At 33.9% G+C, this 71,315-nt stretch overlaps 7 protein-coding genes across 11 annotated transcripts; 5 read left to right on the forward strand and 2 right to left on the reverse strand.

Annotated features, from left to right (window-relative positions):
- The first annotated feature begins 3,715 nt into the window (after positions 1-3,715).
- LOC108331410 (glutamate synthase [NADH], amyloplastic) lies at positions 3,716-15,785 on the forward strand. 4 transcript variants are annotated; one of them, XM_017566070.2, is made up of 22 exons: positions 3,716-4,279; positions 4,354-4,473; positions 5,931-6,035; positions 6,371-6,523; positions 6,676-6,776; positions 6,873-6,969; positions 7,417-7,526; positions 7,825-7,928; positions 7,998-8,177; positions 8,270-8,613; positions 8,697-8,767; positions 8,856-9,325; positions 9,411-10,280; positions 10,489-10,643; positions 10,844-11,005; positions 11,102-12,703; positions 12,966-13,172; positions 13,267-13,535; positions 13,773-14,078; positions 14,210-14,477; positions 14,653-14,910; positions 15,183-15,785. In XM_017566070.2, the coding sequence occupies exons 1-22, from the start codon at positions 3,941-3,943 to the stop codon at positions 15,471-15,473; spliced, it is 6,582 nt and encodes a 2,193-aa protein (XP_017421559.1). In that variant the 5' UTR covers positions 3,716-3,940; the 3' UTR covers positions 15,474-15,785. The 4 variants fall into 4 exon arrangements, with proteins under 4 accessions (XP_017421559.1, XP_017421561.1, XP_017421560.1 ...); XM_017566072.2 differs by lacking the exons at positions 3,716-4,279; positions 4,354-4,473; positions 5,931-6,035; positions 6,371-6,523; positions 6,676-6,776 and adding an exon at positions 7,033-7,094 and having other exon boundaries at positions 6,932-6,947; XM_017566071.2 differs by lacking the exons at positions 3,716-4,279; positions 4,354-4,473; positions 5,931-6,035; ... (1 more) ...; positions 6,676-6,776; positions 6,873-6,969 and adding an exon at positions 6,977-7,164.
- Positions 15,786-16,510: 725 nt separating this feature from the next.
- On the forward strand, positions 16,511-22,890 carry LOC108329895 (putative RING-H2 finger protein ATL21B). Its single transcript, XM_017564269.2, has 2 exons — positions 16,511-17,270; positions 22,239-22,890. Exons 1-2 carry the CDS (start codon positions 16,580-16,582, stop codon positions 22,685-22,687), a joined length of 1,140 nt encoding a protein of 379 aa, XP_017419758.1. The 5' UTR covers positions 16,511-16,579; the 3' UTR covers positions 22,688-22,890.
- Positions 22,891-24,079: 1,189 nt separating this feature from the next.
- Positions 24,080-35,356, forward strand: LOC108331767 (phosphomevalonate kinase, peroxisomal). Its single transcript, XM_017566684.2, has 10 exons — positions 24,080-24,304; positions 24,400-24,553; positions 24,644-24,741; positions 24,879-24,988; positions 25,075-25,127; positions 25,208-25,588; positions 26,285-26,389; positions 27,665-27,892; positions 33,940-34,062; positions 35,081-35,356. Exons 1-10 carry the CDS (start codon positions 24,297-24,299, stop codon positions 35,345-35,347), a joined length of 1,527 nt encoding a protein of 508 aa, XP_017422173.1. The 5' UTR covers positions 24,080-24,296; the 3' UTR covers positions 35,348-35,356.
- A 976-nt stretch (positions 35,357-36,332) lies between these two features.
- Positions 36,333-40,068, reverse strand: LOC108331891 (uncharacterized). The gene is made up of 3 exons (XM_017566892.2): positions 39,911-40,068; positions 38,838-38,949; positions 36,333-38,595 (listed from the first exon to the last, which is right to left on the reverse strand). Exon 3 carries the CDS (start codon positions 38,538-38,540, stop codon positions 36,723-36,725), a length of 1,818 nt encoding a protein of 605 aa, XP_017422381.1. The 5' UTR covers positions 38,541-38,595; positions 38,838-38,949; positions 39,911-40,068; the 3' UTR covers positions 36,333-36,722.
- A 3,472-nt stretch (positions 40,069-43,540) lies between these two features.
- On the reverse strand, positions 43,541-51,460 carry LOC108329938 (mRNA cap guanine-N7 methyltransferase 2). Its single transcript, XM_017564333.2, has 11 exons — positions 51,300-51,460; positions 51,145-51,220; positions 50,965-51,059; positions 48,198-48,269; positions 47,810-47,919; positions 46,910-47,032; positions 46,736-46,828; positions 46,332-46,400; positions 46,119-46,207; positions 45,910-46,007; positions 43,541-43,964 (listed from the first exon to the last, which is right to left on the reverse strand). The coding sequence occupies exons 1-11, from the start codon at positions 51,378-51,380 to the stop codon at positions 43,833-43,835; spliced, it is 1,038 nt and encodes a 345-aa protein (XP_017419822.1). The 5' UTR covers positions 51,381-51,460; the 3' UTR covers positions 43,541-43,832.
- A 548-nt stretch (positions 51,461-52,008) lies between these two features.
- Positions 52,009-56,396, forward strand: LOC108330099 (uncharacterized). Of its 2 annotated transcripts, none has more exons than XM_017564589.2 (4): positions 52,009-52,324; positions 52,418-52,537; positions 53,916-54,146; positions 55,923-56,396. In XM_017564589.2, exons 1-4 carry the CDS (start codon positions 52,136-52,138, stop codon positions 56,283-56,285), a joined length of 903 nt encoding a protein of 300 aa, XP_017420078.1. In that variant the 5' UTR covers positions 52,009-52,135; the 3' UTR covers positions 56,286-56,396. The 2 variants fall into 2 exon arrangements, with proteins under 2 accessions (XP_017420078.1, XP_017420079.1); XM_017564590.2 differs by having other exon boundaries at positions 52,098-52,324; positions 52,402-52,537.
- Positions 56,397-62,105: 5,709 nt separating this feature from the next.
- Positions 62,106-63,667, forward strand: LOC108330847 (F-box/kelch-repeat protein At3g23880). The gene has a single exon (XM_052877042.1). The coding sequence runs from the start codon at positions 62,159-62,161 to the stop codon at positions 63,299-63,301; it is 1,143 nt and encodes a 380-aa protein (XP_052733002.1). The 5' UTR covers positions 62,106-62,158; the 3' UTR covers positions 63,302-63,667.
- The last annotated feature ends 7,648 nt before the right edge of the window (positions 63,668-71,315 follow it).

Genomic DNA, 71,315 nt, shown 5'->3' on the forward strand with positions numbered 1-71,315 from the left:
AATCTTTGTTTAAACTAGCTTACCTTGTTGTGTGTTTGTGTTTTGTATATATTGGTGTTCTTTCTTCTGCAATGATCATCCTTTGGATGTGAGCAGCGAGAGAAGAGGTGTCTCTAGAGTAGGCATTGGATGGAGGTGATGCTGCGAAGTAGTTAGTTTAGTCTAATCCTGTAGATAGTTTTGAGTATCCTATTGTACATGTAAAGTTTTAAATTTATAATTATTTTTAAATGACTGTAAAAGAAATATTTTATATTAGTTGAATAATTGTTTTATTTTATCATGTATGTGATGCCTCTCTTCTATAGTTTAGACTATATTTTGAGATGTTACAAAATACTCTTTCTATATTACTGTGACATGTTTATTATTAAAAAACAAACTATATGATCATAAGATATTCCATGTTTTTATACTACTGGAATACAAAATAAATTATACTTGTTTTTTATTTGAAAAGTTTACTGAAACTATAATTATAATACTACCATGATCAATATTTACACCAATGAATAAATTAAAATAATTGGTGACACTAAGGAAGAGAAAGGTGAAAGAGAACCTTAAACTAACATGAAATGTACCAGGAAGAGTAAATAAAGCATAGCATTGAAAAACAGTAAGTTTAAGTGGAAGTTTTTTTAATAGACGACAATACAGTAGTAGAAATAATCCTATAAAAATGTGAAAGGTACTTGTGTGTTTGAGAAAGTGGGGTTGGGTTTGGGCACGCGACTTTTGGGATGATTGAAAGAGCGCCACCATGTGCGTGTTAAGCAAATGGTTGAAGTTAATCACTTAGCTTCTCAACTTATCAAACGGTCATGCACTATGGATTGAATATATGTGGCTTAAACTTTAAAACAAATTTTCAAAGCCGACAATACCTATAATCGATTCATTTAATTTAACTGTTCCATGTCACATTAATTAAAAATAAGATAAATTTATAATATATAAATACTAATATATTTTATATAAATTCTGTAACCTTTAAAATTCATTTCTACACATAATTTTTCATAAGATACTCAAGATATCTTACATAGTTATATAAATTTATTTTTATCTTTTATTTTCATTGGACGTGAGGCTTTGATCTTATCCTAAGAGATAATTCCTCTTTATATTAAATTTTAACTAAATTTCCTAAAAAAAAAAATGCATGAACCAATAAAAATTACTGGTGATGTGCAGAGGCAGCATTACCCAGATGAATGGGTAACTTTTTGGATAACATGAAATTGATATTGGCCAATAATGAAGGTGTTGACTGTGTGTGGAGTGTGGGCTTGCCACCCTCTTTAGTCAGTATCCTCCTTACAAATATAAAAGTGCAGTTCTGCAACTTGCATAAGCATGGATGACACACACAGTCATCAAAAACAAATTTGATACTCACAATGAAAAGGAACACACGCAACAGCAACCTCGATATGCCGCATTTCTCTCTGTTTTCTGATTTCTGGAAATTAACGAGTGACGTCAACATTTGTTTTAAATTAGGATACTCTTTCATTTTCTTTTCTTTCTTTGCATTGACCACAGCACATGTAAAACCAAACCAGGTGCAGTTCAATGTTTACTCTGTTTGGTGCTGCGTCAGTCACTAAGAAAACAACGGTGGGACCACCCATTATTGAAGAGCCTGTTTTCAACTCTAGGCGGTAAAGGGTAGTGTTCGTCTCTGCTTCAGGATCAACCAGAATAATCATACAACTTGTCATGCTGATGCTAGATTATTACTTATAACTACTACTTCTGTTATAAAATTAATGTAATATTAAGATCCTCAAATCTTCAACTTTCTTTTATATATTAATATTAATCTATCTGCATATGTAACTCTAAATACTATCTATAATAGTTAATGACAGATTCTTTTTTTGCAATTGTTTAGTTTTTCCACTGTTTTTCTTGATGAAAACTAACTTGTTTTCATGAAAAACTACACTGCATTGTAAAAATTAATAAAAAATATTTTGTAGGATTTTTTATGTATATATTTTAATATAAAATTTAGTAATTTTCTTTTACGCACTGTTTTTTAATTATATTTTTATTATAAACAAATTAAACACACATGTTCGTGTCTCCACAAGTTCTGTTAAATATATAAACATATGTATTATTTTTGTTTTAGAAGAGCTGCATAGTAATTATAACTTTTAAATACTTTATATATTACATGTCCTTTTTTATATTTTTTTAAATAATATATATCTATATTAACTTTTTTTTTTTGTAAAATTTGTTTTTTTAATCAATAGTTAATGTTAGTTATGTTATTCCTGTTCATTTTTGTTCAAAGGTATCATTTTACTTCATTTTTTTAAAAAAAGTATGTTAGTAGTTAACGAGAAGGTGGGGCCGATGAAAGCATGCCGCATAATCTCATGGTTTCTTCATAATTTAATTATATTAAAATAATATTTTTTTAAAATTTTTAATTATTTTTTATAGAAATGATCTATTAGAATTATATTATGAAAAATCAGATTTCAAATTGTTAGAGGACACATTTATTTCTGAAATAATTTGTCTTACTTTATGTTGGCATTAATTCAATAATCAATATTTATGTTTATTATTAATGAATATGATTTTAATTATGTTGTTTCTATAAAGTAACTACTGTTTCACTTTTCTCCAATAAATAAAAGGTAAAACAAAATAGAATACAATACAAATACTCTTCAAATTTTAAGGACAGTCATAAAAAATGTTTAGACAAGCAAGATTACAAAATAGATAATCTTTATTATTAATTACTTTATTTGATGGATGATATAGATAACTAGGGTTAGAGTTTCTATCTCTCTTATTTATTTACTTAAATTTTAAAAGGTATTACAGGTATATCTTCGGCAAAATTTTAGATCAATGTAGTTTACTGCACACCTGATTAATACTATTTTTAAATCAAAATTAAATTTTACAGTAATGATGTGTGTAATAAGTTTAACTAATGGAGTGTTTGAATTATTAAAAACCTTTTAAAACGTGTTAATTTTGTAGTGATAAAAGAATGATAGGCATACAAACTAATTTCATTACATAATACTCCGTGTTATTAAAATTAAACTTTAAATATAATTAAAGAGTGTGAAAGTTCACCCTTTTTTATTTCATTAATTTATTTTATCTTTTCTTTTAGGAAAGTATTGACTGTTTCCTTCTAAGGGTGGATTAAGATTAATTTAAATGTATAACAACAATAAATTTATGTATCTCAATAAAATATTAATAAAACTTCCTATATTGTCTTTATTAATTTTTACATCATAATGAATATATATTTATAAGATTTCCTTATGTAATAAATATATACAAACTAATTAATATTAAACTGAGATATAAAATTTAAAAAATAACGAATATTATTATTTTTTGAAATAATGAAATAAATATTTAAAAGTTAACCTTTACAAAAAAACACAAAAGAGGATACATTTTCTTTGCTGATAACTTTATTACACTGCTATATAACTATAGGTTAATTGGAGAATTATGTGATATATTTCCATAAGTTATATATAAATGATGATAAGAAGTATAAATATTTGGCTAGTAGAAGATTATATGAGAAATAAAAATGATTGAAGGGAGAGAGTAATAAATAAATATCTTGTGTTCCCAGAGCTCCTTTTTCCTTTATTTTTTAGATAAATTCTATGGAAAAAAACAAACACCTCACTCCCTCCTTCAAACACGCACTCTCTATAAATTCAACACTTTAGTTCTCTGCCATTCACTGATCTCACACCAACCGTTTCCCTCGCGGCGGCGCACTCCTCTCGCTTCTTTCATTTCCATACCAACGGAACAACGTTCTCTTATGTCAGATCTGTTGCATTTCACCGTAAAAATATAATATAACAATCAAACACCGAAGCCTTTTCAACATTTTTTTTTCACATATTCACAATCTCACCAAGAGATGTCTTCATCTATCTCGTTTACCACGCTTAAGGTTCCTTCCGTAAGAACTATACCCTGCGAAACCGAGAAATCACTCTTTAACTCTCGATGCGCGGTGAGAGTGACGAGGTTTTTGGGAACACGGTTGCGTTCCAGCGGGAAATGGCTGGGTTCCGAGCGCCTTCACGTTTGGAAATCGGAGGGGCCACTTCGTAGGCCGAAGCTCAGGGTCGTGGTTCGGTCGGGGATGTCCACCGTGCCGAAGAAACCGCTCGGACTTTACGATCCGGCCATGGACAAGGACTCCTGTGGTGTGGGATTCGTGGCGGAACTGTCTGGTGAAAGCAACCGGAAAACGGTGAGTGCGACTTTGCCGGTTGCATGTGAGTTTGGATATGCGTTTTTGTTTTGATTCAGGGTGGTTTTGTTTAGGTGGCCGATGCTTTGGAGATGCTAGTTCGCATGACGCACAGAGGTGCTTGCGGTTGCGAACCTAATACTGGTGATGGGGCAGGGATCATGGTTGCTTTACCTCACCAATTTTACAAGGAGGTATTTTATTTCGTTTTAATTTTTATGGAGAACGCGTGATTTTTTCTTCGTTGGATTAAGCATATTCCACTTACTATATACTGTTTGTAAAAGTTTATTATTACGAAAAAAATTGTTGTTTTATTTTCCAATTTTGTTTTATCATATTTTGGCCAGTCTGTAACAATGATTTAAGATACTAATAATTTAAAAGAATTCAGAAGTCTTAGTTTTATAAAATAATAAAGAAATATAAAATATGATTAAATCAAAAGTTAATTTGAATATTTTTCACAAAGTTAGTATTTACAATTAATTTACGTTAGAATTATTATTTTTGGTATGTAACTGTTTTTTGTATTGGAATGTAACCAACTTTTTTTTATTGTTTTTTATTCGGAAAAAGTGTTTTGGTCATGTGTTTCAAAGATTCGGCGCCGGCGCACAGCTATATTCGCTTTTCATCTTTTTTATTTATTTTTGAAACTTTTCTGATATGTTAAAGTATGTTTTTTCTTTCGGGCGGTTGAATTTCTTTATTATTATGCAATTATGTTAATATTTATTCCGTAAATAGGGCTGAATGCACCAAATCTAATAAATATAGTTGGATTCAAAATTATCATGAGATTTAGTAGACTTTTAAAATTTGAAAAATACTAAATTCAACATCACTTTTGGTGGATTATTCAACATATCTTTGCGGTGGTGGATTGGGGTGGAAAGAAGAGAGAAATAAAAGTAGAAAATAAAGTGAAAGTTAAAAATATATATGATCGAAAAGGAATAGATTAAATGGTTGAATTAAGTGGCGTATCTATATGTCAATTACGCCACAGTATATTTTAAGTGCAGATAAAAAATTACCTCTACCAACTACATATATAGAGTCTAATTTCAAAATATAACAATATTGTACTTTTTATTTAACTTCTTTCATAAACAAAACTGCATACAAAGAAGCACCTTCTGTTCCTTTTCTCCTCCTACTTAAAATAACCTTTTAAAATTATTAATATTTGACATAAGATTATTTTTAAAAATATGAGTCAACTTAAATTATTAAATTATATACTAATATACATATGACTCGATTGTTTAAATTCATATTAGTCAAATACCGTCTAGTACATATCTTACACACCAATTAAGCAAATCAAATACTATAAGAATTTTTTTTTGGGTTTAACTTCTGAAATCATGGAAACAAATTTCTTCATCTTCTATGCAGATTTTCATTGTGCTTTTCTAGGACCTTTTTACTTGAGAATCAGATTAATCACTACAAGATGTTCTGGATTAAGGATAACTAAACATGAATTAGTTCTTAAATATATCCATAGATGTGTTGACTGATTCTTCAGTCTCTATCTTCTTCAGGGAACATGATGATGAATGGAAATATGCTTAGTTTTTCATTAGTGTTTTAACTTGTTGTCTCTTTAGGGTGATGATTCTAAGAGGTTTGATGTTTGCAGGTTGTGGATTTTGAGCTTCCACCACCCGGAAAATATGCAATTGGCATGCTTTTCTTGCCTACATCCGACAGTCGCAGAGAAGAGAGCAAAAGTGTATTTCAAAAGGTGGTTTAAATTTGAAATTTCTTCGTTAGTTTAAAACTTAATTTTGTGCATGCTTGCTTGAGAAAAACTGCATTTCAAAATGTAACTTAAATTTGAAATTTCTTTGTTAGTTTAAAGTTTAAGTTCATGCATGCTTGCTTGAGAAAAACTATATTTCAAAAGGTATATTCGTAGCGTTTGGTATGTTATGCTGAAGTTGTAGTTGACATTGACATGGGGTTTGTTTCACTAGTGTTTATTATTTGTGTTCTGCTATTAAAATCATCGTGAAAACTGGTATATTTATTTTATCTTCGTGGCATTTATTTTTATATGTTCTGTTCCTTTGTTGTCAGGTTGCCGAATCTCTGGGTCATTCTGTTCTTGGTTGGCGTTCTGTTCCCACTGATAACTCGGGTTTGGGTAAATCAGCCCTGCTAACTGAGCCTGTCATTGAACAAGTATTTCTTACACCAAGTACTCTGTCAAAACTTGATTTGGAAAGACAGGTACCTCTCGATATGACTTTTACTTTAAAAATTAACATTTAATTTGGCCTTTGTAATAACATGCTAGCAAAATTCTTGGATTAAGAGGGGAAAATGAGGTTCTTAGTTTTTGTTCTGTCATGGTTAATGGATATTTTGTTCCTTCCACGCAGATGTATATATTAAGGAAGCTGTCCATGGTTGCTATAACATCTGCATTAAACCTCGATAATGATGGCATTACAGATTTCTATGTCTGTTCTCTCTCATCAAGGTACTTTGTCAAGAGGGGGCGTTTTTTTTTTTTGAGAACTAAATTATAGTTACTCTTAACGTCTGTACAGTTTAAATCATTATCCAATTTCTACAGGACTGTTGTTTACAAAGGTCAGTTAACACCAGCTCAGTTGAAGGATTACTATTTTGCAGACCTTGGCAATGAAAGGTTTACGAGCTACATGGCCCTGGTAAATCTATTATCCATTAACTTCTCTTCTTTCTCCACTAACTCTATATACTCCAACAAACAGCATGGGGAACAACCAGTAACTGAAGAGATGCAAGGTTGGGGAATGACTTCTGAGGCATTGAGGTTTGAATGATCTCTTAAGTTCTTCCGCTTCCTTGATTAAAGTTTGAATTTGGATGCAATGGGTGAGTTGGTAAGACAGCTCATTATGAGGATAATCCTGTTTACAGAAATTTCTGCTGATGTTCTGTGTTTACTTGGCCTTGAAGACAATTTCATCATATCGGTGGAGGGAAAAAATCATTTTGGTGAAAAATGGAATAGGATTTCTGGAATTTCTACTGGAAATTCAGTATATTCGTTTATGCTGTTGGTTTTCTGCAACAGTTTATATGTAATAAGAAATAGCCATAAATACTAAGAACTTGGCATACATGATGTGCAGGTACATTCACGATTTTCTACGAATACTTTTCCGAGTTGGGATCGTGCTCAACCTATGCGTGTATTGGGGCACAATGGAGAAATCAACACACTTAGAGGGAATGTAAACTGGTATGTCTGGAATAAGTATTGTTATGCCATAGTTTAAGAACTAGAAGGATGAATACTATACTGCACTGCAAATTTAAATTGTTGTATAAGTAATATCCTGGTGCTGTTGACATGGATGAATTGAAGAGTTAATTCATTATTATTTTACTTATTTTTTTATGTAATCGCTACCATGTTCCAGTCAAGTTTTCAAGTTTGATGCTAGTTGATTTTGAAGTAGGAGAACAGCTTTGTGTTGGATACTACTCGTTGCATTTGCAGTGAAGGACTATGTCACCTAATAAATTATTTTTTATAGGATGAAGGCACGTGAAGGCCTACTGAAGTGCAAGGAGCTTGGTCTCTCGGAGAATGAGTTAAAGAAGCTTTTGCCTATTGTGGATGCAAATTCATCTGATTCAGGTTATCTGAATTTATTTTTGTTTGCCACATGTATTATCATAATATACTAATATTGTTTTTCTTCTGCAGGAGCTTTTGATGGCGTCCTTGAGTTTTTGATTCAGTCTGGAAAAAGTCTTCCTGAAGCTGTTATGATGATGATTCCTGAAGCATGGCAAAATGACAAGAACATGGATCCTCAGCGTAAAGCATTTTATGAATACTTCTCGGCTCTAATGGAGCCATGGGATGGGCCAGCTCTTATAGCATGTAAAATTACTGGACTGATTATTACCTGCTTTTCTGTAACACGCCCTTTGTTTATGGATTCTTAATTTGGTATTGACTCAATATTATTGCAGTTACTGATGGCCACTATCTTGGAGCCACCTTGGACAGGAATGGGCTTCGACCAGGCCGCTTTTATGTCACCCACAGCGGACGTGTTGTAATGGCTAGTGAAGTTGGGGTTGTAGACATTCCTCTTGAAGACGTGTGTAGAAAAGGAAGACTAAATCCAGGCATGATGCTTCTGGTGGATTTTGAGAAGCATATTGTTGTAAATGACGATGCCTTAAAAGAACAGTATTCATTAGCAAGGCCATATGGGGAATGGCTCAAAAAGCAGAAGTTAGAACTAAAAGACATAGTTGATTCTGTTCAGCAATCTGAAAGAGAGCCACCGACAATAGCAGGAGTTGTGCCCGTAAGTATAAATAAAAATCCGTGTGAACTTTGCTTGAATTTGTAGTTGCCAATTCTCACTGATACATTTTCCACGAGTTACAGGCATACGGTGATGATGTGGATATGGAAAATATGGGGATTCATGGTTTATTGGCTCCTCTAAAAGCTTTTGGGTACGTAATATCCACCCTGAATATACTCTTCACTTTATCTGTTGCATTTTCAGAGGATATGTTTATATAGTCTGTTTTATTCAAGCAGATATACTGTTGAATCCTTGGAAATGTTATTACTTCCCATGGCAAAAGATGGTACGGAAGCCCTTGGGTCAATGGGAAATGATACTCCTTTAGCAGTAATGTCGAATAGAGAAAAACTCACTTTCGAATATTTCAAGCAAATGTTTGCCCAAGTGACAAACCCACCTATTGATCCTATTCGAGAGAAAATAGTCACTTCAATGGAATGTATGGTTGGTCCAGAAGGTGACTTGACAGAAATCACCGAGGCACAATGCCACCGTCTTTCCCTAAAAGGCCCCCTTTTATCCGTTGAAGAAATGGAAGCCATTAAAAAAATGAATCATAGGGGATGGCGGAGCAAAGTTATAGATATAACATACTCGAAGAGTCGTGGTAAGAAAGGGTTGGAGGAAGCCTTGGACAGGATATGTGCAGAAGCACATGATGCAATTGGTGATGGCTACACTACCCTTGTGCTGTCTGATAGAGGTATTATATTATACTTGAATTGTGTATATACTATATGCTCTGCACTTCCTTCTGATCGATTTGTATCTCATATTGTATCTTGTAGCCTTCTCAAGGGAACGTGTTGCCGTGAGCTCCCTACTGGCTGTTGGTGCTGTTCATCAACATCTAGTGAAAACACTTGAGCGTACTAGAGTTGCATTAATAATAGAATCTGCCGAGCCACGAGAAGTGCACCATTTCTGTACACTTGTTGGCTTCGGTGCTGATGCTGTATGCCCATATTTGGCTGTAGAGGCAATTTGGCGATTACAGGTTGATGGAAAGATCCCACCAAAATCAAGTGGGGAATTCTACTCAAAAGATGAGCTGGTTAAGAAGTACTTCAAAGCAAGCAACTATGGAATGATGAAAGTGCTTGCGAAGATGGGAATATCTACTTTGGCCTCTTACAAAGGTGCTCAGATTTTTGAAGCTCTGGGTCTTTCATCAGAAGTGATTGCCAGGTGCTTTGCTGGAACCCCAAGTCGAGTCGAGGGCGCAACATTTGAGATGCTTGCTCGTGATGCTCTTCAATTGCACGAGTTAGCCTTTCCTTCTCGGGTTTTCTCTCCAGGAAGTGCTGAAGCAACTGCATTGCCAAACCCTGGGGATTATCATTGGAGAAAAGGCGGTGAAATTCACCTGAATGATCCACTTGCCATGTCAAAGCTTCAAGAGGCTGCGAGAACTAACAGCATAGATGCCTATAAACAGTACTCTAAGCTCATTCACGAGTTAAATAAAGCTTGCAATTTGCGGGGACTTCTGAAATTTAAAGAGGCAGCAGTAAAAGTTCCCCTTGACGAAGTAGAACCTGCCAGTGAGATAGTTAAGCGGTTTTGCACTGGGGCTATGAGTTATGGATCAATATCACTGGAGGCACACACAACATTGGCAACTGCTATGAATAAAATGGGAGGAAAATCCAACACAGGTTTGCTTTTAAAGAAAATATGGCTTTATGTTGTTACAGGAAAAAACTGTCAAGTTTCTTTTCGAGGGTGTGTGTGTATATATCCAAATGCTTTTTGGCACAATTTGTACGTGAAAAACATCTGTTTTCTTGTGGTTTATTTTTTCTAGATCAATTTCCTAAATTTTCTTATTCTTATGAAATGATTTTTTGTTGACTTTTTCCAAAGGTGAGGGAGGTGAGCAGCCATCTCGTATGGAGCCTCTTTCTGATGGCTCAATGAACCCTAAAAGGAGTGCTATCAAACAGGTTGCTAGTGGGAGATTTGGAGTTACAAGTTACTATCTTACAAATGCGGATGAATTGCAGATAAAGATGGCCCAGGTAACTGTCAAAAATATCAAATTTGGATTTGATGTTCTTTGTATTTCCTGATACTATAAAGAAAATCATCAGATGGTCTCTAATATCTGAGTGTTGTTCTACGTATATTTGATTACTTCACTTGACCTTCGGGAAAGTTGAATTTTATCATTGAATGTAGAATACTAGAATTGTACTATTTTAACTTATGTTTTCCTCAGGGAGCAAAACCAGGTGAAGGCGGTGAACTTCCTGGCCACAAGGTTATAGGAGACATTGCTGTCACAAGGAATTCAACTCCTGGTGTAGGACTTATCAGCCCACCTCCTCATCATGATATTTACTCCATTGAAGATCTTGCCCAATTAATTCATGATCTAAAGGTTCATATCTGGCTTAAATCCTTTTACATTGGATGCTTTTGGTTGAATTTCGTTGTCTTGGGTGTTCTTCCTCAATCCCTTTTTGTTTATATGTAGAATGCGAACCCTGCTGCTCGAATTAGTGTGAAGTTGGTATCTGAAGCTGGAGTTGGTGTAGTTGCCAGTGGAGTTGTTAAAGGCCATGCTGATCATGTCTTGATCTCTGGCCATGATGGAGGTACAGGAGCATCCAGATGGACTGGCATAAAAAATGCTGGTCTTCCTTGGGAACTTGGCTTGGCTGAGACCCATCAAACTTTGGTGGCTAATGACCTTCGAGGTCGCACCGTTCTCCAAACTGATGGGCAACTTAAAACAGGAAGAGATGTGGCCATAGCCACTCTTCTTGGTGCAGAAGAATTTGGTTTTAGCACAGCTCCACTCATTACTCTTGGCTGCATAATGATGCGCAAGTGTCACAAGAATACCTGCCCTGTTGGCATTGCTACGCAAGATCCAGTACTTAGAGAGAAGTTTGCTGGAGAACCCGAGCACGTCATTAACTTTTTTTTCATGATAGCAGAGGAAATGCGAGAAATTATGTCCCAGCTTGGGTTTCGTACTGTCAACGAGATGGTTGGTCGTTCAGACATGCTCGAAGTTGATAAAGAAGTCATTAAAAGCAATGAGAAACTAGAGAACATTGACCTTTCTTTATTGCTTAGACCTGCAGCTGAACTGCGACCAGAAGCTTCTCAATACTGTGTTCAAAAACAAGATCATGGTTTGGACATGGCGTTGGATAATAAGCTTATAGCCCTGTCCGATGCTGCTTTACAAAAGGGTCTACAAGTATACATTGAAAGTCCAATCCTTAATGTAAACCGTGCGGTGGGAACTATGCTAAGCCATGAGGTTACTAAAAGGTACCACTTAAACGGTCTTCCAACAGACACTATTCACATCAAATTTGAGGGCAGTGCAGGCCAAAGCTTTGGTGCATTCCTCTGTCCTGGCATCACTTTGGAACTTGAAGGTGATGGCAACGACTATGTTGGTAAAGGGTTGTCAGGTGGTAAGGTTGTAGTTTATCCTTCAAAGGTGAGTACCTTTGACCCTAAGCAGAATATTGTAATTGGTAACGTGGCTCTGTATGGGGCCACATCTGGTGAGGCATATTTCAATGGTATGGCAGCTGAAAGATTTTGTGTGCGTAATTCTGGTGCTAAGGCAGTAGTGGAAGGTGTTGGTGATCATGGATGTGAGTACATGACTGGTGGGATAGTTGTTGTGCTTGGAAACACAGGCAGAAATTTTGCTGCAGGTATGAGCGGTGGGATTGCTTATGTTCTTGATATGGATGGAGAGTTTCTATCTCGGTGCAACCATGAGCTTGTAGATCTGGATAAGATTGAGGAGGAAGAGGATATCGCTACTCTAAAAATGTTGATCCAACAACATCAGCGCCACACAAATAGTGTGCTTGCCAAGGAAGTGCTTGCTGACTTTGATAGTCTTCTTCCAAAATTTATCAAGGTTTTCCCCAAGGAGTATAAACGAGTTTTGGCAAGTATGAAATTGAAGGAAGCCTCCAAAGATGCCGCAGAGTCTGCTTCTAAGCATGGAGAGGAGCAAGGTGAAATGGAATTGGCGGAGAAAGATGCTTTTAAAGAGCTCAAGAAACTGGCTACTGCATCATCGAATGGGAAGCCTAGTGAGGTAATATTAACTTCTTTTTTTAAGACGGGATCCATTTACACCAAATGTAGCTCTTGATATACTTACATTTTGAAAAAAGTTAAATCTTTTATAATAACTTTATATGGTTAAATTTTGTTCGTCCACCTCGCCAAGAAAATTTATCGTATGGAATAAATCATTTCTACAAAATTTCATATAATTCAAAACTGTTTGATACTTGAATACTCATTTATATTTTTAGTTGGCTGATGTCTTCTAATATGTCCTAACTATTGAACAGGTTGAATCTTCAAAGAGGCCTAGTCAAATAATTGATCCTGTCAAACATAGGGGTTTTGTTGCTTATGAGAGGGAAGGTGTTCAGTACAGGGATCCCAATGTTCGAATGAATGATTGGAAGGAAGTGATGAAGGAAACACAACCTGGTCCACTTTTGAAAACCCAATCTGCCCGTTGCATGGACTGTGGTACTCCTTTCTGTCATCAGGTGTGCATTGCCACTTCCATGAACTTCTTTCTTTTGTAACTTCAAATTTTCACTTTCATCATTTAAACTAAAGAATACTTAAATCAACTTGCAGGAAAACTCGGGGTGTCCTCTTGGAAATAAAATACCAGAATTTAATGAGTTAGTATACCAAAACAGGTGGCGTGAAGCATTGGAGCGGCTTCTTGAGACAAATAACTTTCCAGAGTTTACTGGTAGGGTATGCCCAGCACCTTGTGAAGGTTCTTGTGTCCTTGGTATTATTGAGAATCCAGTATCCATTAAAAGCATAGAATGTGCCATCATAGACAAAGCTTTCGAGGAGGGTTGGATGGTGCCACGACCTCCAGTGAATAGAACTGGGTATACACTTTTTTCCATCTAATTGACATCTCCTCAGTTTTATTTCCGTTATTTCTGATGTTTCATTTCAATCAGATAGGTCTAAATGTACAATCCACAACATGGTGTCTTGTAACTTTCACTTATTAATATGTATGGCTTGTTGTAGTTATTATAATTAAACCGATCAGTAGTTAAAGTTTATTGTAATTATCCCCAAGGTAATAGTTCCATTAGTAAATATCTGAATTCATACAGGAAAAGAGTGGCCATTGTTGGAAGCGGACCATCTGGCCTGGCAGCTGCTGACCAACTGAATAAAATGGGCCATACAGTAACAGTTTATGAAAGAGCTGATAGGGTTGGAGGGCTTATGATGTACGGGGTTCCCAACATGAAAGCTGACAAAGAGAATATAGTTCAACGGCGTGTTAACCTTATGGCAGAGGAGGGGATTAACTTTGTCATGAATGCTAGTGTCGGGCATGATCCTTTATACTCTCTTGACAGGCTTCGAGAGGAAAATGATGCTATTGTCTTAGCTGTAGGAGCCACAAAACCAAGGTGAGACATAACGCAGGAGTCCATATTATCATTGTTTGTAGTTTCAGTTCAATTTTGCTTGGAATGGATGTATAATAATAAAATAAAACAGTCGTTGTTGTTAAGAGATGGGAGTTTTACGTTCAATGCAGGGATCTCCCAGTACCCGGTCGGGAGCTGTCCGGTATTCATTTTGCTATGGAGTTTCTGCATGCAAACACAAAAAGCTTGCTTGATAGCAATCTTCAGGATGGAAACTTCATTTCTGCCAAGGGAAAGAAAGTTGTGGTCATTGGTGGGGGTGACACGGGCACGGATTGCATAGGGACATCAATTCGGCATGGGTGTAGTAGCATTGTAAATCTGGAACTTCTACCTCAGCCACCACAAACTAGGGCCCCAGGCAACCCTTGGCCACAGGTTAGATCCATGTGAAATTAAAGTTGTGTTTATTCTTGCAGTCCATCTCGTCAATATTTAAATTCGACATATCGCTTGACATTACTCGGACCATTCACTAAAATGAGCCATTTAAATTTAAAGGACCCTTTAAATGTGGTAATGACTTTTTTAACTAAGTATTTCTGGAATACAGTGGCCTCGCATATACAGAGTAGACTATGGGCACCAAGAAGGTGCAGCAAAATTTGGCAAAGATCCAAGATCTTATGAGGTATTGACTAAGCGGTTTGTGGGAGATGAAAATGGAATAGTAAAGGGACTTGAAATAGTACATGTTCGCTGGGAGAAGGATGCTACTGGGAGGTTTCAATTTAAGGAAATTGAGGGCACTGAGGAGATTATTGAGGCTGACCTGGTTTTACTGGCCATGGGATTCCTTGGCCCTGAACCTGTGAGTATCCATAATAGCTTCATCTCGTCATAATACCTCACCCAAAGTTGTCCCATAATCTCGTCATAAGACTTGATATCATAAAAAAACTGAAAAAAAATTGGTTTTAAAAGGCAAATATATCATTAATTTTAATAACTGTTATTTCATCAGTTCATTTCTGAACATATTTCCTATATTGTGATTTTAACCTGGAATGTTACATGCCTTGGTACAAGTTATGTGCATTACAAAGTTGCTAATAACTAATTTTTGTGCTCCGGGTATGGCAGACAATCGCAGAGAAGTTGGATATGGAGCGAGACAACAGGTCAAACTTCAAGGCAGAGTACGGTCGCTTCTCAACTAGTGTTAGAGGGGTGTTTGCAGCTGGAGATTGTCGACGTGGTCAGTCCCTGGTAGTATGGGCAATTTCAGAGGGGCGACAAGCTGCGGCACAAGTTGACAGATACCTAACAAATGAAGATATAGAGCACAATATAGCCCGGAATCCAGATGAACTTATGAAGCACAAGCAGGACCTAACCAAGAAGGGCACCGTTGCTGTGGCAAATAAACAGTGATAACTTAGAAGACTTCTGTCATTTATGGTTTCTCACATTTTTAATTGAATAATAGAAGATGACTCCAAGGTCCAAGGTTCATTTAGCTGCTGTCTCATCTAAATAGAAGAGTGGATATAATAAAGAAGCGATTTAAGTTAGTGCCTAGAAAATTATAATGTCTCTTTTAAGCAGTGCAGAGGCTACCTGCTGGAAAGATTAGTTCTTAGCTAATTGTCGCATCGTGTAGTATGATATGTACAGTTTGGTAATTAGTGATTCCTGTTATTGTTTCCAATTTGAATTGCTTTGAGTGAGTAGAGTTGTTGAATATGCGAGTTGTGCTTTTCATTTTATCTCATCTCATCTCCCTCATTTTTCCACAGCCAAATGCTGATTGCAATGTTATTCGCGGATAAAAATTCTCAAACTAATAACAAGAGACAAAAGGATTCTTTAAAGATTTCAAAATGATAAAGAATCAAAACTAATTAATTTGAACCAATTCGTTTTGAAATTGTCACTGCTAAAACCCTGAAAGTGGAATAAACTAAAATTAAAAATTGAAAAAATGAGTTGTTAAAATTATGAAAGATGAACATTAATAAAACTGAAGCCTTCTAAAAAGATTTATAAAACTGAAGCCTATCCAGAAATCCCAAAAGATTTATAAAATGGAGACAACCTGAGACCACAACAAGAATGTAGCCTAAGTCCCATGTGGTGCATTCAATTGCTTCTCTTCTATGTTTATGCTTCTTCAAGCAAGCAATAATTCAAATTGCCAGCGTGATGACGCACAGTAAAACCCATCCCCAGTACGTTATCTACACTAATTGTTTGGGTACCAATGGAATTTTATTGATATGTAATATATAATGATAAAATAATAATTATTTGATACTATTATTCATTATTTTTTTTCTCATGTTTTTTCTTTTACAGATATAAATTTTTATAACTATTTTTTTCTCACATATGTCAAAATCAACAAAAATCCCCTTACCATCATTACTCCTGATAATATCTATAAAAATCTGAATATAGTTATCTGAATATTGAACAGTCTAGCACCACTCTGAACATTTCATCGAAAGCTGAAGTCAACACTCAGCACTTTCCCAAACATGAAAATCCCGAATCCCATACTCTCGCTCTTCATCCTCTTGAACCCTTCCCTAGTACTGGCAAACATAGAGACATGTTCAGACAGCGTTTGCCAGGGTGGTGAGCCAGTAATCCGATTTCCCTTCCGCATAGAAGGAAATCTCGCAGAACCATGCGGATACCCAGGCTTCATAGTCTCCTGCAACCAGAACGCCCAAACACTCCTCAACCTACCAAATTGGGGCCCACTCAAAATCCAAACTATAAACTACGCCGCACAGCAACTGTGGGTCAACGATCCCGACAACTGCCTCCCCAAACGTCTTCTCTCTCTCAATCTCTCCACCTCTCCCTTCCGTGCCGTTTACCACCAGCAGTTTACCTTCTTCAACTGCTCCGTCAATTTGGCGAACCTCGTTCGTCGATACCGTCCTATAGGTTGTCTGAGCGATTCTCCCAAGTACGCCGTTTTCGCCACGCCTTCTACGACTGTGGTTGGCCACTTGTCTTCCGTGTGTGATTTCGTGGCCACGGTGAAGGTGCCTGTGCAGTCACCGTTTTACGATCAAGTCACATCGTCGGAACTCGGCGAGGATCTGCGTCTCTCGTGGGATTCGCCGGCGTGCGGTAGGTGTGAGTCCCACGGTGGCCGGTGCGGCTTTAAGAGTGACGAGACTTTTGAGCTTGACTGTTATGGTTTCCCTTCGAAAGGTAGGTCCCCGTCCCACTGTCTATCTGAAAACTTTTAGCAAATTTATTTCTCTAATTTAGTAAAATCAAAAATTAAATTGGGGTAAAATGTGATTTATGCAAGTGAAACAATTTAAATATGTTAAATACTTTTTTATAATTATTTTATATTATTTAGTTTTTATTGATAATGAGACATTAAAAACTTGTTAAAAGACAGCAATTTTAATACCGATTTTTGTAATTAAAAGAATTTTAACTAATGTTATAATTAATATGGTTTTAAAAAAGTTTTTTGTGTAATTTTTTTATCTAGTATTAATACTAATAAATGTCTAAAAAATATATTTAAATTTTAGGAGAGTCTAAAAAAGATATATTTACATTTTAGAAAATTCTAAAGCATATACTTAAATGTTCAAATACTGAAATTGATATGAACATTTCTGGTAAATATATTCAATATTTTAGAAATTTCGTAGGAAGCAAACGAATATTGTAGCAATTTATGTTTATATTCATTTTAATATAAGTTATTAAAATGAATTTTACATTAATAATGATATAACAGAATTATAAATCTTTTGAAGAATAAAATTCGTCACCTGAAAAATAAGAGTAGAACCTATTCTGCAAGCTTTAGTCCCAACCTCTCGTTGAGTCAACTGAAAGATTGTATCCCTAAGCTCACACCATTAAGGTGATCATCACAATAGAAAAATCATAAATAAAGACAGACCACAGAAAATGCAAGAGTAAACTAGTTTACAATTGAGAAACAATATATATATATATATATATATATATATATATATATATATATATATATATATATATATATATATATATATATATATATATATATATTATAAACTCATTTAAAACATGTTATATACAACCAACATATCACTACACAATCATCAAACCCTTTATGCAAAACACTTATTATGAATGGATTGTCCGGACTTAGAATGATTGTCAAGCTATGGCGGGTCGTGCACTCGTGGTGGCTTCTACTGTTTTGCAAAACCATTGTCAATGGGTTTCACCCTACCACACTCACGAGGTTAGTCCGATATCACTCACCTTGGATCATACTAGAAGCACCCAAGACTAAGACTTCCTGCTACTCCTCACGACATGGATCAATCCTCTCTACTTGAGAATGAAAGACCATTGGAGTTTCAGGATAATCCCCAAGACTGAGCTCTTGCATTCATTTTAAACATAGTTGAATCTCAAAAAGAAAATTCACTTTGGATCACAACATAGGACACCACCATATAACCTCTCGGTGAGGATCATGGAATTACGTCCATCAACCATACTTTGAAATCACATACTTTTACTTTATAACATAACTCGTGACAATAACCAATTATGTAATGTAAGACAAACTTAAACATACTTCATATTACACTCAACAATTCATTTAAAACAACTTAAGACTAAAAGAAAAGAGTGAACTAAACCTGGATCATTCGCACAACGCACACATTTACAGAGCGAATCTAGAAGTTTCTTGCACATCGACCCAACTCACTGTGCGAATCCTTAAACAAACTCACTCCTCATAACCATTCGCACAACGATTAAACTCGCTATGCGAATAAACTCCTAATTGAATCAGACCCTAAACCCCTCGCATAACGTCCCAAATCGCCATGCGGATAATCAAATAGAGAAACTCTCTCAAACCATTCGCACAACGCGTCTATTCGTTGTGCGAATGCCCTGGCAGAGAGCATCTCGCCATTCGCACAGCGAGTTTGCATAATCTGCAGAATGAAATTTTATAGAAATATGCAACTCAACCACCAAATACCAATTCTATCTATTTTTTCCAACTTCTAACACCTCTAGATTGTTTTATATACCTAATTAGACTTAACTAAGTGATTCTAAACCTTCATAACATCAATCTAAAGTGTTTATGAACCAATTTCTACCCCAAAACTTACAATTCAACAATCTAAGGACTCAATTCATGATTTATCACTTTTGACACATTTTTCAGCAACGTAAGACTTCAAACAAGTCACAATTGACTTAACTAAACTATTACAACTGACCATTTGAACCTTTGTTCCCTAATTCTCATTTTCAGTACTTCACTTTCTCAAAATGAACTCTAAACCAAGTATAACTCTACCTTATCTATCATTACACCTTTTCCCCACAAATTCATCCATTTTAAACATCTTAACCACTCACCACACACTCAAAACAAACTTCACATACTACAAACCAGTTCACAAGACTTCTCTCAAAGTTTTCACTTCTAAACCTTATTTTAAACCAAAAACCTATAACCAAGATTAACACTTGCTTCCAAATAATTCCATCAATAAACTTCACTTTATCAATACCCAATCCAACATCAAAACACATATAACAAATTCCACATAGCATACATCAATCATCATCACACAAAACATCCACCACATAATTGATTTCTATACTTCCAAATCATATAACATAATTTTACTCAAATATTTCAATATTCATACCTTCTCTAACATGCACAATTAACATAAATTAAAGAAACTCTAGCTTCCCTTACCTCTAGTCAACAACACAGATCAACGCAACCTCGACATATGCTTGCACCGCAAGACAACTCTAGAAAACCTTACAAATCACCAATTGGTGATAGGAAATCAACCTTAGAACCTAATTTGAGCTAAGAATTGAAGAGAAAAGCTACTAGATACATGCAAACAGAATTTGTCGCATGATCATAGTTCAAGACGTACGGAGGAAAAAGAGGAAACGACTTACCGGCTCAAAACAAGAAATTGATTGGTAGAGATTGTTGCCCTTGACCCAAGGATTGTCTAAGCACTTTTTCCCCATAAATTTTAAGTTTCGTTGCAATCTCGTGCACTTGCTCTCTATTTGGATTTTGTATCCCAAATGCAAAAAGGGCCTCTATTAGAGCAACTTGTTCTTTAGTAGGACTCCATCGTTTATATCCCAGCTTGTCTTGAACTTCCAAATTTTTTAAATTTTTGTTCATTTTTCTAAGGGACAAAAGTGAAGGAATATTATGTTTGTGTCAAAGAGGGTTGATACAATTAGTTTTCTTTTAACTTAATTTTGTCCATAGTCTAGTTTGAAGTCCAGTTTAGATGTATCATCCGGTCCTCGCAAAGGATCTTACTAGATCTAAGTCCAACAAGATTATCTCCATGATTTGTTTAAGTTAAAATAATTTTTAGGGTACGTAGCATTGTTCTATCCGAATTTCTCTATCATACCTTCAAACGAAGGGAGGTTAACAACGGTTTTCCAGCTTATATACCCCATTATTAGTTTATTAGTATAAAAAAAAGTGAACAGTGGTGAAATAACAAAACAAATAAACAAGTATAACAAGAACAAGGAACGAACGTAAATGCAAAAGAACATGGATTAAAAGAAAGCTTAAAGGAAAGAAGGAACAAAACGAAAGATTGAGAGGATGAAACACTTACAAGAATACGAAAACAAAAGGCACACTTAGAGAGAGAGGCTCCTCACAAAATTAGGACACTCTCGAAGGACACTCAAGGAGAGCAAACTCACGCTCCACTATGAGACTCAAGTGTCGCTAAACGCGGAGGAATACTCTAGTTATAGCCAAACATTTTCACTGTAGCAACAATTTTGGTTGTTGCTACCGGTTGTGGCACAATGTCGGTTATTTAAAAATAATAATAATAATAATATTGGTATACGTGAGAAGTATGGGAAATTATTGGATAAATTTCTTGTGTATGGTATTTTGATTTGTGAAAGGGCTAGATGTTTGTTATATATATATTTTTTTAAAAATGCTCTGGTAGATCTAAACTGGACTTCAAACTAGACTATGGAAAAAATTGAGTTAAAAGAAAACTAATTGTATCAACCCTCTTTGACACAAACATTATATTCCTTCACTTTTGTCTCTTAGAAAAATAAACAAAAATTTGGAAGTTCAAGACAAGCTGGGATATAAACGATGGAGTCCTACTAAAGAACAAGTTGCTCTACTAGAGGCCCTTTTTGCATTTGGGATACGAAATCCAAATAGAGAGCAAGTGCATGAGATTGCAACGAAACTTAAAATTTATGGGGAAATTGGAGAGTATAGCGTTTATTGTTGGTTTCAAAATTATGGGTATCGTTAAAAGCAACGATGCTTGAAGCAAAGCACCACCACCACATCTTACTCTCCACTACCCCTCTTGCCGCCTTTTATGAATGGTAATATATGTTGTATATATATTTTTTATTATTATTACTTTAACATTTCTAATTTTATTTATTTGGAGATCTTTCATGCATAGCGTTGTCGGTTCCAGATCGGGTGACGTTGGATCTTTTTCCAATCCCTCCCGTTCCTGATAAAAGAGATATTTCTCCTCTTCTACTGTTCTAGGTGAAAGCTCCTTCCGTTGAGCTTTCCTTACGATTGTCTTCCTGATCTCGTTTATAACAAAATTATTTATAATAAAACCGTTTAATATTAAAATAACTGAGTCTCACTATTTTTAGACTACCACCACTTCTAAAATATAATTTTTTGGTGTTTCACATATATGACGCACTAAAAATAAACTTATAAATACATGAGAAATAATTAAAAGCTTCTGGCAAAACAAAAATAAGTTAAATAAAATGAAAAAATATTATATATAGTGTGAGAAGTAACAGGGTTTTGTTAAAGAAAAAAAAAATTGTAAAAACAAGAGAAATAATATGGTGAATTATATATTTTTTAAATTATTATTTTCCTTCTATTTAACCATAATCATAGCTTAGTTTCATCTTTTTCCTGGATTCTTTGATTTTCCCGAGCAGAAAGTGGAATTGAGTGAGAAAATTTGAGACAAAAACAATCTAATAAAAAGGAAAGTCTTGTAGTCATAGACAGGTGTTTTAAAATAATTTTTATTAAATTTACACTGAGAATACATTAGACTTATGTTGTGGAAGAATTAAGCATTAATTTAAAGAGTGCAGGAATTTCCCGTGGTGCCCGTTACGCCATAGCCATATGCATAGGGGTACCAGCTATGTTATGTTCCTTTGGAGTATTGAGTTGCATCTGCAGCTGGCTCAAAATGAGGAACCATGATGGACCTTGGACTCACGAAACTGTGGCAGATTTTGAGGCTCTAGTAGGCTCAAGGCCCACATCATCAGTATCGGGCCTGGACAGACCCACAATCGAATCGTACCCAAAAATAGTTATTGGTGAGAACAGACTGTTACCGAAGAAGGGGGAAAAAATGTGCTCAATATGTTTGTCAGAGTACATGCCAAAAGAGACAGTGAAAAGCATACCTGAATGTGGACACTGCTTTCATGCACAATGCATCGATGAATGGCTTCCACTGAACGCCTCCTGCCCAATCTGCCGAACTTCTCCCCGAAAGTTTCCACAACCTCGTGCTCGATCATCAACATAATATACAGTAATGTTTCCACTTTTTACATTTCTTCTATATATCTCTATCAATCATGAAGTTGTCATCAAATGTGATTAATCTTTCTTTTATGCCTCCAACCATAGTTGGAAAATACACCACAACTTATTTGAGAGTATAATTGTTTTATTGTTTCGTGTATATGTAATCAAGTGTTTATTTAAAGTAGTTTTTTTCATTTTTCAGCTTCTTTCTTTTAATGGATGCGAATTTAACTCTTCTCATGTCTCTTGAAACAAGTAACTTTTAAAATATCTTTTAATTCAATTTCTCATTTATTTCTTCATTTTTTTTTCTTTTTCAACCTTTCTTTGTTTGTTTCTTCCTACCTTATGGAACTCGAAAATCTACCATTATTATCTGTATTTTGAAGATATAGATGCATTAAAATTTAGAAATTTTTTATTATTATCTTTATTCATCTTACCTACTTTTAATATTAAAACAAGGGTTAAAAGAAATACCCACAACTACAATTAATTGTAAATTGTAATGGACTAAACATTGGCATAAATTTTAAATTAGTACTCAACCTTATTACAATTAATCTTCACCTAAATTTTAAATTAGTACTCACAAGGTCTAACTCTTTTGGAAGCTTAGTATTTTCATCTTCTAAATTTGCATCTATATATCATTTGAGTGGGGAGGTCGTAAAACAAAATCAAAATGGAACCGTCGTCTTGAAATTTGTATATAGGTGATTACAGGTAATATTTAAATAACCTGCTATAATGTTTGTCCTCTTTCTTAATTATAAAATGTTGTGAAAAAATTTATAACTTAATTAAAAATATTTTATAAAATATAAATTTTACTGATAAAAACAAATGACAAATAAATATAATGAACTATATATAGCCTTACCCATATTTATGTTTTTTCTTCTTCTTCTTCTTGCACTCCTATTATCACTAACTGCACCCCCATAATATATATCCTTCTCTGCATAACATCACCACTGCCACACCATTGCCGCTGCAAAAAAATTGAACGAGAGAACGAATTGCAAAAAGGAATTCATCTCATGTGTTCCAAAAACCTTGTATTTGGAAAGATTGTTTTAAAAATCTTATTTTGAAATGATTCAGATGTATTACAGAATGTTTGATATGGAAATTCCATTTTAGAAAGCTCATTCCGAAATGAATTTTATATATTCTAAAAATTTTGTTCTAAAAATCATATTTCAAAAAATTTTGTTCTGAAAATTAAAAAAAAATAGTTCTTAAATATTTTAGATATACATAATTCAGAAGTTACTTTTATAAAGGGTAAAGTAGTCATTTAAAAATTATGGAAGTGCGGCTAAAAATGATGGGGTGCAAGACGATAAAGCCTAGAAATTTATGTAAGAAAAGTACGGCCCAGAAACACATCCCAGTTAATTTGAAGACGTAGTATTGGAATGTGGAACAGTAGAATGAATTTACTACTACTGTGACAACTGCACCTACACCCGCCACGTGCAACGCGAGGCCATTGATTATTTGTTCTGGTTCTTCTTCACTGTCTGAAACAGAAACAAGGTGGTGGTGATCACATCGCGTCTACAGCAACAGTTTAAGCCATTTCGAGTTGAATAGCAACGATGGCCGAGTAAGTCAACAACTAATCACATTGTTTTGCACTTTTGATCATTGTTCAATTGAATTGAATTTGTGGTAGTTGCGAACTAAAATTGAGATTGACAGGATTGTTACTTCAGCTCCTGGAAAAGTGTTAATGACCGGCGGTTACCTCATTTTGGAGCGACCCAACTCAGGACTTGTCCTCAGTACAAACGCTCGCTTTTACGCCATCATCAAACCCCTTCACCACGAAATCAAATCCGATTCCTGGGCATGGGTCTGTCTATACCTCTTTTTCTTCTTCTTCTTCTCTCTTCGCATTATTGTTTTTATCTTTTACTCACTTCTCTTATTGATTTTCATTCAGGCATGGACGGATGTCAGGTTAACCTCTCCTCAGCTTTCCAGAGAAGCTCTTTACAAACTTGGGCTTAAAAATCTTGACATCCAAACCGTTTCCTCAAGGCATATTTTCCGTTTCAGATTAATTGTTTCACAGTTAGCAAGCAATGTAGAAATTGTATGTTTGGTCGCTTTATTACTGTGCTCTTTCTGGTTTCTCAATGTTTGATGTAATTTCTTTGATTGGTTCATCATTTCAGTGATACGAGAAATCCTTTTGTGGAATACGCGGTGCAGTATTCGGTGGCTGCTGCTTATGCTACTTTTGACCAGAGTAAAAAGGATGTGTTGCACAAACTGCTTTTACAAGGTGATATCACGCTTCTTCGCCTTTTTGAAAAATTAAAAAAAAAGCAGGTTTGAACGTTCGATTTTGTAACTGGATTGATCTTGTAGGTCTTGACATAACAATTTTGGGTTCCAATGATTTTTATTCGTACAGGAATGAGGTAATTTGCCCTTTGTTTTCATGATTTGAGCATTTAAAAGTTTTGACCAACTAATTATTTGTTAATAAACGCTTCTGCAGATTGAGAGACGTGGACTCCCTTTGACGCCAGAATCGTTGGCCTCACTTCCACCTTTTTCCTCCATTACTTTCAATGCTGATAGTGCTGATGGGGGAAATTGTAAGCCTGAAGTGGCTAAAACTGGTTTGGGCTCATCTGCAGCGATGACTACGGCTGTAGTTGCTGCCTTACTTCATTATCTGGATGTTGTGAAGATTTCCTCTTCGAAGGATCACCGGGAAAGGAAAGATGTCACAGATCTTGATATGGTGCATAAAATTGCTCAAACTGCACATTGTATTGCACAGGGGAAAGTAGGCAGTGGGTTTGATGTCAGTTCAGCTGTGTATGGCAGTCAGCGGTATGTGCGGTTTTCACCAGAAGTGATTTCTTCCACCCAGGTCTTCCTCTCACATCCTGTTTAATTTTTTTTTTCATAGACATTAAATTTCACCCATCAAACCCTTTAATCTTGTAATTTTTAAGATAGAATCTTGTCATATTATTACAATGCTCATTAACATTAAGTTTTAGATACATTAGACATTTGTTGGTTTGTAATCTTATGGATGACATTGACTTGTATTTTAGAAAAAGAGGTTGTGTTAAGTTGAAAATATTTGATGAATTATCAATTAATTTTAAAATTTTATAATTTTTTGTTGATTGGACTATTGTAATGAGTGCTTTCAATTTGGCAATTGGATTGGTAAAATTTAATGTCTTTGAACAGACATAGTGTGGAGTAAGTAGATCTCACTCTGCATATAAAGACGTGCATTCAGCTAAGAATGCAAATGTTATGGAACTGGCATAATGCACCCTCCCTGGTTTGTTTGACCCATGGTTGGGTTCCATCTAGAGATCATTGACAACTATTATCTTTGAGTTTTTAAATTTTCGTGAAAAATATTTTCATATAATAAGTAGCCACTACCATGCATTGCAATCTGTGTTTTTTCCCAATTGTTAATACAAACATGCTAGGATTCTTCTGTTGGTTTTGTCTTGCACTAAGCAAATTTTCTGTTGGAATTTGTAGCACTGTTCCACAAACATCAATAACTTCATTGTCTTTTGTTTTATTGACATCGTAGATTGCAGATAAAGCTCTGCCTTTACCAGATGTTCTCAATGAAATTATTAGAGGAAAATGGGATCATGACACGATTGAGTTCTCTTTACCACCTTTGATGACTCTTGTAAGCTACTTAATCTTGCTTATTTTACTACATTTATGTCCTAAAAATGGCTATGGGCACTTACTCCTTGCCCCACCTCCCTCATCCCCTACTGTCTCTCTTCTGGTTGAAAGGGTGGTTATGGTGGGATGCACCCAAGTCCTGACGCTGTTTATACATTTCGTTTCTATACACAACCTTCTTTTAATAGAAAAACAAGAAAAGTTGAATATTGTAAAACTAAGTATAGGATTAATCTCCCTTCTCTCTAAAACACACATAAGGTAATATATTTGTAATGACAATGATACACGTATATATGGCAACAAAACGTAATATCAACAATATCAAACAATAGCAAAGGTTTATGTTTCTCTAATTAACATAAAACACAATATATCTAACATAAATAATGGTGTGTTGCTTGCTAGATAGAGTCTTCTCCTTTTAGGATTCCTCTAGGCTTTTCAGAATTCCATGAATTGCTTATCATTTTCTGCAATCCACATTTTAGACTCATGATTACCAAATGCATTTTACAATGACTAAAGTTCTGAGCTTTCATTTGATTAGATGTTGTCTTTTAACGTGAGTACTTGGGTTCTTCCTATATGTGGAAATTCGGTGCTGTCATTTTCTTAAGCTTCTAGAGTACAGTTTCTTATGACAATCATGTGGAGGAAATCTAATTTTTGGTTAACAAGAATCTGATATTTGGGAGCTAAAATCCATTAACAGTGTTCATTTTTAATATCTTTTTATGTTGTTTTATCTCGTTGAACTTTTCTATGTGCATCCTATGTAAACCTTGAAATGCATTTGCATATGATGACCGAAGTGACAGAATTTTAATTCTTTTTTGCAATAATACAATTAAATTCAAGTTCACTAGCCTAGTTTTGAATAGCGTCATATGACATTTTTGAAAACAGAGAGCCTCGATTATTTTGAATATTTTCTGAATGTATATTACTTAAAAATCAGTTAGGTGGTTTCAAACTTTATACGTAACGAACCTGAAAGATACATAAGACAATTTGATTGTTTTCTGTCCTCATCTGCATATTGAGACCAGTTATGAAGATTATAGCGTCTCTTGCGAACCCTGTTATATTTGTTTCTGTTTCAGTATTTACCTTATTACCTTTCATTGCAAATCCAGCCATGGTAGTGGCAACACAGTGATATCAGTATCTGCAAATGAATAATATTGAGGGTTTCCAAATGTGTTTCGGCCATATTATATGACATGAATTCTCTTGTCTCTAAGGCTGATTGATATCTTGTCTTTTCTAGTTACTAGGAGAACCTGGAACTGGTGGATCATCTACGCCATCGATGGTTGGGGCTGTCAAAAAATGGCAAAAGTCTGACCCTCATAAATCCCTGGACACATGGAGAAAATTGTCAGAGGCAAATTCAGCATTGGAAATACAATTAAACCTTTTAAGCAAATTAGCGAAGGAGCAATGGAATGCATATAAGTCTGTGATTGAAAACTGCAGCATCCTCAGATCAGACAAGGTATTTCTTGGTAATCAGTTGTGACATCAATTTAATGGAGTGATTCTGATTCAGAATTTGTATACTTATGCAACTAGAGTAAATTGCTTGAGAATTCTTCCTGTCAGAATCAGATAACATAAACGTTGTTTCCCTATGATATTCTTTGTACTGGATTAGCCTTTTACCGTTCTTTTTGACAGTTTTTGATTAAGTGGTACATCTTTGCTGATACAGTTCTCTTATCCTGACATCCTTCATACTTGATATGGCCTTGTTGCCTGAGAATTATGAACTTTGTTGAATATAGAGAAAAACTAATTATAGGGTTAATTTCCCTTGTGTCTAAAATACACATAGGATAATTATATTTATAATGAAGAATGATATAAGTATATATGGCAACCAAACATAAATATGGTAAATAGAAAATATTGTTACAAACAATATGAAATGTCTATGTTTCCTTAATTAACATAAAACACAGTATATCTAACACCCCTCTCAAGTTGATGCATATAAATCGTATGTACTAAGCTTGTTATAAATATAATCGATTTTCAGTCTTCTTAAAGGCTTAGTGAAAATACTTGCTAACTGATCCTTTCAGTTAATGAACTAAGTCTTGATGTGTTACGGTATAAGGTAAAGGGTAATAATAAGGTTTGGGAAGTATATGAGAAGGAGAAGGAAGGTAGGAGGGAAGTGAGGCTGAACGGTATTGACGGTAAAGGCCGAACGGTAGCCAAACGGTGGAAGGCGTGGAGAGGTCTAGCCGAACTGTGGAAGGTGGTGAAGAGCGGGAGCCGAACGGTAGGAGGCAGGGGAAGCAAAGCCGATCGGGAGTTGGACCCGATCGGTTGAAGAGTGACTATCCTAACTGGGACAACAGTTAGGATAGGCGGGAAATATTTAGAAATAATTATAGTAAATAAGAATATATCTTAGGGAAATATTTTATTTAGAACAATATTCGTATTTTATTCTAGGGAAAGATTTTATTTTAGGGAAATATTTTATTCTAGGGAAATATTTTATTCTAGGGAAATAATTTATTCTAGGGAAATATTTTATTTAGGAAATAATTAGTATAAATAAATGGAGAGTCTAGGGTTAAAGCGATCGAAGGAAGACTTGATGGCATGGGGCTGAAACTGGAAAACATGGAGATGTCCAGGGCGGCGGAATCAGCAGCACTCTGCAAGGATTTGCAAGAACTGCTGAGGATGATGGGAGGGCGAGCCCGACATCTAGATGGAAATTCGGATGGAAGCCAGGGGTCTGTCAACGGGAGAAGGGAGGACCGGCGAGAGGAAGGGGGAGGCGAGAGAGATGGTGGATGCCACGAGGAGCAACCAAATTGGAGGAAAATGGTAGAGCTACCCATTTTTGACGGTGTTTGATCCGTTGAATTGGATCAATAGAGCTGAAAATTTTTTTGAACTACAAGGGGTGTTGGAGGAAGAGAAGGTGCGCCTAGCCTACATTAGTATGGAGGAAAAGGCCGGATACTAGTTCAGATTTTGGAAGGGGAAAGCCAAGAATTATTCTTGGGAAGGTTTAAAGGAGGCGATGGTGATCCGATTCGTAGAAAGAAACACGGGGTCAATCTTCGAAAGAATCGCGGCCAGTAAGCAGTCGGGGATCGTGGAAGAATACGTCCAAACTCCGAACGGGAAAGGACTTTCGGAATCGAACGCGAAAGGACTACCAGAACCGAGCGGTAGCAGACTGCTGGATCCGAATGTGAGAGAACGGGCGGAACCTAAAGAGAGAGGACTTACCGAGCCGAATGGGAAGGGACTGCTGGAACCGAACGGTAGCGGACTGACGGATTTGAATGCGAAAGGACTGCCAGAACCGAACGGTAGCAGTCTGCTGGATGCGAACGTGAGAGAACGGGTGGAACCTAAAGACAGAGGACTTACCGAGCTGAATGGGAAGGGACTACTGGAACTGAACGGTAGCGGACTGACGGATTCGAACGTTAGAGGACGAGCAGAACCGAACGTGAGAAAATTGCCGGAACCGATCGGGCTAGTATAGGAAGGAAGAATGAAGGCTTTGGAAGGAAGGGCAGATGAAAGAATCAATACCCTGGAGAGAACAATGGATTATGTAAGAAGGTGGGCCAGTGAAAAGAATAGGGAGTTTGCAGTTTTTGATACACTAGCCGAAGGGAGAGAGCGACGTAAAGTACTAAAAGACATCAAAGACCAATTCCTCAGGGCTTATGATTCTGGAAAAGTGGTGACCAGAATGTTGGACAAAGAGTGGAAGACATTAGAGGAGGTTTTACCACCACCTAAACCTCTAGACCTCAATTAGAGGGCAACAGCCAGTGAGTACCCTTCATATGGTAACACGATGATGAAGAGAAGCCAAGAGATCAAGTTTCACAGTTCCAACCTTGAGGACAAGGTTGTTTTGCAGCAGGGTGTAATGTTACGGTATAAGGTAGCGGGTAATAATAAGGTTTGGAAAGTATACGAGAAGGAGAAGGAAGGTAGAAGGGAAGTGAGACCGAACGGTATTGACGGTAAAGGCCGAACGGTAGCCGAACAGTGGAAGGCGTGGAGAGGTCTAGCTGAACGGTGCTGAAGAGCGGGAGCCGAACGGTAGGAGGTAGGGGAAGCAAAGCCGAACGGGAGTTGGACCCGATCGGTTGAAGAGTGACTATCCTAACTGGGACAATAGTTAGGATAGGCGGGAAATATTTAGAAATAATTATAGTAAATAAGAATATATCTTAGGGAAATATTTTATTTAGAACAATATTCATATTTTATTTTAGGGAAAGATTTTATTCTAGGAAAATATTTTATTCTAGGGAAATATTCTATTCTAGGGAAACATTTTATTTAGAAAATAATTAGTATAAATAAAGGGAGAGTCTAGGGTTAAATGTATGCTTTTGATTATTGAGTTTTGTGACAGACATTATTGTCTTGTGAGGGAGGTTATCCTCCCAAATAATTGATGGAGGTTATGCTTCCAATTATTGTTTACTTTTGTTTATTCAGATATTACCATCAATAAAAGATATTCATTCGTTCAAGTCCATTCTTTCATTATTATTTTGCTTACTTTGAGTGTGTGAGAGGTTGTTCTGATTACGTTTCCTACTCGGATACGTAACATAGGGTAACTATATTTATAATGAAGAATGATATAGGTATATATGGTAACTGTTAGATGTTAAGATGTGAGTTTCTGTTATTTGGGTTCAGCCTATTCTGTATTAAGGGCATTGGCCCATATCCTACAATATAAATAAACTACCCTATGTGTATGCAAAACACAGAAGGGATATTTTCTCCCAATCTTCTTTTTACTTTTCACATCTATCTTCTAGTTCTGTACCTCTACCTGCTACTGTTGATATTCCTATTATCTGTGATCCTCTTGGTGATGCTCCACCCATTTTGTCTCCTCCTTCTTTAGACTCTCATTCACCACAGGATCGTCCTTCACCACAACCCCTTCAGGTTTATAGTCGCCGCAATTGTCTAACTCATGACTCACTTCCAGTGCCGCCTCCTGTGTCTCCTCCGGCTCCAGCAAATGAGTCTGACCTGCCTATTGTCCTCCGTAAAGGTATACGCTCTACCCGTAACCCTTCCCCCCATTATACTGTTCTTAGTTACCACAAATTATCTCCATCTTTTTACACTTGTCTCTCATCCATTTCTTCTGTGTCAATTCCCAAGTATGTGGGTGATGCCTTAACTCATCCAGGCTGGCGTCAAGCTATGCTGGATGAATTAAGGGCTTTACAGAAAAGTGGAACTTGGGAGCTTGTCCAATTACCATCTGAAAAGTCTGTTGTTGGTTGCAGGTGGGTGTATGCTATCAAGGTTGGCCCTGATGGCACAATTGATCGTTTGAAAGCTCGACTGGTTGCCACACACAGATTTTTGGTTTGGATTATGGTGATACTTTTTCTCCAGTGGCAAAAATGACCTCTGTTTGCCTATTCATTGCCATGGCCGCTCTTCAACAATGGTCTCTTTACCAACTTGATGTCAAAAATGCTTTCCTTAATGGTGATTTGCATGAAGAAATTTATATGGAGCAACCGCCTGGCTTTGTTGCTCAGGGGGAGTCATCTGGATTGGTATGTCGTCTTCGCAAATCCTTATATGGCCTAAAACAGCCTCCTCGGGCCTGGTTTGGTAAATTCAGCTGTGTTGTTCAACAATTTGGTATGTCTCGCAGTGAAGCGGATCATTCAGTGTTCTATCGCCACTCAAGTGCTGGATGTATCTACTTAATAGTGTATGTCGATGACATTGTTCTCACTGGAAGCAACTATCTTGGCATCTCTCAGATGAAACAGCACCTTTGTCACCATTTTCAAACCAAAGATCTTGGCAAACTCCGGTACTTTTTGGGTATTGAAGTAGCACAATCCAATGCTGGTATTGTCATATCTCAGAGGAAGTATGCATTAGACATCTTGGAGGAAACATGGTGAATGAAGTGTAAATCTGTTGAGACACCTATGGACCCTAACATCAAACTCCTACCAAATCAGGGGGAGCCTTTCTCAGATCCTGAACGGTACAGAAGATTAGTTGGTAAATTAAACTATCTTACTGTTACGCGTCCTGACATTTCCTTCGCAGTTAGTGTGGTGAGTCAATTTCTAAACTCTCCATATGAAGACCATTGGGATCCAGTTGTTTGCATATTGAAGTATATTAAAGGATCACCTGGAAAAGGTTTGCTATATGGTCCTAACAACGATACAAAAATCGTTTGCTATTCAGATGCTGATTGGGCTGGTTCCCCTTCTGATAGGAGGTCTACTTCTGGATATTGTGTCTCTATTGGTGGCAACCTGATATCTTGGAAAAGTAAGAAGCAAAGTGTTGTGGCAAGGTCCAGTGCAGAAGCAGAATATAGAGCTATGGCATCAGCTACTTGTGAGCTTGTGTGGCTTAAACAATTGCTTAGTGAATTGAAATTTGGAGATGTCACTCACATGACACTTATATGTGATAATCAAGATGCTCTCCATATTAGCTCTAACCCTGTCTTCCATGAGAGAACCAAGTACATTGAAGTTGATTGTCATTTCATTCGAGAAAAAATCATATCCGGAGATATCAAGACTGAGTTCGTTAACTCAAGCAACCAGTTGGCAGACATATTCACTAAGTCCTTACAAGGACCTAGAATTGATTATCTTTGTAACAAGCTTGGAACATATGATTTATATGCTCCAGCTTGAGGAGGAGTGTTAGATGTTAAGATGTGAGTTTCTGTTATTTGGGCTCAGCCTATTCTGTATTAAGGGCATTGGCCCATACCCTACAATATAAATAAACTACCCTATGTGTATGCAAAACACAGAAGGGATATTTTCTCCCAATCTTCTCTATTTCTCACAGTAACGAAACATAAATATGGTAAATGGAAGATAGTTACAAACAATATCTACCTACCAATATCAAATAATATCAAATGTCTATATTTTCCTAATTAACATAAAACACAATATATCTTACAAACTTCATAGTTCACAATAAACTCAAGTCTTATAATTATGGAACGATGTAAAAAATTGTGGCCCAACCTTAATGTCAGTTTTGTAACACTTAGAAATGAGCAATGGAGTGTTCATGTAAATGAGATCGATTTAAACATTATATTGGAAATACATCTACTAGTTTTTCACCCCAGTTTGAAGGGGAGCTGACTCTTTGTGAGGGAGGAAGGCAGAGGGTGAAATTGAAAAGTTTCTTTTGCGTTAAGAGACGGAGGAGCAATCAACATAGGTTATTCCTACATTGCTTCTCATTGCTAGAAATTAAATTTGATATTGTGACTATCAAGAAGCACCCATGTGGGATAATTCTATGATTCTTGTCGACTTAATTTCAAGTTCTGTAGTCATTGTAGTCGGGATTTCTGTTTCAGGTTGTAAATCACAAGTTCAGTTGTTATATGATTTCTTATTTGAGACGTCTATTTTATTTTGTCAAGTTCTATGATTTTTTTTCACATAACTTCTCTCTTTTTATTTGGGTTTTTTAACTTTGAAATTCAAATTGCTTTATCAGTGGATAGAACTATCTTCTGAACCTAACAAAGAAGCAGTAATTAAAGCGCTGCTTAGTGCAAAAGATGCCATGCTGATGATTAGATATCATATGCGCCTGATGGGTGAGTCTGCAGGCGTTCCGGTAAGTTCATTTAACCATAGCACTTATTTTTATTGTTCTCTGTTCGTATGATGCTGATCTATATCATACATATACGTTTCTCGATTGAAAATTAATGATTTTGATTTATCCATACCTCTTTAGATCCAGATCTCTTATCTTCCTATCAGTAAGAATGATCATACATCTAATTTTCACAATTTACTTGCAAATAATATAGGCCATCCCAATGATTCACACGGAAGTATGACAGTTGGATTTAATTCCACTGTGGTCAGTCTACTTGCTATCTGTGCATTCCATAGCATGCATGGCTATGATACACATACACTGTCAATCAAGAACTGAAAAAAGTCCCATATCAAGATTTCTTTCACTCCCAAATGATTACTTTATTCGTGTTGGGTTAGAAAGTACAATTTACTACCTATATCATAAATGATTACTTTTGAGATCGTTCATAGCATGTTTCTAGAGCCTATATGACCAAGTGGTCTAGAGTTAAATCCTCAGCACCTTCATCCGTTTAAAAATTTGAATTGCAACACAAGGTTGGTGGGTTGTGCACTGTCCACAGTTCAAACCTAAAGAGCTCTTCGTTGAAGGGGCACGTTAGACATGTTAAAAGAAGATCATTTCTGTAACATAAAACAAAAAATAAGATAACTTTTATTAGGCTTTTCTTGTTACAGTAGCCTTCAAACCACTGCCCACCCCATTGCAAATCAACAAAAAGTCATGGATCATTTAACATCTTTCAGATTGGGGTTATATCTTTTAGTATTCAGGAGTGTCACAACTCTGGTTGAGGTAAACTTAAAAGAGTTGTTTTGTTTCAACTTGTCAATTATGAACCCCTTGAATCGATCAGGAAATTGATGTTTAATGGATTATATTAGATTTAGACTGTGTTTATTGAGCATAATTACTATATTTCCTTGAACTATTCAATTATTGTCTGAGGTTTGGTGTTAGAAACTCATTCTTCTAAGGGATTCGTTATTTTAAAAACTTACAAGTTTCGTTCCAACGTGTACAGATTGAACCAGAATCACAAACGCAACTTCTAGATGGTACATTGAACTTGGAAGGAGTACTGTTGGCTGGAGTGCCAGGGGCAGGAGGATTTGATGCAGTCTTTGCTGTTTGTTTGGGCAATTCTAGCAGCAATGTGACAAAAATATGGAGTTCACATAATGTTCTTGCCTTGTTGGTTAAAGAAGATCCTTGTGGCGTTTGTTTAGAAAATGCGGACCCCCGAACATATGAAATCACATCAGCTGTGTCTTCAATTAATATCGAATAAGTTCATTTCCATCAATTAAAGTTTGCTAATCACCACAAAATAGTTCCGTGGAGTGTGGCTTCACTAGGTATTAGTTTGCTTATTTTAAATTTCGGGGGGAAATGAGTGGACTTAAATAAGCTTGTGATGTGTTATAGTTATTTTTTAAAGTGAAACCCCCCTCCAAATTATTCTTGGTTTTATAAACGAGCTGAAGATTCGTTGAACCTAGTTTTCTTACTACAAGAACAGAAGAAAACAAAGTGTATCATCCAAATTTCCGATATATTGCATAACATATAACGTGTTTAAAACAAAGTGTACCTACTTTTCTACAACTGGTCGAGGGAATGTTATCTAAAACTCTCCTGGCAACTTTATTTTCTTTTGATCATGTCTTGTACTGCGTGTGATGTAATAGCAATATCACTGGCCAGACACGAATTAGAGCCTGAAGACCTGATGCAGCCACCTACTAATTACAACAGGTATTATTTGCAGATGAAATCAAAAACAGTAAATTACAACTCATCGAGGTTGATATATGAGATAAGCGAGAGAGATGGGAGAGTGACAAGAAAGAACAGAGAGCATAATAGAACGAGTAATGGGAGAGAAAATAAGACTACACAAAGAGGAGAATGTAAAAAAAAATCATTTTTTATTTTTTATTTGAAATTTGACAATTTATAATAAAATATTCTTATAAATTCTTAGAATCTCAGTTTTTTTATAAAAAAAAATTGTATCCAATCATATCATATTTCATCAAAAGTATAAATTCTCTTAAACAATAATTTTTCTCTTAGAAATTTTCATTCAAACGCTGATTAGTAAATCTACCGGAAACAGGTGGATAGTATGGATTTGAGATATACAAATTACTCCACGGACGGGTTTGTAATTTGAGCTAGATATATATAGACACAATGACATTTTAGCAATTTTAGCATACAAGAAAAATAGATTATGGTACTTGCTATCAGTAGTATAAATTCAGAAGATATTGCAGAATAACCATTCACTATACAATTTAATATGAAATAATGTTCATAAATATATGCACACCCTAACCATCACGTAAGAAGTAGGAACTCATCAAGGAATAAAGAAGGCCAACATTGCAAAGATGAGGCAAGCCAACCAAGTTCTAGCAGCTAGTAACTCATCCAAGAAAATTAACGATGAATGATTGAAAAAATTCCTCACCAGGTACGCATTTTGATACTAAATTTTCACAATAATGAATACATAGGTACTTCTCTCATACTTCATCTAGCATTAGATTCACATTTGTTGATTTAACAAGAGTGATGGTTGCTGTTTCTGCTAGTCCTCATCCCTGGCATGGAGCTGGACTCCTGTAGGAAATGGCCACAACCTTGATACATATTATTCATCCATTGAGATTAGGATATTCACTGTCTACCCTAAAACTGCCACACTCTGCCAGAGCTTTTGCATTAAGCTCTCTACCGTATTTCCAGACATAATTGAGACCAACAAGAAGCTCGGTGATTACTTCTTCCGTCTTATCTTGATTTGCAAAGTAAAGGGTCTGTACCAGCAGCACATTTGTCCGGGAAACAAAGCTCTGCTGCTCATAACTTCTCTCAGACTGCCATCTTATCATGTTATGAGCAAGTGGTGCCAACCATTCCAGTATGCTTGACATTGCATCATTCCATTCTTCTGCTAGACTTGGGTCATAGATGGATGATGATGAAGCCATGGTCTTCGTAAATGGCTTTAACTTGGTCTTAAGGGAAGCTCTGACACGTCCCGGTAACATATTGTACAGGTCATCTCTTGCATCGAGACCAATCAAGTGTGAAGAAGCTGCTAGCTTCTCAATCACAATGATAACATTTGCATAGTGCAGTGCCAGAGCAGCAGCACCCAGTGTTTCAGGTGGAGGATTCAATAGCTTGCGGAGAGGTTTGAAGACCGATTGAGTATGATGAACTATTTTTCCAGGACAAAGAGGATTTGAATTAACATCTTTGGGATTCTGAATTCCATGATGAACACCATTTGTACTTGACTGGCAGTCAGTGAATAAGGCATTGTCCCAAGCCATACATCCTTTGAAAGGTCCTACTTGAGTCAGTCTACTGGGTCTTGTGGGAGCTTCCTTCCCACTTCCGGCAGTAGAGTGCCCATAAAACCTCCAAATCTTGTTCTTTTTATTTCTTCCAGTAACAGGTATTGATTGATTCGATTTCCTTCCAAGAGGACCTGAGTAAAAATTGACACTTGTATACTTTCCTAAAATCTGGCCTGACTTAGTGGATGAGTCACCAAGAGGACCAGAATTAGAAATATTTGCTTTATTTGTTGTTCTACCAATTGGGCCTGATCTGGCGGTAATAGCATTAAGGGGTCCTGAAGAAAATCTGGCAACACTATTCTGTGATGGGTTGAAAGAAGATTGCAATAATGTGGAAACCGATTGACTTCTATAAATGAAATCTGTGTTCAGGACACTTGAATTATTGGTTCCACCAACACCCACCATCTCTTGAATTCCAAATACACGGTTGATCTTACAGAATATTGTGAATAAGGACCTTGCAAAAAGAAGTATTGTGTAATCATATGTCCTGTTCCACAAAGAAATATCCTGCAAGTGCTTTACCTCCTGCCTCTTCAAAGCAACCTTCTTCTGGTACTCCATTAAAGTTACACCATCTGATTCACCATGAGCCTTCACCCTAGTAAAAGTTTGCTCAAGATCAGCAAGCACTTCCATCTCTTGATACAAACTTGCATTAGTTGATATAAACTTTTCCATCCTTTTAATCTTTTTTTCCATCTTCTTGCCAGTGAATTCCCACCCATATGGATCAATACCTGTATTGATAAATTCGTAAAAGGCATTTCCAAAACCTTTTAAAATTGGTTCGCTGCATTTCTTAGCAAGCCTGGCCACAAACTCCGCAACGTGTGCCAAATTCTCAAGTGTCTCCAAACAGATTAAACGTTCAATGAAATGATCATCATCTGAGACAAGCTTTCTTATGCCCACCGAATTTGTGATTTCCTCCCTTAGTTTAACAATCTGTTTATCACTCAGAGACTGCCATAAATTAACTACCTTTGACATCAAACTTGCTATTTCAAATGCTAATACTTCAATGACCACCTTCTCAGAATTAGCATCATGCTTCCGAGGAGCTTTCCACAAACTACGAAACCATGATTCTGAAACCATTGCTTTTATTGGAAGATAAAACTGCGCTCTTTAAGATAAATCCACCTCCATAACTCTGCAATGCTCAGCAAATAAAATATAAAATGAGATAGTTAAAACAGACATTAATAATCTTTTACTCATTTCAGAGAAATTTCGGCCAGTATAAAAAAAATTTCAGATACTATCTCTAAATAATACCAAAGAAGCTATTAACACCACATGTATGAAAGAAAACAAAAGAATGTGTATTGCGTTGCTACTTGACAATAATAATAAAAGAAAAAACTACACAAAATATGCATATCTTTTTCTTACCTCCTTTGTTTTATTATTCTGTCCTCACACCAGAAGAAGGAGAATAATGGGATTGAACTCAAAGTAATTCACTATGGTCTCGAGCAAACTTATTTGGTACTCTTATTTCTCCCTGCCATCAAACACTTACAGTCATGCCAAGCTATTCAAAGTGATTTAACATTAAAACCACACCACATTATCTATCTTCTTTTTATTCAGATGATTCAGGCACAAAAATATATCAGTTAGAAATTAAAAGCATTTGTTTCCTTTTTTTCTTCCCACTCTATCTTTGTCCCCCTTCAAAACATATGGTTCATATTTATTCCACATAAGTATTTTAAAAGAATGGATAGATAGGGCTCAAGTAAATATTCTTCATGTTTTACATGTTTTGTCAAGGTATACAATTCTAACAGATGTACTAATTCCTTGCATCAAATCATCAAAAGTAGACCGGTATGAAGTGGCTCTCCCATACAAAATAATTAACATATATTCCAGTAAAAGCAAAAATAATGTTATATTCTGTTTTGTTGCCCTCGTTGGTGTTTGCCCTTGCCCTTGTAATTTCTGATGGGTAGAAATGCTTCACTGAGAAGCAAGTATGGAATATAACTTCTCAATTATTTCAAGTAAATACAGCTGAAGAATATATACTGAAAAAAATACAAGACATAAACCAAAATATGGATCTTATTCCCTGTCTACTCATTCATTATATCAAGAATTAACTGACATTCAAAGCTGAAAGGGACTACATTTTTTCTGCGCGGTTTCTTATCAATTTACACTGAAATTATAATAACACAAATCCAAAATCTCATAATTAAACCCAAATCCTAGCAGCAAACCCAGATTCCAAAACTTTATTTTTTGTTCTCCTTGATAAAAAAAATATATTTTTTGTCAACTTTTCATCACTTCACCATCTTGTATGCTTATATGGATAATAACTATAGCAGCCAGAACTCAAATCTTAACAGCATCAAGTGATAGCAGCAAAAGTGAAGAGAAATGGTGTAGAATAAGTTGGAGAAATGAGCCGGATGAAGTACAGTGGACGAATAGAGAGAGAACCAGAAACTCACCGATCACGAAAATAGAGGAACCCGTGAATCTTTGAGGAAGAGAGAGAGAGAAAGAAGATGCAGTGTTAGAAAAAAAGGTGCACATGGAATGGAAACAAAGCAGAAACTCAGATACAGAGAGAAAGCGAGTGAAACTAATGACCCCCCAAAATAAATATTTCTTTTTTCGAATTTAAATATTCAATGAAATCAACATTTCACAACTCATTCAAAATCCACCATCACATTTCTTATATAAAAAAATTAACATCTCCTTTTATTATAGAAAAAATAGTAAGTATTTCTGATGAAAGTTTCTAACTTTTTATGTTTAGAATTAGTTCTAAATAATAAATTAACAAAATCATGTTTATTCAATTGATATTATTTTTTACAAGATTAAATATTTCCTTTTAATTTTTAAATTTTGATATAAAATTGAAACTAGTAGATGTTTAAAATTGTTATATTTTAACATTGAAACAAAACTATATCAATTGTATAAATAAGTTAAATATTAATATTAAATATATTTGACACGTTAAATAATGTAATTAGATTAAAAAAATTATATAATTTTTTTCAAAAATTTAAAACTAAAATGTATCTAAATTTTAAATAGAAACAAACCTTATTTTACGATAAAATTCAGAATTAAAAATATATTTAAATATTTTTTATATGTTGAAAACTTAAAGTGCTTTTATGCTTATATCATTAAAAGTTTATTTCGTTTAATTAAGTTCTTTCCTTTTTCTTGAAGTTCAACTTTATGCATTTTTAGGTTGTTCTTATGTACATGTAGAAAAAGGAGTAGTAATATGTTTGAATAAAATTTATATGTATGATTGAAAACTTGTGTTCAGTATAAACAATGAAATTATGCAAGTAATTAATAGTTTGTAATTTTCTATTGAAATAATCCATGCAAAAGTATTACAATGTATTTTGTGATGTGCTAATTTCAAATACCATTGCATTTTATTAAAATGAAATTCAAAATTCAGGTTTTTCTTTTTTTGAAAAATGGATTAACACGCACAATTGAAAAAAGCATAATTTATTATTATTCACGTAAATTTGGTGAAAAAAAAGTGCATTCTATAGTGTTGGAAATCTTATTTTTAAATTTTAAAGAGTTGAAAATATAAAAATGAGTTTAAATTTTTCATTGATTAAAAATAAGAAATTAATAAAAAAAATCATAAATCAAATGTTTTAAGATTTCGAATTAGGATGGGTGTTAATTTAAATTAGAAAATATGCTAATTTTTTACGTATGAATTATGCTCATATAGCTTATTTATATTATATTTTTTCAATGATTTTTTAAAAAAATAAATCTATCAAAAGATAATTTTTATTCAGTTCCGACATCAATTTAATAATCCATATATAAATTTTAGCAGTAGAAAGTGTAGCTTTGAAAAAAAAAATGTATATTGAGATTATGAAAATGCCATTTGTTTGAAAAAACAAACAGAATAATAATTAATCCCTTAAAAATGAAATAGATGTTTGAACTATTCTGAAAGACAAATCCAAGAGTTCACCCAGAAAATTTTGTTTGCTACAGCAACAAACAAATCATTGATGAGTCAATTTGCATTTCTTGCTTTGGACACACTTTTCAAAGAATTAGAACAAATAATTCATCATTATATATATAAAATAATGCTACTTTCTTTTCAATTTTTAATATAACTAATAAACTATTTAGATGATTTTTTATTTTTCAATTTAATGAGACATTAAAGAGAGTGTAACAATGCATATGACAGAAAAAATTGAAAAAAAATTGAATTGGGCTCCGCAACTACGAGGAGAGAGTCCCGTCATAATCATTAATGGAAGCTACGCGGGATTCTGTGCTTTTACCAAAATACCCCATCTTTTATAAACCCGGATCCGATGTTGTAAAGCAGAGTAAACGACTGCGTTTTCCGGAATCTTTTTCTCGACCCGAATTGCTACGACCCGCGTTTAGTTTGGTGAGAATGAAAAGAATGTTTGGTACGTAGTAGTGATCATCTTTTGCATCTTTTTCTTTTGGTGAACTCTTTTCGAGCCTTTGACTAATCAACTCGGATAACTTTTTTTTCTCAAAAAGTTTTTTCAAGTTTTTAAAGAAATGAAAAACACGAACAAAAATAAAATAATAAAAAAAAATCAGAACGCATAGTTGAAAATAATTTGCATTTTTGTAACTCATTTATCATACTTTAATTAATTGGGTTGATTTAAATGTAAACTTGATAAGTAATGGTAAAGAGATAATTAATTTGTATAAGTTTAGTGCATGTAGAAAGACTAAGTAATTTTTTCACGTAGTCAAAATTATATATGCAACGAAGTTGAAGTTGTTTCACTCATTAATTGCTTATGGAATAAGACAATAAGACAATATTATACATTTTCAGCTTTAATTTTAATGACTGTTTGTAATGATTATCCTACAGCTGTATGATGACAATGTTTGATTAGGTTTGACTAAATTGCTGACTATTTAACACACTTTCTCTTCCAATTTCCCTTTGTTTTAATATCAGATTAATAACCATTTAATTTACTAAGTTATACAAAAATAATAAAGTAAAACTTTGCATAATTTAATTGTGGAATTTTAAGACGTTTTTTAATATCCTCAAGAAAAGTTGATAAAGGTTAATACTAAAATTCAGAAATATGCAATAATATGTTAGAGAGTTTTTCTCACAGATAAGACATTAATGACATTGGACATTTTACATTTATAAAAAAAGTAAATTCTCAATATTTTGTTATGCAAGTACAAGGCAAATAAATTTGTCGAAACTTATTATCTCCGGAGTAGTCACTTGATAAGAATTTGAACAGAAATTACCAATCAAATAATTTAGTTTAATTTGTTAAACAGTGAATTATTTTAAATGTTAATAAACAAAACACGCACAACGACGGCATGGAAATTATATTAAGTGTAATATATAAAAGATATAATATTTATACTAAAATTGAAATAATAATGAAAGTTATGCATGTGGGGATGAAAAGACTTGTGTTTTTTACGTGAAATTAATGTAAATATGACAATAACAAAAAAATTGTATCTCATCTTTAAAAAGTCCATAACTACGTACTATTACAAAAAAGTATAAGATAATCTCTAGAGAAATCACTTTAGTCTCCTTTGACTATAAAAATTGAAATAAAAATAAAATTATAAAAATCCAATAATAGTTTTATTGTTGATAAATTAACGGCATCGCTTTACATCTTTATCAAGCACGTGTACTTGAAGCATTTGAGAAAACAAGGTGAGTGGATTCAAATGCAATAAGATTTCAATTTTCTTTTCTTCATCATTGCGTACCGAACTAATTTAAATCTGTAAGGATCTATGAATGCATGTTTGTATTAGTTGATTTAGCACTCTTAATTTAGACGATTTTAGAACTATTAAGAATAATTATTTTCATTATTTGAGCAGAACAACACTTATGCATTACTCCTAACACAATCTTAAGTTATAAGTAGAATAGAAATGTACCTAAACTATCATTTCACACCGTTGGAGACAACGAACAAGAAAAGCATAAAGTGTGCATTTCTTATTGGGGACAGGGGAAATAAGACAGGACCAGTAACATTGACTTCATGTTATCCCAATTTCGAAGAAAGTGCAATTGATTAAAACTTGTTCATCATTACATTTTTTAATTCTACTGTTTTGGAGACATATTTGGGAAGAAAGACTAAGTGGAGAGTGAAAATACATGGCAAAGTGAACTAATCCTTTCACACTGACTACAAAAGAAGTTAAAAAAACACCTACCCTAACAACCTTTACCATTTTAAAAAGGAAGAGAACACCTAACTTCCTTCTTCTTTTTGCTAATAAAATAAAATATTGGTTGCATCAGAAAAAGCAAAATTACCTAAAACTTTAGCTTCCGGAGAACATTCAAAGTGCTTCTGGAAAACGTAAATCTGCTGGACCTGGGCCCAATATTCCTTTCTGTTCGCTTATCTTGCCCAGCCCAATAGCGGGTTCTACATGACCATTTATTATTTCATCATCTCGACTACTGGTTCCCTGCTTGAAGAATAATAGCATGAAACGTGAATACATACATGATTAAGGAATGTAAATGCATCTCACAAGAAAACAAAAGTAACAATAATATGGATGCAAAATAATGTTGTACATTTTGGTAAAGCAAAACGTTTGAATATAATATTTTGTAAAAGCAAAATCCAAGAGTAAGAAGTTTTTGCACGTAATTAGTGCTATATAATATACAATGCTGGACCATGGAAATGAGAAGCAATTTAGGATTTGAATGCTTGGAAAGTACAAACCCGTTCGCTTGAAGAAAGTCATTTCTGACTGTACATGAGAAAGTTAGGTAGCATAAGATCACCTCTTTGATCATACCAACAATGACCTTTTTGTCTAGAAGTTCCAAATGCACCACTTTCAAGAGAACTTTCCTAACATGATAAAATTTTGATTTTGTTTTAAAAAAACTAGCAGTTTTGGTTGCTCCTTTTACATCCTCTATCGATTAATCCTTCACAAATTATACAAAAGTGCATCATCCACCACTATAATGACTGAAATTAATATTATTGGTGGAGATCCCATCTAAACAAAAAGTATTCACTTTATAATATATATATATATATATATATATATATATATATATATATATATATATATATATATATATATACACACGAGAAATCTCATCTTACAAATGATTCAATTTATAATTAATTTTAAAATTTACTAATATAGTATCAAAGTCATTCTCGTTTAGAATCTATCCTAACAAAATTTATAGAATTGATCTATTATGTCTCTTGCTATCAAATCACACATAGAAATGTTGAGGTGTATTAGATATATATTAAAACTAATTTACAGTACATGTGCAAACCGATTTTTCAGGATTTCATTAGACTTAAATAAACTTCTTAACTATTATTACTATAGATAATTTTTATTATAACTTTTATGATTGACTTGTAAACCTTTAGTCTCTCAATAGTTTATTCTCATATTTAGTTTCCTAATTTTTTGATTGCTATGATAATTTTTTTTTACTTTTCTTTTTCTTAAAATTCTCAAATTTTAAATCTCCATAAATTGAATACACCATTTTAATGAAAACACCATCTTTCATTCAAATTCAGAAAATCTCAGAAAATGTATACATTTCACATTCAACAAAATTATATGTATTTCATAAAATTTTGAACAACCTTCCAAAGCATCATTTATGGCCAATCTGTTATAAATCCTAAGATGTTTTAATAGAAAAAATAGAGGTTTGAGGGGTTTAAGAACAGAGAAACTAACAGAAACCTTCAATTATACCAATCGAAAAAATTGAGAGATCAAATTCAAACAAAAGTTATAAAAAATGTAAATTCACACAATGATCACAACAGAGAAGACCAAATATGTAACTAAAATTTTTAATTCATATTAAAATTGAAAACTAAATATGGATTCCGGGTGTAGAAAAAATTATACTATCACTGATAAGTAGAATGAGTTTATTGACCTTTATAATAGCAGCTATTTTAAAAAATGAGTGGTGATTTTAAATTAGTTGGCAATATAGACAGACATTAATAGTGCATGTCAATTAAACTCATTAAAATCTTATTATTTTTCATTTATTTTAAATTGATGTTTCCTACAAGTATAGTAAAAAGTAAGCATGGCTTAATTTATGAAAATTATATTTGCAGAGCATGTTGGCTTTCACAATGCCAGTAATGAGCAATGCTTAATTTGCAGTGGCCATCTTCCTAAAAAAAATTATAAATAAAACCTGTCTGCTGTCTGCATGGTGAACAACACCATCTTTTAAGAGATTGTTAAAAGGGAAAATTATATGGTACTTGCGTGATAGAATAAAGAGAAGAAGAAAAAAGGGCACCCGGCACATTCTTGGGAATAAAATAAATATTGATCAAAGTAAAAGTGGTAAATCAAGGTAAAATAGTCTACAATATCTATCAGTTACCTCATCGTGATTATAACTTGCATCTTGCAATAATGGAGTCGCAACTGGGGGTGCAATTTCTGGGTCAGGCTTTAGAAATATAAAAGTGGTATAGAGACCTGCATTGGAATGAAAATTACACTATCTGAGAATCTGCATAAATAAGAGGTGAAAGTGACACCAAGCAAGTTATAAGCAATACAAATAACTAAAACATATTAATGCATCACCTAGCGCATCGTATGACCGTGGAAGAAGTCTTCCCCTCGGATCCAAGAGGTTTGGAACATAGTGTGTTAACAAGCCAGCTAATTGTGCTCTTAAGCAACAATCACAGAACAGTATTCAATAAATATTCTTGAAAAATCCAAAAATACTAATAACATATTTGAAGGATTTGGGAGGATTTTTCATCAGTCCCCACCAGAGAATATGAAACTAACCTGTTGTCGTCATAAAATTCGGTTAGATTTTGAATCTCCACATACTCAAGGCCAGCTTCCCTGGCCAACCTAAGGTTTTATGAAGCAAAACATCAGATTTATTCAAAAAAAATAATTGTAGATATGAGGTATGAACCAAACAAGCACAAGTTACAGATATTTTCATCCTTTCATGGATTTAGTTTTACATTCCACGTGGAATAGAGTCAATTTTGGTGCGTTTGGAATTTCTTTATGACTGAAAGTTAAAGTTTAAACAGAAATCTATTTAAAAATTGGCAACCCAACTTTTACTTTTAAAATCAATTTTGCTAGGTAATATCATATAAGATCATTGGCACCAAACAACACAACAATTCACAGTAATGAGTCATCCATCTTGATTTGAGATACTAGAGGATAACCTGATGAAACTTGGAAAATGAACCAAGCAATTAGTTTCAGCAGAGATATCATTAGCAAATTTTAGCTGGTACTTCTTTCCAAATAACGGAAACCTGAAAATGTTAAATAGATTTTAACTAAAATAACCTAAGAAAAGAATAAACAATATGCAGTTGATTGATTGAAATATGTACTTTTCTTCTTCAACTTCAAAAGTAATCATGTAATTCTCGGTCCGGATGCAGTTGGGAACAATGTTTGGCTTCATGCTGCTGCTTTTGTTGTGATAGGCTTCAACATTCCTCTGGTATTTAGCCCTACACTACTACAATGTTATTTTATCTATTCTATTAGTGCATAAAGATCTCATGCGGACAATATGAATTACCAGAAAAACAATGAAGACAAACACCAATAGAATCCAAGTTCAAAAGTATAAAATGGAGGAAAAAACGCAATTCATACATAGAAAATAGATAAAACGCATGTAGGAGAATGAACAAAATTGTCTAACCAAAATAAGACCATTTGTGATTATAGACTATTTTAAACTTCATCTGAAAGCACTAGACCATTCTTCTACCTTTTTCTCCCTCTGCCGGACAGAAAGGGATCCCATTATAAATATAAATGCATTTGGCTTGAAATTACACCTAAACGTTAATAAATAAATGAGTGAAAGAAGATTGAGAACTAAAGACTTGGCTGTAAGAAATAAAAAGCATAGCTAAAAGACATATTTCAGAAATCTCACACATAGGAAAGAATCACAATGTCAAGACGTATTATCCAGTTTAGAGGAACAGTTTAAGAGATGAAACTGAAAAAGGGGCAATGTTCATGTACACCTTTGAGCATCCCATAGCACTGTTTCCAGAATAACAGTTATATTTTTGCTTGCAGTAACATCTAGGTGCGCACAGATTAGGGGAAACTCTTAACCAAATCAACAAAAAGTAATTTGGACACTATAAATCAAATGAAGTTCCATCACCAATAAACCAAATAAAAATAATAGTCAAGAAAAGGAAAAAGGAAAAATAAGCGACAATGCAACTAAACCCAAGAATAATAGGCTCCGACAACTCCCATACCATATGGTAGATGAGTCAGGAGTAATACCAAGAAAATAACCCCCGGGTTTCAGCAGAGATGACACATTATGCAGTAGTTTCCGTGCTTTCTCTTCAGTCTCAAAACACAACTGCATTAGAGATGTTTATCAGAAGAGGACTAACAGGAAAATCTAAAAGGATTAACTAAAACCAAAATTTAAAGTGATAGATAATCACTACAGTGTTATATTTCAAAAGGACTCGGACTCTAACTGGGCTTGCTTATCATATTCTTGAATAGGATTTTATCATACAAAAACAAAGCAACGTTAGATAATAAGACACCCTGCAAACAAGCTGAATAGCAACCTTACTCAGACCTGCACATACAATGATTCAAAACACCTTCACAAAATTAAGGTCAGACCTGCAAATGCTGCAAACAGCAGACAACATCAGCCACATTGATTTTCTCCTCCAAATGTGTTTCTATATTCTCCTGTCAAAAACAAGAAAACATATAATTAATACTAATAATATATAATACGATTCCTTTTACTTCAATTCAAGGTAATCTGAGGCACTAGGAGTTTCAAATTTGAACAACTTACCACACAGTGTGAGCTTCACTGGCCAAAAGTGACAAAAAAGGAATTAAAATATATGAATCATACACCTTAAACTCATCATATATACTCACCACGAAAGCACAACATTCACAGTAAAAATTGGAAAAATCAAGTGCAGTTCAAAAAACCTACGAGCCAAGAGTCTCAAACTATTCTTATAATCACATTCTGACTATCGTATTGTATGCCCTTTTAGACTTTATATCAGAGTGTCAATAACAAGTTAAGTGGCTTGATTTATTTTAAAGCGCTGTGAATAAGGAATTAAAGGCAGCAGCAGACTCCTCCCAAACAAACCCTATGAAAATTTGCTCTCACACTGTGATAAGATGTTATGAGAAAACATATTCTAGGGCAATAGAGAGAAAGCCAAAGAACAAGAATACAGGAAACCACAAAATGAATGGATTCCGAAACTGAGATAGAGAATACAGGTATGTTTGTCTGTATACAGTATGAATCATTTTACAATAGCTAACTAAGGTTTATAGCTAGTGTACTGTCTGCTTAACAGTCAGTCATGACCCCTATACAACCTTATTTTATAACAAAAATACCCTTCATTCCATCCTTGAGGTCAACATTGTTTTCAAGGGAGTGATATTGTCATAACTGTTGTTTCTCAACACTTTTCTTAACATCATCTGCCAAAGCCTTGTATAACTTCTGTTACTTAACAGTTTTCAAATTAGGCAATGTTGCTACTCTCAACACATGTCTCCGCCCCTAACCTTTGAACTCCATAGTTAGTTTATCAAAGTTCCAAGTAATGTTGCCTGACATTATCAACCATCCAAATCACAACAACCTAAAGGAAGTAGCAGATATGTGAAGGTTGTCTGTAGAACAATCCAACTAGCAGATATCTTGACTAGTGAAGAAATCTTGAGTTTAAACCATCTGGCATTATCAAATTCAAAGGTTCCATTGACATAAAACAAGAATAGAGATTTGAAGTGCATCTAAGAGAGTATGTAAAGTCCTATCAAGAGTTTCATACTTATAATATCTTCAGTTACAATAAACATAAGAGAATTCTAGAAGACATTTCTAGGAACTAGGATCAGCACAAAGTACGTAGCACCTAATAATAAACCCTATTAAAGATCATTTATTCTAAAACTCTCCTTCAAACTGGAGCATACAAATCGTATGTACCAAGCTTGGAGTAAGTAAATTTAATTCGAGGACCTCTTAATGATTTTGTTAATACATCAGCAAGTTGATCATTTGATCCAACAAACTTTGTACAGATTTCTTTGGACAACAATTTTCTTTTTGATAAAATGACAATCTATTTTAATGTGTTTAGTTCTCTCATGAAATACTGGATTAGAAGCAATGTGGAGAGCAGATTGATTATCACAATACATCTTTATTGACTAAATGTTACAAGTCTAATTCTTGTAGAATTGTTTTACCTATATAAGTTCATAGGCTAGTGAAGTCATTGCTCTATACTCAACTTCATCAGATAATCGAACAAAAACATTTTGCTTCTTACTTTTCCAAGAAACAATATTTCCTCCAAGCAAAACACAATATCCTATAGTAGAGCGTCTATTCACAGAAGAATCAGTCCAATCAACGTCACAATATCCAATAATTTGAGTATTCCCTTTATCTTCATAAAGTAACCCTTGTCCTGGAGCCATTTTGAGATATCTTAGAATACAAATGACAGCATTCTAGTGATCAATACATGGTTTTTGCATAAATTGACTCAACACCAACTAAATAAGACAAGTCTAGTCTAGTAATAGTGAGATAAATAAGTTTTCCAACTAGTCTTCTATATCTTTTTGAATTAGAGAAAGTGTTACATATATTATCTTAAGTTTCTCCTTGTTCTGGCCATTAATTGTAGATTTGGATCCATGAAACAATCTACTAGTTTATAATCAATCATACTCGTTTTTTTAGGATGTCAAGAGCATATTTCCTTCGTGAAATTACCACTCTTTTCTTTGATTGAGCTCCTTCTATGCCCAAAAAGTATTTGAGATTTCCAAGATCCTTGGTCTGAAAATGATTGCATAGATGCTCCTTTAACTAAGATTTTGGCATCATATGTGATAACTATATCGTCAACATACACTAATAAGAACACACATTTTCCAAGAGAGGTATGGCAGTAGAAAATAGAGTGGTATGCTTCGTTTCAGCCCAAAGGATTGAACAATGTTGTTGAACTTTCCGAACCAAGCACATGGAGATTGGTTGAGACCATAGAGAGAGCAGCGCAACCAAGTATACTGGATACACCAGGTTGATACCAAGTGTTACCAGAAAACCTACTCTAGGGCGATGGAGAGATAGAAAGAAAGTCGAAGAGCAAGGACATGGGAAACCCCAGAATGAAAGGATTCCGAAACTGAGATAGAAGTGGTAGAGATTACAGGTATGTTTGTGTGTTTACAGTATGAATGATTTTACAACAGCTAAATAATATTTATATAGCTACTGTACTGACTACTTCACAGTGAGTCCTGACCCCTATACAAGCTTATTTCAAAACATAGTTAAAGGCAGAAGAAAGAATTGAACGTAGAGAAGAAAGGTTACCACGGAAGGGTCGACCTGGAAGAACTGGGCAGTGTAAGATTTCCTGTGACTCTCCCAAGCTTCTCGCATTTGCTCTATCCCAGACGAAGACGCGTCTGCAGCAACAACAAGAACAAAAAGAAGAATGAATTCGAATTCAAATTCGAAGGAGACATGGAGAGGAAGAAAGGGAAGGGTTACCAATTCCAATGTAGTGGCCAATTTGCGCGTCGACCCATTTATCAGAACCGGAATCAGCACAATACAAATCGCACACCTTGAATGAATGAGAGTGAGAATAAGAATGGAGAAGGAAGAGAAGAATCAATTGGATGGGATGAAAGAGCTTGACAAACCGTGGCGTAAGGGTGAGCGAATATGTTTATGAGAGCCGTTTTTGCAAAATCATACAACCGCTGGTGTGTTGACTGACTCATTCCTCAAAAAACCCTCTTCCTCTTCCTCTTCCTCTTCCTCTGCGTGATGTTTCAGAAGTTCATCAACCCTCAATTTTATTCACTGTAAGTGTAGCCTATAAATTTAAAACTCCCATTAACAGCTTCTTACACAGTTAATTTTTGAAACTATTCATGCCTATAAAATTATCATTTAACCAGTAAAATGTTGAGGAAATGAATAGTAAGTGATTAAACTTATTACAATTTAATAATTAAGTTTTTTATAACTTGATAAATTCATAATATTGTTGAAGTTTACCTTAGAAATAATTTTGTATAACATAACTCCAACATTTTCCTATCACATTATATTTTTTACAACTCTTTTCTTTATTGCTTATACATTATTTCATCCAAAAGCTTAATTTCTTTGTTTATATATCTCTTTATATGTGTTCTTATTTTTATTTTTATCTTTAACTTTATTATAACTATTTTATTTTATTTTTATTATTTTTGTCTTCTGCTATTTGTTTTTTATTTAAAAAATAGTTTTACGAAAGTTATTTTTGACAAACCAAGGATGTTTTAACTTAAATACCGTGTTTGTCTTCCATACTTAAAAAATTTTGTTGTCATTTACACGAACAAGAACCATAAAACAATAAATGCAAACAATCACAGACACCCATTATTTTACTCTTCCTATTTTTTTGTTCTTTACAATAACAGAGATTTATTAAAGAAGTAAATGCTTAGAATTTGACCAAAGTAAACAAATCGAGGGGGAAGATATGGTCCCTAACCAAGAAACCTTAGTGGAAGCGGCGCTCCGAGTTCTCAACACCGCCGACCCCTTCGAGAAGGCCCGACTCGGCGACTCGGTGGCTACGCGGTGGCTCAATGGAGCCATGGCGGAACCCTACGACCCTTCTGCCGGCGACAACCTTACGCTCCCTGATCGCCCCGCAAGGCTATCTTCGGTCTGCACCATTCTACTCTCACCTTCTTCCATTCTTTGGTGTTCGACGAAATGCCTCACTTTCACTTACGTGCATAGAATATTGTGTTGGCAGGTGAAGTTGGTGGCGCCGAGTCTGATGCCGAAGCTGGGCAAAGCGGGAAGCTTGCAGAGCAGAATAGCCATCGTTCATAGCCTCACTCACATTGAAAGCTGGGCCATTGACTTGTCTTGGGTATTTGTGGATTGTTAATTCTATTCTTTAACTTCACTTGCGCTAAAATGGTTTGCTTGCATGGAATACTTTATTTTTGGGTATATTTGAATTGGTTGCTGATAGTGGAGGCCAATGGATAAGAATGTAATGAGGCGGGATAAATTGGAATAGAATGTTTGTATGTTCTAAAATGGAATCAAGCAAAGATTCCATTCCATGTTTTTGAAAAATGATTGAACAGAATGATTATAACTTTTTAATTCTAATGTTCGATATATTTGGCTATTTTAAAGCAAAGGAGGGTAAAATAATTATTTTATCATTGGTAAGAAAATCAGTATTTTAACAGACATATATTTTCCCATTAACTATTGAGATTACTTGTTTAGTCATCTAAAAGAAGTTGTTCACTTTAGAGGAGGTGAGATCCATTGATTTCAACCCCTCAAAATCAGTTTGCAGAGAGAAAAAAAAGTTATAAAGAAGATAATAGTAATGAAAAAAAGATCCACAGAAATATTAGATTACTTGTTTGTGAAGAGAAGACGAAGAAATGTTTTACTTGGATGGAGTTTTTCTCTGAAGAATTACACTTAGCTCTTCTAAAGTCTTCTCGAATGATGCTTATACTCCCTTTAGTTTTAAACAAACATTTACCTCTTCGATTTGTTTAATCAAGTGATACACACACCATGTAAAATAAAATAACAGACTTTACCTTGCTAATGATAGACACCACAAGACTTATTATGCAACTGTGCATTTTTTGACTCAAAGTTCTATGTACTTTTAGTAAAGTGATCGTTCTTTCTTTATGTTTCTCCGTAGTTTTCTTTTCATTGCATATTTTTTGTTATTTTTTGGAGAAGAGATTGGTATTTGAGCTATATACACGAAGAATACACGAATTTTAGAGGGATCTTCTTTGATTCTATGTTTGGGGAGGTGAGTGTTGTTTTACAAAGTAATATGTGAATGTCATTTAATGAGACCTCAAGTTAGGTTAGTTCAATTTGCTCTTGTTTAAACTTGCCTTACAGTGACACAGATTGATAAGGTAAATGTGGAAATTTTCTGATTAAAGTGTTGGGTTTTGTGAAAATAGTTTGTGATTTTAATGGTGGCTGGAAATGGAATGATGATAGTGTTGGCGGATAAGAGAATTGGAGAAGAGATTTATCTATATATTTAAGGAAAAGTTAATAAAGATAAAATAGTCATTCACTGATTTCAGTTTTAGGATCACACTCATCACTCTTAGGGTTTGAACTAAACTTTAATTGGCCCTCCTTGTTTGTGGTGTGTTTTATTGTTTGTTTGGAAGAAGTTTAGTTTTTTCATATGCCACCGCCAACATTAATTGGAAAATATTTTTATGCATAATACATTCATGCAGGATATAATAGCACGTTTTGGCAAGCAAGAATCGATGCCTAGAGAGTTTTTTACAGATTTTGTGAAGGTAGCACAGGATGAAGGGCGGCACTTCAGTCTTCTTGCTGCACGACTTGAAGAGCTTGGTTCTTATTATGGAGCATTACCAGCTCATGATGGTCTTTGGGATTCTGCCACTGCTACTTCCAAGGATTTGTTAGCACGACTAGCCATTGAACATTGTGTCCATGAGGTGTGTCTTTGAGTTTTTTGCCATTGTAATTTATGGTTTTGCTTTATGTTCATGATGAATTGAGGTTAAATCAAGAGGGTTGCTTACTAATGCTGGACTCATGGATTGTGGTTTTTTTTTTGGGGTGGGGTTGCGAAGTGCTTTAGCAATCCTTGCAATTTTTATGCCCGTCACGATCTTCGTTTTTTTTACAAAAGAAAAACTGAACATGTGGAGTGTTTTTTTAATGATCATTTTCTGTTTTGGAAAACAAAAACACATGTTTGATAAGAGTAGTTTTTAAAATATGTTTCAAAAAATAATACTTCTTTTTTCTATTTTTAAAATAAAAACCAAATATTTCAAAGTCCTTTTGACTTTTTCAATTTCAGTTTTCTGCTACTAATTTTTCACTGTCCTGTCTCATCCTTTTCTTCACTTTCTATCATTCATCCCCTCTCAAAAAATAAGTTCTTGAAAATTGCTCTACAAAATAGTTCTTGAAAAACAGAACTGCAATTGAACACGTAATTTTGCTAATAATTTTCCAAATACTTGAAGCGAGAGGTGAGTTTCTCCCATCCTGCGGGCTGTAGTTACTACTAACTACTATTTGTGAAATGCTTCCCTTGTAGAGAACTGAAGAGCAAAGTTTTCTGATCGAAGTGGCAGTTATATTTTTATAGGAAAAGTGCAAAAGCAATTTTTAGGAAGCTTTTTATCTCTTTTGTTTAAGCTTGAAAAGTTGAAGCTACAAACATTTTTTTATTTAAGTCATTTTGTCAACTGTATGGTAGGTTAGACTGTCCACAATTATTTTAGTACTATTTTGTGGTGGGATGTCACTTGTCTCCGGGGACCTGGAGCAATTTTTTAATTACATAAGCTGTAACTACACGCACGTGTGTTTTCTTATTTTGATGTGTCCATGTAGCATGTGCAAACACAGGAAATTTTTAACAATTTTTTGTTTCGTTTATGGCTTTCTTATTTTAACTGGGCCGTTCAAGTTTTCTTCATTCTTCTCCTCCTTCAAGACAAAGAGTTATTGTTTCTTTATGAAATTGACTTTATATGTTAACTTTGTGAAAACCAACGCTAACCAGTTTTCTTACATGGTTTTGGTGCTAACTCAGAAAGACTAAGTTGAATGTAAATTATTGTATTGTTTCTTTAAAAAGTTGTTTACAGTTATTATAGTTGGGAAAATCTTGCAATTATTCAATATGATAATCAACTTGATTAGCATCGGAAAACTCTAATCTTCTGTGCCAGAGTTTAGTTTTTACAGTTTTGATGGCCTGAATGGAATCACTTGTTTACATTCAAATTAGTGCATTATACTAAGTACTGCTGCATATAAAAATTTCCATCTGTTCTCATTTCTGAAGCAACTTATTCCTTGGAGGTTTTCCAGCCTTATAATTCGATGAGGGAAAAATACTGCAATTTCATAATAAAACTGTAAGAAGTTAAATTGCTACTGTAGTAAAACTCTTGCAATGAACTCTGCTCATCCCAAGTTATTGTTTGTGGGTTCAATGGGGATCCAACAATTCTGACAAAAAAGGTCTTAAATGTGAACTTCTAATAGTAGATCACGTATTAGTGCCACTATTATGGCTTGGGGCATATCTTGACCTCAGAGTGAGGCAACCTCCCTCAACTTTTATAATCCCAAAACATGACAAAATGTTTGTATTATTTTGATGCATTGTTACTCATGATTATTCTTCATTAGATAAAAATTGTGCTATTGCTTGTATCTAAAGATACCTCTTATGGAGAATGAAACAGGCCAGAGGACTTGATGTGCTGCCTACAACAATCTCACGTTTTCGCAACAGCGGTGATAACACTACAGCAGATTTACTAGAAAGTGTAGTTTATCCGGAAGAGATTACACATTGTGCTGCTGGAGTGAAGTGGTTCAAGTATCTATGCCGGAGGTCTATGAATCCAGCCTCAGAGCAAGAAGAGGAAAGTGAAAGTAAAGATAAAGATGAAGAACATGAAGTGATAGCAAAGTTTCATGCAACAGTGAGAGCATATTTTAGAGGACCCTTAAAACCACCATTTAATGAGGCTGCGAGAAAAGCAGCTGGATTTGGTCCCCAGTGGTATGAACCGCTTGCTGTTAAAGAGGTTGATACTATTTAATATCTTTTATTTAACTAACAGTATCCTAGCTTCATACATGGCAAATGTAACACATACAACAGCAGTTTTCGGTCTTTTTTGTTTCATATTTTAAATATTTTTCATTTTTTTTCCAACTCTTTAATCTTTTTGGTTTTGTTCACTTGAATGGATTAGGAGGGATCTTTTTGGTTTTGTTCACTTGAATGGATTAAGGGAGAATGATTGAATGAATTTGAGAGGATTTAAAGGTACATTTTTTATTGTTTATTTGAGTGGATTTTGGAGGTAAGTGAGAGTGGTGGATTTGGAAGTAAAGTTTGTGAGAATTAGTATAGAATTTGATTGATGTGACAGATTAAAAAAATTAATTTCCAAATTCATTCTCAATTACCTCCAAAATCGACTCAAATAAACAACAAAAAGTTTACTTTCAAATCCTCTCAAATTCATTCAATCACTCTCTTTCAAATCCATTTAAGTGAATACGGGCTTTATGTTATAACGAGTATGTTAACTTTTAAAAGTTTTAATATAGTATATTGTATATTTTTTAAAAGCTTGTTTTAGTTAATTTTAACAAAAATGTAAAAATGATTAGCAAAATTCACTAATATTTATGTTTTTCTCAAAATGTTTATTTTGATGATTTTTAACCAAAAACGTAACCTGAATTTAATAATATATGTTTTTAAAAAGAATCATACTAAAAAAGTATAAAATTAGTCATTCATCAATTCTATTAATTTATTTAGCGTTTTTTTTTTAAATATCAAAATATTATTTTCAGAAAAAAAAAAGCAGTAAATTGAACAAGTTTAAACTAAACATACTAAAACATAAAATTATACAGGACTAAAAGAACAAGTTAGATTTAGACTATATTTATATATAATCTATAAATAATACAAATTAAGAGAACACAAAGAGCAACATGCCAAGAGGTCTGAGGCTTCTGGATTTTTCTATATTAATGATCCTTGCAATCTTAGAACTTCTTAAACAACATGAGGTTTGCGTAACAGTGTATTTCCTTTTGGTTTCCTTTTATTGTCATGCTTTAGATGTACACAGAAATTCGTGGAGCTCAAAAGTTGTTAGAATGCGCATATAAATGTGATTTATATATTGTAATTGTTTTGGTGTATTTAATTCGGATCCAAACTCAATATATTATAATACATTTAAAAAAATTAAATGGTAAATTGATTTAATATTTAATATACATGTAGTATGTAATAGTTACTGAAATATTAATGCCAAATATTTTTCTTATTACAGTACAATTTGAGTTTTCACGATTATAGTGTATTATGAATCTGTGTACATGTACAAATATAGCATAAGGAAAGTGCTAATTTATTTAATTTTCCTTATAATAAGAAAACTAATCACATTCAACAAGTGATATTTTGAGCCCATGATGTATAATCAAAGCAATAGTAGATTTTAAATAAGATCGTTAAAAATTAATTTTTTTTCCTGAATATTTTACAACATAACAATTTTGTAAAAAAATTGTTTTTCTGCAATTAATATATTTTAATATATTGTGATTATTTATTAAATTTTTTAAATCAATTTTAATTTTTTTAAGTTGGTGTCTAAAAATAAGTTTAAACAGGTAATTATATACGTTTTTTACTGTTTATTAATAACTATTTACAATTTTATTTTACAAAAGATAAGTTTGGCTATACATTACATTATATTGTAATAAAATTGATAATAAATAATAACAATAAATATAAATAAAAGAATTAATTCATAACAAATATATAAATAGGATGATTTATTTTATAAGTTTATCCAATTAACCCAAATTATCTCGACAAGTTTGTCCATCTCAATCATCATATCAGCATGTTTACCTTGTTCAATTTGACCATCTTGTCATATAGGTCAGTTTGGTCATCTCGTCAGCTTATCCATTCTGACTATTACATTCATCTGTCATTTCGTACAACCTGTCTATCCCATCCAATTAAGTCATCTCATTAGCTTGACTATCTCATCAACTTGTTTATCTTGATCATCATGTGAGTTTGTCCATCCGGTCCAATTTAGTCATCTCGTCATCCTAGCAAGCTTGACCATTCCATAAGCATGTCCATCTCGCTCGTCATGTCAGTTTGATCCATCCTGGTCATCCCGTTAGGTTGTCCATCTCGTCAGCATGTCCATCAGAACACGTCGCACTTGCCTGACCATATTTTCACTTTGGTCCATTCTGACCATATTATCAGCTTGGTTCATCCTGGTCAAACTATTAGTCTGGTTCATCTTGACCATCATGTTAGTTTCTCCATCCCGGCCAGTTTAGTTCATCTCGACCATCTTGTCAAGTCGTCCATTCTAGTTATCATGTCCTTCTGGCCAACCAGGTCCATCTTGCTATTGTTCATAGTGTCAAGGCCATGGTTATAGATTTTTTAATCTACCATATCCAACCGACCATACCAGCCTTCCAATCCAACCCGTTTTTATTTTTTTCCTGTCATCCAAAATGTAATATTTTTATTTTTTATTTTTTATGGTTGGGTTGTCATGTGATGTTTGACTTATGCATTCAGTTTAATGATTAAGAATAACATAGTTGGAGACATAGTCGAGGAGAATACTCACTTTAAACGAAGTGAAGTGTGGTATTACATACACGTTCTAATTTTTTAATTATGCCGAGCTCTACAATGAAAGAGGATCAATGTTGAGTTTTTAGTTGTAGTGGTGTTGTCGGGCTAACGGATACGAGATGAGAAAAGAATAAAATAATAAAAAATAGAAGTGAATAAATGCATTCTAATATTTTTATAAAATGAAAGTGTTGTTGTATTAAATCGCGAGAAAAAAATAATCATTATTTGAAACATGTGTTAATAAAGTATAATGGATATTTTGTTATAGTTTCCTAGGATATTGTTTTTCTATGTAGAAATTGTAACATCCCAAATTCTCAGACTTGAAAATTTGTAAATTATGCATTGAAGCATTACATTTTTTTTAGGCTCGGATTTCAATTATAAAACTATAACTTGAGTTCTTCTATTCCTCCCTTCCTTGACATTGAATGAGACGACATTCCTTTATCTGCTCCCATATAACGAATTATACGATCATCGCACATACCCAAACACAAAAACACAAACAAGTAGGGTGAGCTAACATGCAACCAATCAGTTATAAAACATGCATGCAAACCTCATATAATAATTATGTCAAACATACTCATACCATCATACATACTCATCCATTACTTTGATACACATGGTAAAATGACATCACAAGACTTGTTACTTTATACCTCGACTCGTTGCTTTATAGACCGACTCGTCCGGACCAGAATGATTACCGAGCTATGGCGGGTTATGCACTCATGGTGGCCTCTACTGCTTTGCAAAGCCATTGCCAATGGGTTCCACCCTACCGCGCCCTGGAGCATACTGGAAGCCTCCAAGACTAGGACCTCCTGCTACTCCTCACCACATGGATCAATCCTCTCTACTTGAGAATGAAAGACCATTGGAGCGTCAGGAAAACCCCCAAGACTGAGCTACCATGCAATCATTCTATACACCCCCAAATCACCACCATGTATCCTCTCCTTGAAGATCATGGAATTATGTCCATGAATCATATTGTCACTTTGAAACTTAACCCAAGACATGAATAACCAGATACCATCATATTATCACAGTGAATCCAACATATCTCATACATTCACATACTTCACACATAAATCACATCATACTATGCATTTCAAACATTCCACTCTTCAAAAATACAACTACACATACAATTTAAGAATATAATTATTCAAGATTTTTACTCAATTCAAATAAATTTACTATTTCGTAAAAACATTACTCTTCACTCATATCATTAATTAAATATCTAAACCCATCAAACTAATTAAAAACATGTTTAGATCATGTGGTAAAAGTTTTAGTCCAATCCAACGGTTAATAAGTTAGAACTCATAATTTTTGTATAAATGGTTCAAAAACGGAAATTAGCAATATTTACAACACTGAGAATATGCGAAATTAATATCTCTAAATCTATAACTCCGATTTTAAATCTGAACGGTCCAAGTAATTATCTATGTGTTAGGAACTACATATTAAAATTTCAGGTTGATCCAACGGTTAACTCGATAGATATTAAGGTTTTACCGAGGTAACTCAGGTGCAGAATTTTAAGTGGTTTTCGGTTATACTCAAAATGCGGAAATAATTTCTCTAAGCATAGATATCTAATTACAAATCTGAACGGTCAAGATGACTTAATATGTCTTATGAACTACATACTAAAGTTTGGGCGCAATCTAACGGTTAAAGTAGTCATAATCTACATTTTACCGAGAGGACTCAGTAACAGAACTACAGGGGTAATTAATTTACTCAAACATGCATGATTTATTTCTCTAAGTACAGACTTCTAATTATAAATCCGAATGGTCAAAGTGAAGAAATATGTCTTAGGATTTATATATTAAAATTTTAGCTAAATCCAACAGTCCAATAATTATAAGAAAAGTTTTACCACAGTAACTCGAAAATAAGAAAATTATAATCATGAAACTAAATTTATACAAGTGAATAGATAACTACCATTACCAAAATTTTAACATGCTCATAACTCATATTCATTATCATAACATGGATAAAAATCACATATATAAAAAAGATTAGCTCCCCTACCTCAATTCCAGACTTAATACCGTGAGAAGAAATCGTTCCCCGAAAACTTCCATAATTTCCCCTTTGCAATTAGAATTTCTTCCAACTCTCTTCTCTCAATTTTTTTTTCTAAATTTTTGGTGCAAGTTTTAGCCTTCTCCATCCTTGCTATTTATAGTCCAAAATTATACTATTCATCATTTTTTTAATATTATTTATTATTTTAATTTCACCACTTACTGATTCACCACTTACATAATGGATTCACCACTTACATAATGGATTTATAATGGAGTCATAATGGATTCCTTAATTATGACTTCAATTATGAATGTTTTCTCCATTATCAATATTTTAAATTTTATTTTACATTATTTATTTATTTTATTTTTATTAATTATTACTACTAATAAAATTGTTATTATTAAGGTAAATATTTTTTTTATGGATCTTACAGAAATTGGTTTATATATTTTTTATATATTTTATTTTAAAAAGAATTCCCATGTTACATGTGTAGATATATTTAAAAAAATTTTAAAAACAAGAATATGTAATATATGATAACACAATTATTTATAATATATTTATTTATTTATAATATATTTATTTATTTATAATATATTTATTTGAAATCTAAATCCACAATTATTTGTTGAATAAAATACATGTTTCATCAACTTTATAAATATTTACAAATTATTCTTGATTTAAGTTTTAATTATACAATTCAAATAAAAGTTTTAAATTATCAATTATTACACTAATTTTTTTACGTTATTTTTTATTTTATTTTTTACTATTAAATTGATTTGAAAAATTAAACCATTTATTAGAAAGAAAAGTTTAATTATTTATTATAGATAATATATGATGACTCCTTTTACACAAAATTTATTTATTATTTAATCTATTATAAACTTAACATATTATATTAATCTAATCATTCTAAACAAAATTAACAATAATTTAAATTAATATATACACAATATTTTGCGATTATTATTTATTGCTTTAATTATTATTATTCTAATCGAAAACATAACATATAAAATTAATCAATTCTATAAAATTTACTTTTATTATTAAACATTAAATATAAATAAAAAAATTACCCTTAAGGTTGCAAATACTAGTTTTATATATTTTTCTTTTTATGAAAGAGCCATTGGGTTTCTAAATTTGTTTGGATTACGAAGTTAACTACTGAAAAAAATGAAGGGAGGGAGTAGCAGTAGCAGAGGAACGAAGATGACGGCGATTCTGCCGTGGGAGCTCATAATCGAAATTTTGTTGATGTTGCCTGTCAAATCCCTTGTCCGTTTCAAATGTGTCTGTAAGTCATGGCTTTCTCTTCTCTCTGATCCACACTTTGCAATATCACATTTTCAACGACTCTCATCAAGCTCTACCAGACTTTTGTTCATAGGGCTTCCTTCTCCTGAAATCCGATCCATAGATTTCAACGCATCCCTTCACGATGATTCTGCATCTTCTACTTTAAACCTCAACTTTCTACCTCCCAGTACTCATCATAATGTTCAGATAATAGGTTCCTGTAGAGGGCTTTTACTTCTGAACTCTTGTCAAAGTCTCTGGGTGTGGAATCCATCAACTGGTGTTCACAGAAAATTATCTTCCACCCCTATTGAATCCAATTTGATGCAAGCCATGTTTTTTACATTTCTTTATGGTTTCGGGTATGACCCATTAACCGATGACTACTTGGTGGTTAAAGCGTCATACAATCCAATGCCATACAATCCGCTCGGTAGTGCAACCACCCGTGTGGAGTTTTTCTCGCTCAGAACTAATGTGTGGAGAGATTATGAGGCCACCCATTTGTCTTATATGAACTCCTTTAGTGGTATCAAGGGCATCACAGAAGGGTCGCTTTTGAATGGTGCTATTCATTGGTTGGCTTTTTGCCGTAATGGATCAATGGATGTCATTGTTGTCTTTGATTTAACTGAAAGGAGTTTCTCAGAGATACTTTTGCCGGTTGAATTTTTAGATTATGACTCTGATTTTTTTGATCTGGGGGTGCTTGGGGATTTGCTTAGTATATGTTTTGCGGAGTGGGACCAGTCAGTGGAAATATGGGTGATGGAAGAGTACAGAGTGCAGTCATCCTGGACTAAGACTATTGTTGTGTCTGCTGAAAACATTCCTGCTGCTATGTACTTCTTCCCAATATGCTATACAAAAGATGGTGATATTTTTGGGACAGATGGTTGGACTGGATTGGCAAAATATAATGGCAAGGGACAGCTGCAAGAGCATCGATCCTATAGTAAAGGTTGTTACCGATCCCAGGTGGCTGTGTATACAGAGTCACTGCTTTCATTCCCCATGTAACAGCAAGCAAGCAAACTGAAGAACATGACTAACTATAAACAAGAAGTACTAGGTTATGAAACATTTTCTGGTACCTTTTCTGTTTTCTTAATACTTACCTTGTATTATGATTTATGAATTCCCCCTGAATACTACAGTAATACATGGAACGATGGAACTACCACTTCATTATTATGTTTTTGTTACCGTGTCAATTAGTGCAATTTGTATCCTTCCACACTCTCACTGGAATTTTAACTTAACCTTAATGGGGAATTTATTGTATGCTAGCGTGATATGTAGCCTGGTTGTGGGGCGATGGGTTGATTCCTTGTTGATGTAATCTGGATGGAATGTTACTATTAATTGTGATGTCCAATTTTGTCTTAGCTACATGTCAAGATGTTGTGAAATCAGTACTGTCTATATTGGCTTCCATTCCTATTTTAAAGGTGTTTATATTTATATTTGTGTATTGATTAATGCATAAATTATCACTAATTTGTTGAAGAGTGTTAGGAACAAAGAACAAAGAAAGGACACAGTCTGGTGTCTTATTGAATTTAGAATAGAAAAGTCCCCATAGAACTAGATCAACACAAGGACTTTGTAATGGAATAGAAAAGAAACGAATGTACTAGATGAGCAGCAGTTGATGAAACTGCAATCCCCTTTCCAAATCTGGTCTGTCTTAAGGATTAGTGAAAGCATATTATGTGAATTCTAATCTCACATCAAATGGCACCAACAGAGATTATGTCTCAGTTGGTTCATCACTATCCATTTCTTTTTATTTAAACTTGCTAATTTATCAGCTTTTACTATTTCTTGCATAAATAATGCTGTGGGATTATCAAAATGATCCTTTGGTATAGAAGTTGGTCATAATATATGAAACTTATAATATATCTTCTAGATATTTATTTCCCTGGGTATAGTTTTGAACCATTGATACAACTTGAGCTCTAAAACGGAAAATATCTAATGATTGATTTTGACGATGTGATGATGAACTTGAGATAGGAATAGATAGGAACAGGTCCTCTCATGTGGCACGTGGGAGACATGTGAGCCTTCATATTTACACTTGGTTTCACTTGATACATGTTATGCAGAACTTGAGCAACGAAGATTAAAGATTCCATCTATAATTGTAGTATCAACTGTCACGTTCTTAAGGTATTTTTTTTTCCACAGCATGCCATTGGACAGACCAAAGTCCTACAATTGCTAGTTTCATTGCAATATTTGCATCCCTTCATCAATTTGAAAAACTCATTTCCTCATGTTCTTCGTAAAGATTATAAATGCATTCTGGACAGTAAACAAGGCTAGTGTTTTGAAGTAGCATCATGCCATTACTGTATCTTCCAAAGTCTCCTGAGCAATGTAGCCTAAAGTTGCTCTGACTGTGGCCATTGACAGTGTGCTCTAATCTCTCCAGGTCCAAACTAGAGAGTCATCACAATTCCGTTCAAATTGTTATTATATATATATATATATATATATATATATATATATATATATATATTACAAAATTACGCATTAATATTGAATTTCTTTTGTCTTAATAGATGATTTTGTATTAAAATATACTATAAAACATATTTTTAGTTTTATATTTACTTAATTTTAGGATTTAATAGTATATAATATAAAAAATGATATATCATCGTAACAAATTGAAAATAATTTATCCGTGTCTCATTCTTCAAATATTAATGAAGTTTCATGTCAGATTAAAGTAGAATTAAACTCGTTCCAACTAAGCATTCATATTTCATAATACATTTTAATTTATGGGTTAAATATGTTTTTAGTCCCTTAACTGTCAAGCGATTTTATTTTTCGTCCCTATTTCAAACTTTGTATTGATTCCTCTCCTTAAAAAAATCATAATTTTTGGTCCTCCAAAAGAAACGACGTTAAAAATCAAGTAAGGTAGCTAACGGTGGTGTGGCACGTAATATTTTCATGTTTACGCAGCCCGCTCAACATCCAGAATGATTAAACACTCATCCAGAGCGTCCCTCTCAACCTCTGCTTCTCTCCCTCCCTCCGTCTCTTTCCTTGCATCTTCGTCTCCGTCCACCGCCACAACCTCTGTCCCCATTCCCGACCACTGTCTTCCACGTCGAAGATCGCTCTCCATGGTTCTTCCGCTGGAATTTCATAAGTATATTTTTTTTCGATTCTCATCTCGTAGATCTCGTAAATCTCGCAAACCTCACTAACGTCTGAAAACAAAAGCTTCATTCTTTCAAATTTTATTTTTATTTTGTTTTTTTTTCACTGGGAATCAGGAAGCATGCAACATCACCTAAAGCATAAGAGAAGTTACAAGCAATGTCCGGGTGGATAAAAAGATGCAGACAATGACCTTAGCCTGTGCATTTCGCGGTGGTGGTGCTCCTGGTCCAGAAATAGGGCTTGATGGGGAAATTTTAGAAAGTGGAGGCAAAGGGGTTCTGTCACTTCATCTTCAGTCAGGGGAGGGGCTGGAGCCATAGCTGGTGGCAAGAGAGATTTATCAATGCCTTGCAAAAGGCCACCTAATGATGAAGGTTTTGAAACCAGCCAGACTCATTTCACTTATTATTTCTACTTTTGACATGCCACCAAAGGAGAGAAATTGAGCTACTTCTTCTTGTCAACTCCAAGCCTCAGACAGACATTTTCTTCCATAAGAGGAAGACCATCCCTCAACTTCACCTTTGGCTCCCATCCCAACAATTCTTTTGCTTTTGTTATGTCTGGTTTTCTTTGTCTCGGATCATCAGGAGTGTTCTCCACCATCTTGATTTCAACATCAGGATTGATAAGCTGCAACCACTCACAAAACATTAGATGAAAACTTCTAGCAAATGTTTTCATTCAAACCCTGCACATAAATATAGATGATGATGTATTATTGATTTGGTACTATGGACATGCTGTTCTACTCCAGGAAATAGCCAGATATGGGCAACCAAGGATTCCAAGCGACATTTTACTACTCACAGCTTGAACTTGATGAAAGCAAGCGTGTGAATAAAAAAAGGAGAATTGAATGCTGCTTGCAAAGAAAATAAAGGCTTAAAACTGACCTCTTTCACAGTCTCAGCAAGGTTTCACTGATTGGTTATTGCATATTAGAACAGCAAAGAGCGCTCATCGATGAGTTCATTCCTAATGGAGGTGTGTTGAAGTTCGTGTGTCACCACTGACTTTGCATTAAAAAATATTAAATGTTGTAGAGAGAGAGAGTTTCAAAGTTTCCAGCGTGGCCAAACGTTATCCACCTCACCTGATTTTTAACGCCGTTTATTTTGGAGGATAAAAAATTATGGTTTCCTTAAGGAGAGGGATCAAAACGTACAAAGTTTAAAATATGGACGAAAAACAAAATCGCTTGATAGTTGAGGGACTAAAAGCATATTTAACCCTTAATTTATTTTTTTTTGGGTAAAAGAAAATTGCATTTGTTTTTGAGTAAATTCAATTAATTTTTTTATATGATGTCTATTTTGTACACAAAAATATAGGCTAAAAGTATTAAGATAACCAACATCATTTAATTGTACTAATTTTATTTATAAAAAAAATTAACTGCTCTTTGTTTAATATTTGAAATGAAAGAGACATTAAAAAAATCATAATTAAATATTGAATATTTTATCGATAACTTTGTGAATTAATTAAAATTAGTTAAAATTTATTTGTATATCATACTAATATACAAACTAGTTTTTTTTATTGAATATATTTAAGTCTTGAATTTGATATAATTGTTTTTTTCCTTAAAATAGCTTAATGAAATTAGTAGCATAGAAAACACAATTGTTCTTTTAAAAAAAATCTATGTCATTCTTCAACATAAATAAAATTCATAAAACATGTACAAATATAATATCAAGACTTAATAATAATTTATAAAAAAAAAATCTTGAGCGAGACATATTTTAATTTGTACATTTGTTATATTCGGCGATATGTTCTTATTTAACAAGTGACATTTCTTTTCAATAGAAGATTATCAAAATTATACTAAGTATTCTAATTCACACAAAAAAAAGATATTTAGATAACGTGAGTCAATGAAGGTTCACATGATAAAAAGTGGTTTGAAAGACAATCTTTCTAACATGTCATGGTGAACTAATCTTGTTATATGGAATGAACTTAGGTTCATCATGAGGCTAGGTAGAGCCTGAACATCAAATGACACAATCTATTGAGTACCATATAACAAGTGCAAAGTTAGTCCAATTCAACACACAAATCCTTCAAAGGTAGAAGTTGGAATTGGTGTAAATAAATGTATGTGCAGTTGGAAATCCTATATCGATTAGAGATAAGACAACTTTATAATATAAAAATGGGTGCAAACTTCACCTTACAAACGAGTTTTGTGAGATTGAGTTAAGCTTAAAGTTCACTTTTTAACATGGTATCAGAGTCTGAGTTACAGTTTGTCCTAGCAAAAATTTGTAATATGTTGGATCTATTGTTCCACCTACTATCGGGTCACTATCAGACCAGTCATTAATATCTCACGCACGATATGTATACCCTTCAACTTGAGGGGGGTGTTAGAGATTCCATATCGACTAGAGATAAGACAAGTTTATAGTATATAAGTTAGTGTAAACCACACCTCACAAGACAGTTTTGTAGGGTTAAGTTAAACTTAAAATTCACTTCTTAACATGTGTCTTACATGCATTACTTGTGAATGATTGTTATGTTAATGTTTTGAACTATTTATATGTTTTTTTCCTTTTAAAATATACTAACTTACTCTAGGTTGTGATTGTGGTTCTTTCTGGAACATGGGATATTATGGGATAGGAGCATCAATAGTGAGGCTATCTTGGAAGAGCTAAAGTGTTGGAAACTACTTGTGTGTTTCTTTTGTAATTATAGAATTCCTCTTCCTTTTGACGATGGCTTTTATTATGAGAACATTATTGTGAAATTCCATGAGAAATACTATCATACATAAATTATACATATGTAGTTAATATTGTTTAATTCTAATTATGAATTGTTTTAATTATACTTATATGAAATGTTACATATTTGGTATTTAAATAAAATTGGGTATAAATTCTTTACCAATAATTAATATATTAAGAATTATAAATTACATTTTTAAATGATATGGGTAATATGTAAGAAATATTACATTATTATTTAATACATTCTAAAAGTTTGGTGTAAGAACCTATAAAATGGTCTAAGAGTAATGGAAATTTTTAAAAATATGACACTAGAATATTTTAAGGATGAAAGGTTAAGGATATGAATAGGTTTTCTATTAACGAAAGTTCATTTTATAAAAATCATTGTCTTTATAGACTTTATCTCTAAGCTTCTGATTTACTTTCTCTCTAGATTTCTAACCTTAATCTTCATCCTTTTGAAGATCAAGAACCATATGATTAATCCTAGTGAAGATCTCTACACATCTACTTGATCATATTGAAGAATAAAATAAGTTCCCATTTTACCCTTTTGAGGTGGTTTTGCTCTTTGAGCTTGAATGTGTGCTCTAATGCAATGCATGTGGCTCAAATATGCTCAAAATGAATCTCGGTTGCTCTGTGATCATGGTGATATGTTTATAATTTCTAATCAAGATTTTCTTTGTCTATTTAGGGCATCTTATGAGAAATAGAGCTTTAAGGAGCAACTAAGAATTAACCAAGGTAAGAAGACCTAGTAGTAATTTTACACTTATTAATATCCATTTTGACATGTGTATATTGGTTTCAATTCAGATTATGTGATTGTTTTATTTTGGTTTTGTTTGATTGAGAATTAAACAATGATGAGCAATTTAGGTGTTTGCAAATAATATGGTATAAAAGGATTAGTTAAATTTTAATTGTATCAATAAAGTGTTTGAGTATAACAATGGAATAAAATTATGATTTTATTGCTTGGAATTTTGTTTTAGGTCATTTTGGCATTGTTGTATGTGGAGCTAAATTGATTTGGTTAAGATTGTCCAATTTGATATATCTAATGGTTATTTTAAACTAAAATAGTATTTTAAACTAAGAAGGAACTAAAGTTGCATAGATAGTTAAGTCGGATAACCCATTTAAGTGTATTTGAGAGTTAAAACTCTAATGCAGCATTCGGCAGTACCACAAAATCGTTGGACGTCACTCGCAAGACTCAAGTCAGTGAGCTCCAATGGTCCAGAGCGTCTAACAAAATCCTGGGACCGTTGGGCACTCACTTGACAGTGAGCTCTAGGGATCCAAGACATTGGGCAATCCCTTAGTTGCGTTGTGCGCTCACTTGATAATGAGTACCAAGGGATCTAGCACTGGGACCTAGATATGGGGCGTTGGGTGACACATTGTTTTGAATACTGAGTTGCTCAGTAAAATTTTGATTCTCACTTTGTAAACCATTAAATTGGACTAGAATTTTGGCAGATGGTTCTTAATATATGGTTCTTCATTTTGATCCTTGGGATGATCAATTAATGGTTTGTAAATTAAGAAAAAAAAATTCACTAATGGAAATATTGCAATTAAGGGTTATGCTAATTTAATAAAAAATAAAAAATAAATTATTAACAATTCAATTGAAATAAATAACAAATGATTGATGTTATGAAATGAGTTTGGATTAAACTAAAATACATAGGTATGACATGGTAGGATGATTTACGATTCTATGAGAATGTAATGTAGATGAATTGAGAATGTTTTTATGTTTGCTTGTATCTTGTGTTAGGGTGTATTGAGATGTTGATATTGTAAAGGGATTATCCCGAATCTAGTAGAATCCTACTCAAATATTGAGGAAGATCTCTAGTTGTGAGAGTTGAAGGAGATTCTGTAAGACAATATTTTTGTCTCTCTTCTTTTAGAAAGTCACAACCTTCATTGCCAACATCGTTAGTATTTTTTGATGTGGCAAAAAGTGTGTCACATCCCAAACTTGTTTAAGATACGTGTGTTGTGTCCTAGTTTAGCAAAATAGTTCGGTGGCAAACATTATGCCACATTCCCAGTTTGATAAGGTCAACAAGACACGTGTGTTGTTTTCCCAAGTCGACAAGATATTTAGATAGCCTAATAAGGCCTTAGGATAGTTCGGTAAAGTGCATGGAGGACTCCTACAACTCGTTGGGAAGTCTATATTGTATAGTTGTATGCTTGTACTGTCATGACACTTGTGAATTCAGTTAAAGTTATGTTTCTCTTTATTCTATTGTTATCCACATTAAGTTATATACATGTATTATTGATTGTGGTAACATGTTATATCTCTTTTAGAGACATGAAAGTTAAAAGATTGATTAAAGTTATGTTGAGTTGGTTTGATTATGTGATACATGGAAGGAATCTTGTCGTTCATGACTTTTGCCCGCCATGATCCGATCATTTCAATTCATATAAGGATGATGACTTGATAATTCTAATGAATGGTGCACACTTAAAGTTTAGTTTTAGATCTTCAAGTCATCACTTGAACCAAGTGGGAGAATGTTAAATTATATTAATATTTAAGATTGGTTCATGTAATTTAAAGTATAACTTTGATGTACAGATTCTAATGTGATGATTATTAGAATATAATGTATTAAAGTTATAGGGATTATTTTAGAGTTATTAAAATTAATCCCTCTCTTCTCACTTCAATAAAGGACATTTTGGTATTTTATTAAAGTTGATTAAATATCATAAAAGAGGGAAAATGTTGGACTACGGTTGACAGGTTAAGTTTCTGAAAGGAAAGAAAGAAAGGTTACGTTCTCTGAAAAGAAAAGAAAATGTGACATCCCTTAGATTTTTCTATATCATCAAGAAAGCATTAAAGAGGAGTAAGAGAAGGGAGAACATTGACAGAAAGAAACTATACAATGGATCCAGGTAAGTTCTTTTCCACTGTGTATGAGAGAATAGTGAGTATCATGAAAATTCAAGATCTTGTGTGCGTTTTTCATTCAATTGAAAATTAAAGAATTGCTTACAATTGGTATCAGAGCCAGGTTATGAATTTTATGATTCTCCATGAATAGTAATTTTTT

The sequence above is a fragment of the Vigna angularis genome, chromosome 4 (assembly GCF_016808095.1).
Source record: "Vigna angularis cultivar LongXiaoDou No.4 chromosome 4, ASM1680809v1, whole genome shotgun sequence".
Taxonomy (NCBI): domain Eukaryota; kingdom Viridiplantae; phylum Streptophyta; class Magnoliopsida; order Fabales; family Fabaceae; genus Vigna; species Vigna angularis.

Coding starts and splice junctions, on each gene's coding strand:
- LOC108331410 (XM_017566070.2), top strand. CDS start 3,941: ATGTCTTCATCTATCTCGTTTACCACGCTTAAGGTTCCTTCCGTAAGA. Junction 8,614..8,696: donor CAATAGCAGGAGTTGTGCCC/GTAAGTATAAAT, acceptor CACGAGTTACAG/GCATACGGTGATGATGTGGA. Junction 12,704..12,965: donor CGAATGGGAAGCCTAGTGAG/GTAATATTAACT, acceptor ACTATTGAACAG/GTTGAATCTTCAAAGAGGCC.
- LOC108330847 (XM_052877042.1), top strand. CDS start 62,159: ATGAAGGGAGGGAGTAGCAGTAGCAGAGGAACGAAGATGACGGCGATT.
- LOC108331891 (XM_017566892.2), bottom strand. CDS start 38,540: ATGGTTTCAGAATCATGGTTTCGTAGTTTGTGGAAAGCTCCTCGGAAG.
- LOC108329938 (XM_017564333.2), bottom strand. CDS start 51,380: ATGAGTCAGTCAACACACCAGCGGTTGTATGATTTTGCAAAAACGGCT. Junction 51,060..51,144: donor TGGCCACTACATTGGAATTG/GTAACCCTTCCC, acceptor TTGTTGCTGCAG/ACGCGTCTTCGTCTGGGATA. Junction 46,401..46,735: donor CATTTTCCAAGTTTCATCAG/GTTATCCTCTAG, acceptor ATAAAACCTTAG/GTTGGCCAGGGAAGCTGGCC.
- LOC108331767 (XM_017566684.2), top strand. Junction 24,554..24,643: donor AATCCGATTCCTGGGCATGG/GTCTGTCTATAC, acceptor ATTTTCATTCAG/GCATGGACGGATGTCAGGTT. Junction 27,893..33,939: donor GCATCCTCAGATCAGACAAG/GTATTTCTTGGT, acceptor TTGCTTTATCAG/TGGATAGAACTATCTTCTGA.
- LOC108329895 (XM_017564269.2), top strand. CDS start 16,580: ATGAAAATCCCGAATCCCATACTCTCGCTCTTCATCCTCTTGAACCCT. Junction 17,271..22,238: donor TTATGGTTTCCCTTCGAAAG/GTAGGTCCCCGT, acceptor TAAAGAGTGCAG/GAATTTCCCGTGGTGCCCGT.
- LOC108330099 (XM_017564589.2), top strand. CDS start 52,136: ATGGTCCCTAACCAAGAAACCTTAGTGGAAGCGGCGCTCCGAGTTCTC. Junction 52,325..52,417: donor GCCCCGCAAGGCTATCTTCG/GTCTGCACCATT, acceptor TTGTGTTGGCAG/GTGAAGTTGGTGGCGCCGAG. Junction 52,538..53,915: donor GGGCCATTGACTTGTCTTGG/GTATTTGTGGAT, acceptor ACATTCATGCAG/GATATAATAGCACGTTTTGG.